Source organism: Mustela lutreola, chromosome 6 (genome assembly GCF_030435805.1).
Source record: "Mustela lutreola isolate mMusLut2 chromosome 6, mMusLut2.pri, whole genome shotgun sequence".
NCBI lineage: Eukaryota > Metazoa > Chordata > Mammalia > Carnivora > Mustelidae > Mustela > Mustela lutreola.
Genome location: NC_081295.1, coordinates 84,532,825 through 84,601,781, shown reverse-complemented (window position 1 = coordinate 84,601,781; position 68,957 = coordinate 84,532,825). Strand labels below are relative to the sequence as shown.

Below are 68,957 nucleotides of genomic sequence, written 5' to 3'. Positions count from 1 at the left end.
CAGTTGGATGCCACGGGGTGAAGGGCTACAATCATAAAAGACTGCAGGCAGCTCAGGTGTGGGGAGGAGGCTAGAATCCCCACAGGGAGCTCAGGTCCCCCCATTGGACTTCATCATGCTCAAGCTGCACCCCACTTTCGGGCCCTTGATTGGGCCCAAAATGCCATGTAAGCCCAGTCAGGAGCAAGACAAGATCCTCCCTGCAGAGGGGTCTCAGAGGCCCAGGGGTTCTCCAGAGGCCTGAGGGTCCTGGCTCAACTCCTACCTGCACCTCACTCCTGGGGCAGAACCTGGGGTGGGGGGCAGTAACAGGGAGACCGGATGGGAGAAATGGAAGCATACCGAGATCAGCCGGACTTGACCTCCACTTCTCCCAGCCCCAACCTTCAGGACACACTGGAGCTCAGGAGGGATCAGAGAGTTGTCAAGAAAGTCCCCCCTGCACCCTGACTTATTCCACTAGGCCTGCAATTCTCCATAAGTTTTGCGCCTCTGAGTTGAAGCCTAAAGAGGAGACAGTCCAGTAGGGTGATTGTCCAGGGACTCTGGACTCTGTTTTACCTGGTATGATTGCTCAAACCAAGATTTGCTGTGTGACGCCAAGCAAATTATAACCTTTCTGGGCCTCAGTTTCCTTTCAAAAGACTTTTAGGGGAACACTCTTACACTGTTGGTGGGAATGCAAACCAGGGCAGCCACTCTGGAAAATAGTAGGGAGCTTCCTCAAGAAGTTAGAGATCACTCTACCCTACGACCCAGCAATTGCACTACTGGGTATTTATCCAAAGGATACAAACATAGTGATTCAAAGGGAGCACATGCACCCAGATGTTTATAGCAGCAATGTCCATTATAGCCACACTATGGAAAGAGCCCAGATGTCCATCGACAGATGAATGGATAAAGAAGATGTGAGATATATATATATATATATAGAATATATATAGAATATTGAAATATTACTCAGCCATGGAAATGAATGAAATCTTGCCATTTGCAACGACGGAGATGGAGCGAAAGGGTATTATACTAAGCGAAATAAGTCAGTCAGAAAAAGGCAAATATCATGTGATTTCACTCATGTGAAAATTAAGAAACAAAATAGATGAACATAGGAGAAGAGAAGGAAAAACAAAATAAGATGAAAACAGAGGGAGAGACAAGCTGTACGAGACTCTTAACTATAGGGAACAAACTGAGGGTTGCTGGAGAAGTGGCTGGGGGATGGTGTAACTGGAGGATGGGCATTAAGGAGGACACTTGATGGAATGAGCCTTGGATGTCATATGCAACTGAGGAATCACTAAATTCTACCCCTGGAACTAATAAAAAAAAAAAGACTTAATTTTTTTAGATCAATTTTAGGTTCACAGCAAAATGGAGAGGAAGATACAGAGATTTCCCATATACTCTCCCCCGCCCCCACACACTCAGACCTCTCCATTATCAACATCCCCCACCGGAGGGGGACATATGTGAGGACTGATGAACCTCCATGGACACATCATGGTCGCCCAGAGTCCGCAGTTCCCATTAGGATTCACTCTTGGTGTTGTACATTCTGGGGTATTGGCCAAATATCACTCCAGTGAAGCATGAGACAGCTTCGCCGTGCTTAAAATCCCCCAACCTGCGTGTCCCTCCCTCCCTCCCCACTAACCCCCGGAGCCACCGAGCTTTTTACGGTCTCCATAGTTTTTTGCCTTTTCTGGAGTGTCCGACAGCTGGAAACACACTGTGTGTAGCCTTTTTCAAATTGACTTCTTTCACTTAGCAAAATGCACTGAAGTTTCCCGCCTGCCTTTCCATGGCTGGGTAGCTCATTTCTCTGTATCACTGAACAATATTCCGTGGTCTAGATGTGCCACAGTTTATTTCCGGATTTATTATTTATTTATTTATTTTGATGGGACTAACTACAGATAGACTCACACACAGGCATGTACCTGGTTATTCCTTTGTAGTTATTCACGGGGAACGACTAGCTGTCCCTCAGTAGCGGGCTAGCTGAATGGGTTATAGTACTTTGCACAGATGGGAACACCCTGCAGCTACCCACAGAAGGGTGAGGCCATTCTTAATGTCCTGACGTGAACGATCACCAGACTTAGCCTGGAGTGAATTTAGTGAACTTAGCACTCAGTGAAAAAAGCAAAGTGGAGAACAGTGTCTCTGGAAAACGATTTCATTATTTACGCGAAACGTAAGTAAAGAAGCAATAATAAATATATTATTAGTTGGTGTCTGCAAAGACTACCTCCAGAAGGCCTTCGAAGAAGCAAAAAGTCTGTCTCCTGGAAGGGAACTAGGGGCTAGAGTTGGGGGGAGACTTCTCATTGTATGCGCTTTTTATATTTGATTTGGGGATGTGTATTATCTATGCTTTAAAGTTAAAAGGTGTTATTTTTAAAAGAAACAGGCAAAGGAAACTAACAACTCCTCCACTATAGGGATATATGAGAGTCTGATGGGGTGATGCAGGGCCCAATCCACAGGGACCAGCCAGTAGGTGGACACTATTTATGGGCTCCTGTCCCCACGCATTTGTGGCCATCTCTGGCTGGGGAGACACACAGTCTAGCGGTGGAGCTGACCATGCAGACCCTCACTGCTCCAACTGTGGCCTGTGGCCTGCAGCGGTAGCAGCTCTGGGAGCTGGTTAGCAATGCAGAGTCTCAGGTCCCGCCCCAGACCAACCACATCAGGACCTGCATTTTCTCAAGACTCCCAGGGCCTTGTGCACATATTAAAGTTGTTAGAGCTCTGGGGCAGTGGATAGGGAAAGCAGAGAGAGGTCAGGCCAGGGAGGGCACTGTCCCAAAGAGTGGGTCAGGCCTGTGCGCCCCCACAGGGGAGAGCTCCTACCCCAAAACGTTCCCATCTCCATGTTAGCCCAGGATCTCCAGATTTGGGTTCCTGGGTTGAGAACCTGGCAGACTCTGTTGCCATTCCCCATACTCGATCCCAGCCTCAAGAAGAAGCCCGGCGCTGTCAGGGAACAGGGTGCCTCTCACCTTCATTCCGGCCACGTCGATGCGGGTCCTCACCTGGAACTGGGCACCTACCTGGATGACCTTGGGTATACAGTAGAGTAGCATGTTGTTGAACTGCCGGAGACAAGGAATGGTGAGGGAGTGGGTAGTGGGCAGCAGGGCAGGAAGGACGGGGAGGCAGAGCTGGAGCACCCCTGCGCCTCCCTCTCCTCTCGCCAGGCTCCAGGTCAGCTCCCAGGAGTCGCAGGTGTGATGAGGAAGGGGCTGTCTATCTGGCCTCCAATCTGACGAGGATGGTCACTGAAGAGTCGCCCTGCCTGTGGGCCTCAGACTTACAAGGCCTTTCTCATGGGGGCTCAGGGCTACAGGGGCTCATGGGACATTACAGCCCCCTCCTCCAGACCTCCAGGGAGGACCAGTTGCCAGATTTCCAGGAGAACTGCCCCACCCCCGGCTTCGTGAGTGCCAATTTGGGTAGTTCTTCTCACCAGCTAACCTGATTCTCTCCCGCTCTGCGTTCCTAGAGCAAGTTTAATGTATAAAGTTCCTAGAGCAGTTTAATACTGCAAGGTTTGGAGCCTAACAGACTGGGTTCCAATTCTGCCTCTGTTGCTTCCTAGGGCCTACCTGAGAAACCCCTCAGTTGGAAATCCTGAGGCCTAGCCTGTGACTTGTCTAAAGTCACCGGGTGCCAAAGCAATAACGCCCAGAGAAGCAGGCTCTTCCCTGCCTCTCCCATGGTGCCAGGCAGACACGAGGCAGGCAGGACCTGGTGGGGAGTGGCCCCTGGACCGCCCTCTCCAGGGCCACTTAGCATCCTCGTACCAAGAAAAGGTAGCGCTCCATGGGGTCACTGCGGCGGAAGGAGATTTTGAGGACGGGACCTTCGCGGAGCAGGGTGTTGGAGGGGTCCACTATGTCATCCTCGAGGCCCAGGCGCTGATACACATCCCACAGGTCCTGCAGCCGCTCCTGGGACAGGGGGAGCACCCTCAGCCAAGGCCCGGCAGGGCCCACCTGCTTCTGGAAGGTTTGTCTTGTGTGGACAGGGACGGGAGGTGAGGGGGAGGACAGCAGAGGCCGAGGGGATGAATAGATAGTGACCTGGACGGCTGGGGGGTGGGGTGGCTGAGAGCTGCAGGGAGGAGGTACAGGGCCCCTGGGGATGCCTGCTGGTCCCACCGCTGAGGGCGAGATGCTCACCATCTCAGTGATGGCTGCGTTGGAGTGCTGAGCGGCCAAGAAGATCATGTCCAGTGCTTCTGAAGGAGGGCAAGGGCCAGAATTATCTCCTGAAAATGTGGGGCTGGGAGCTGAGGCAGAAAGTCCTTAAGGCTTAACAAAGGAGCCCGAGAGTCTGCTATAAGTATGTAGGTGAAGCCTGGCCAGCACACAGGATGACTGTGTGATGGCCGCCATTTCTCACCCAGAGTGGAGAGGCTGGAAGCCACTGAAAGATAGGGCTTAGGCACTGGGCTTCTGTGACCAACTCATTCCTTCCCAAACCAAGCCAGACCCAGAGGGTGCTGTGGAAAGAGCACGGGCTTTGGTATAATATAGGCATAGCTTCAAATCCCAACTCTGCTCCTTTCTGGCTGTGTGACCTTGGGCAAGTTGCTTGATCTCTCTGGGCCTTAGTCGCTATAAAAAATGGTTAATGGTATAGATAATGTCTAGGAAGTACCAACAATCAATGTTGATAGCTGATGGGGTGCTCAGTCAATAAAGGGGAGTGGCTCAGGCCTCCCTAGCCCCGTGGATTCCCGGGGGTGGTGTCCTCACTCTGAGCATCGGCCCGGTCTGGAGCCTGGGCTGGCAGCTTCTGGACGTACTCCTTGAGCAGCAGCTCATAGCGTGGGATTCTCTGCACAGGCTCCAGCATGTGGTGCTGCAGAGTCAGGCTGCCGGAGGCCTCGCTGCTCTTGGGGAGGGATGGGAGGAGGAACAGTGTGGGTTGAGAGTGGGGAAGGGCAGAGCGGGCCGCTGAGATGGCCAGGGGTGCGTGGGGGAGTGGGTGGGGCAGACTGGCGTGGGAAGCCTGTGCAAGCAGCTGAGCGGGAGGTGCCCCAGATCCCTTGGGGAATCTGAACCAGTACCCACCAGGGTGGCGGTGCAGGCTCGGCCCCAGCCCTTGCCCAGCCTCACCTGAATGCGAGTGATCACCTCCTGGAAGGGGGCAGACTTGTCAGTCCAGCTGGCCAGCAGCTCAGCCGCTCGCTCAAAGTTCTTGACATACTCACTGTACATCTTCAGGAATGGGGCCAGTTTCTGGATGACGTCACCGATGCGGGGGGTAGCTGTCCTGGAAGAGGGCCACCTGTACTGCCTTCAGCCCAAGGACCTCCTCTCTCGACTTCAGGCAGGGTCAGGTTAGGCCAGGCTCTCTGAACCACACAACCCCCCAAAACAGTCCTTCTGCTGCACTTCTGGGTGCAGGCATGGGGGCTCATCACCCTCACCCACATGTGTGGGGTCCAGCCCCCTCAGACTCTGAGCCCCGAGGGCAGATGCTGCTCTCTTCCACCCGCAGACCCAGCATAGCGTCGGGCCCCCACCGCACATCCCGAAACCACTTGAAGCAGCTGACATAATGGCAGCAAGGGCCAGAAGCCAAGCACCGTCCAAGACACGCCACGGGTCTCACCCCATTTAATTCTCACACCTCTGTGCGGGGTGGTCATCGGCCCATCTTAGAGATGACGGAACAGCCCCAGAGGGGTAAGAACATATGCAGGGTCATATCGTGGTAGGGCCTGAAGATCAGCCCAGGGGCTGTGACAGCAGAGCGATGAGGGGCCCCACGGTCCCTGAAGCTGGCCTTCCTGAGTTTGATTCCCAACTGTTCCACTTACTCTAGCTGTGTATTCTTGGACAAGTCACCTAACCTCTCTGCATCTCCATTCTCCCATTGGAAAAAAAAAAAAACAGGAATGATGGTAAGCATAAGGTCATCTTTAAAACAATAACAACAAAACACCCAGGGGTGTCTAGGTGGTGAATTTGGTCAAGTGTCCGACTCCTGGTTTCAGCTCAGGTCATGATCTCAGGGTCATGGGATCGAGCCCTTTGTCTGGCTCTGAGCTCAGAGTGAAGTCTGCCTCAGATTCTCCCTCCCTCTCCCTCCTACTCACTCTCTCTGTCTCTCAAATAAATAAAATCTTTTTAAAAATCTTCAAAATAAAATAAAAATAACAAAAACCAACCCACATTTTATCATGAAAAACTTTAAGCCGTCATGAAGGAAAAAGAATATAATAATGAGGCCCTATAAATCCGACTCTGAATTCAACAACTATGGACATTTCTCTTTGCTGAAGAATTTTAAAGGACACCCCAGTCCTTGTGGCATTTCTTTAGCAAAATATATGAAGCAAGTAATTCCTCCACCAAATGCTTCAGTGGTCATCTCTGAAAATGAAGACAGTTCCTTGCATCACCGCACAGGAGATGGGTTTGAAGAATCAGTGAGTTCATAGGTATGAAACCCAAGGCTGGGTATGTCAGAAGCCCTCAGTTAGCACTGCCTCTTTCCACTGGCTCTGAAGTCCCTCAGCCTGCTGGGGACCGACACACCCCCTTCCCCAGGACACACACACACAGTCCCTTAGCACCCACGTGTCCAAGCCCCTTACTGTGAACACAGACTGAGCCCAGGGGAGCTGATGGTCTCCATCAGCAGGGGCAGGGGTCCGAACAGGCCAAAGCCAGTGCCGCGGGTGTCTGCACCCTGTCCCGGCCTGGGCTGCGGCCATGGGGGCTCAGGTGTTCACGGAGGACCTCTCACCAGTCGTCCAGCCGCCGCTGCAGCTCCGGGAGGAAGAACTGTGCGTGGAACTGGTAGATGGAGGAGATGTTGGAGAAGATGAGCCTGACCACGTCCTCGGGGAAGGCCTTGCTGGCACGGGCCTCCCTCAGCAGCTCCTGGAAGAACACCTGCAGCCGCGCCCGCCAGTCACTAGGTCCATGGCTGAGATGAGTCCCCCAACCCCACCCCGCACACCCGCCCAGGCGGAGACAGGCACAGCCTGGGGCCTTTCCGGGCCCTTCTGTGCTCTGGGGGATGCTTTCACCTCTTCAGCCTCCCATCATCCTTGAAACAGCCTCAGGAAGAGACAGAAAGGGCGGTATTCTGCCCACTTTACAGATGGGCAAATGAAGGCCTAGAGGCTCAGGGACTTGGCCGGGGGCTGGCCGCTAATGAATGTCAGAAATGGGCCCACCTCGTGTCGGTCAAGGTCTTCGACTTCACCAAGCTAAGGATCATGCTCCAAATGCACAAATATTTAACCCTCAGGCTTGGGGCTTCTTAAGAATGTGTGAAGTCTAATAACAGTGAGGATGTTGGGTGTGGGGGTGACAGATGAGGACTCTGCGGGCGCGCGGCAGGGAAGGCCACGTGCATTCTGCTACATGCGAGGTGCCGGCCTGGGCACCAGGGCTGGAATGGCAGGTGGCATCAATTCCCTAAATCGTCATTTCTGCCCCAACTCCAGCCAATGGGGGTGAAAGACTGAAACTTCCTCGAATCACATGCCAGGTCCTCACTCTCAGCGCCAGTGAGGTACACATAAGGGAGAGTGAAGGTGGGGAGAGGAGAACTGGGTGCTGGGGCTCAGAGCAGGACAGGGCAGTATTCTGGCCCCTGACCTGGTCTAGCAGATGTAGTCGGGCCACGTAGGCCTTCTCTGTCTCCAGGAGCTCCTGGACGATCCTCTTTTCCTCAGGCTCCTGCAGGCGGGTCAAGGGGGAGAAGGAGAAGGAGAGAGACAGCTCTGGTCTTCTCTGATGGGGACCCTGGGTGTAGTCTCCAAAGATGTCCCAGTGAACGCCCACTTCCCGGCACTCATGCCCTCCCACAGTGCATCTAGGCTGGCGCCAGGATCACTTTAACAAAGAATGGGGCAGGAAGTGGGGCTGTGCCAGACCTGGTCCAAAGGCCTAAAAGGTTTGGAAGCTTCTTGGAAGCTTATGTTCTCTTGGGAGCCAGGAACCACCACATCTGGAAATTTGGCTGCCCTGATGGAGAGGCCATATCAAGAGGAGAGGCCCAAAGACCTCAGTCAGAGAGACAGCCAAGGGCCCAGCTGTACCAGCACCCCAGCTGAACCCAGCTTCTACTGTCCCTACCCAGATACCGGGCTTGAGAACTGAGCTGTCTTGGGCATTCCAGCACTGGTCACCATCTGACTGCAGTCATGGGAGAAACTCTATCATGGGCTGAATTGTGTCCCCCTCCCTAAATCCATACATTGAAGGTCTAAAGCCCCAATATGACTGTATTTGGACATAGGGCCTTGGAGATGATAATTACAATTAAATGAAGTCATAAGGGTGAGGTCCTCATCCAACAGGACCAGTGTCCTTAGAAGAGTAGGGACAGACCCCAGGAGAGTATGTGCATGAGGACACAGTGAGACAAAAGCCATTGATAAGCCAGGACAAGAGCCTTCACCAGACACCCACCCTGCCAGCACCTTGATCTTGGACTTCCAGTCTCCAGAATCGTAAGGAAATTTATTTCCGGTAAATCGCCCAGTTTGTAGCATTTTGTCATGGCAGCCCCAAGCTAGCTAACACAAGCCCCAAGTGAGACCAACAGAAGAACCATAGGGAGCTTTCTAGTCAACCCAGAGATTTGTGAGAAATAATAAATTGTACTCAGCCACCACATGATCACCCTCCCCATTTTATAAATGAGGGAACGGCACAAAGAGGCACTTTAAAAGTGCTTTGCCTAAGGTCACACAGTTAGAAAGCAGAAGAGCTGGGGCATGACCCCTGGTGGTCTGGCTCCAGGGTGTACAGGATCATGCACCCTAGCCCTTGAACTCCACAGACAATCAAACCGACACCCAGACTGGGCAGGTGACCCATCCAGGATCAGTCTAACGGCAGCATTTGCACTAGCCTCTATTTCTAGTTGGAATTGTTGCCTTTTTCGGGGGATAAACTGAGGCCACACTTGGGAAGGGTACCAGTTCACAAAATGGAGACCCTTCTAAGCTGCGTGGCCTTGGACAAGTTCTTTAAGCTGTCTGAGTTCTCATGTCCTTGCCTAAAAGATTCCCTCAGTGAGGGGCACGGGAAATGATGCCAGCAGTGGAGTGCACTGTAGGCATTAACCAAAGGCCATTAAGAGGAGAGAATCTAGCTGTCAATTGATCTCTGGTGACATAAGACCCCCGCCTAGGAAAGTGCTGGCTTTGGTTGGGGGAGAATTTTCTGGGAGGAGGTCAGTGAAGGGGTCCCCCCAGCTCCCCACTTTTGCTCTAGCCCTCAGGCACCTGTGTCCCTAGCCCAGGGTCGGTCCCAGGCTGGCAAGATTTCCTCCAGGCTCCACTGGACAGTTTGTTCTTCAGGGAGCTCAGGTACCGCCTGCTAACCATCCTGGGCTCAGACCCCTGCAGGGTCTCCCCAAGGTTGGGCTCCTTCCATGGCTCTGCAGGTGGGGGAGCCCTGCCCCCAGGGCAGTGATGTTCGATCTCCAGCTTGCAGACTCTGGATGCTGCACCTGGAGTCCTGAGGTGAACAAAACAGATTTGAGGGTTTCCTGGCTGTAAAATAGGAAAAAGGATAGCACTTCTATCCTTATGGGTAGGGGTTATGGGTGGGGATTATGGGTGATTAATGCAAATCACAGGTATGAAGTGGCCCCTGCACTCAGAATGAATTTGCTAAGTAAAACATCCACTTCCTTCCCCAACATCTTCTTGGAGGGAACTCCAGTCTTCAAAATGAGTCAGCTTAGACTTGTTTTGTTTTCTGGAGAAAAACATACTTCCCTCTTTAAAATGCAGTGAGGAACCCCTCATCTGTATGCAGTGCTTTCTAAGTGGCCCCAGATCACCCTCACCTGTACATCTCACCTCTGTTTTTAGTCTCTGTGGCAGGAAAGGCCCTAAAATCTGAGTAACTTACATATGGAGAGGAGGTGGGAGCCATGGAACACTCTACAGGGAGGGCAGAGTTGCTGAAGCTGGGGCTTTTCCATGGGAACCGTGCCCTCTACATCTCCAGTGGCAGGGGAAAGGCAGTCTGGAAGCAGTTTCCTTGTTCCTCTAGGAATGCCCTCTTTGTGTAGCTTTATGTGTGTTTATCCTACTACTAGGTCCACAGGCTAGTTAAATTCTTTAGATAAAAGAGGCCACCCTCACTGAATATATCCCACATATCCCACGATTTGGGCTATCCCCATTTTCTTTGGTATGGAAAGGCTTGCAATGAGACAGACAGGCTGGCAGATGGAGAGACCAGACATGTACAAAGTCTCCAAAACTCTGAGAAAGGTTTTCATGACCCTGGTTTTGCAGCTAAGAAAACTGAGGTACAGAGAGCATTAGTGACAAAGCTGGGGTGACAAAGATGGGATCCAGATCAGGCATGCTGGTTCCTGAGACCTCACCATAAACTGCCCCTCCCCATTTGAGTTAAGGAGAAGCAGGTCCGGAGGGTCAACATGTCCGCCCCGAGTCCCTCAGCTGTTTGGTGGGAGATAGAGGATTGGAAACTAGTCCTCATGGCTCCCCATGGGCTCTTCCACCCCTGTCTGGCACCCTGGTGCCTGGTTCCTCAGCCCGTGGAAATAGCTGGATCTCTGGCTTTCTGTTCTACATTTGGTTTCAGCTTCTGCATTTCCTCCAAGTGCCCCAGGCCAGCTTCTGTTTCTTTTTCACCCCTCAGTTTCAGATCAGCTAAGGTGCTGGGGAGACCTCACAAGAAAGCCAAAGCCAAGGCTGCTGGTATGGGGTCCTCACCCAATAAAGGGTGGCTCTCACCCTGTGGACAAGGCCTCCTCTGACCCCATCCTGGTCTGCAGGCTGCCTCCTCCTGCCCAGTGTTGCCTGGGCCTGGCACACATGCCAAGGGTCTCCACTGGGCATGCCTGGCCTGTTGAGTTGGGTGGTGCTCTCTCCCCACACTCCAAGGGGTGGGTGGTGGGCCAGGAAGGGTGTGCCTAGAGCTGTCCTCGGTGCTGAACTAGAATGTGCTTGGCAAAGAACTCTGGGAGAAGCGGGGTAAGGTCAGGAGCTCAAGAAGATGAACCACCCTTCTAGGCCCACATCTGTGCCACATCCACTGCGAAGCCCACAGAAGTCTTTCTCTGTTCTGAGTGCCCTCAGCACAGAATCTAGGCTCCTCTTGGGAAATCTATTGTCTGTGACCTGGCATCACAGTGATTCCATAGCTTAATGGTCAAAGACAGAAATCCTCTCAGCAGGGATCATTCTTACGGCTCCTGTTCCACTACAGTTCCTGGGTGATGCTGTGTATCCCAGGTCAAGTCCATATCCAATGACTAGTCCATGTGGGGGTACAAAGACCCCTGGCTTTGCCTCAATAGAACAACCTGATGGAAATCTCAGCTCCAGAGCTCCTTGGGACAGGCTGAGGCCTCTGTTGCAAGTATACACAGTTCAGCTTCTCCCAGTGCTATATCCTGCACTGACAAGTGTCATTCCCAAAACTATCCCCAGTAAATCTACTGAAGCAAATTTCTACCTTAGAGTCTATTTCCAGAGAATGCTACTGACAACAGTTTTTAACACAGTGCTGGGTATAAGAGACACCAGCAGGGGGATACCCAGGGTGGCTCAGTCAGTTAATCATCTGCCTCCGGCTCAGGTCATAATCCCGGGGTTCTGGGATCGAGTTCCAGCGTCGGGCTCCCTGCTCAGTGGGGAGCCTGCTTCTCCCTCTGCCTGCAGCAACCCCTGCTTGTGCTCTCCCTTTCTCCCTCTCTCTGACAAGTAAAGAAATCAAATCTTCAAAAAAAAAAGAAAAAAGAAGAAGAAAAGAAAAAAAAGCCTGCAGAGTAGATTAATGTCACACAGACACACACACACCGCCAGGGCCACCAGTAACCTCCACACATCCGGCCCAGTTTTTTTCCCTTCAGATGGGAGCCCCTATCCATGAACCTGAAGCATTTTGAGCCTCCCTGCCTCTCTGTACACCCACAGTCTCATCAGAAGGTAGGACTACAAATAGACCTACCCTCTGGAGGCTCTTAGATAATTAAAGGAAAAAAGTCACACAAGTCACTTGGAACACTGTCCCAAACGTAGGCTGCTGATCCGTCCAGGTTCGCCCAGTACAGTCTCAGCTTTTCCTTTCGCCCCCTTCCCTCCGCCAAAAAAATTTAATGGCATCCACTTCCAGTTTTAATTGTGCCCTGATTGGAATGATAAATTATACGGTTGTCCTACTTATAAAGAGTGTCTGATAAGCATCACTATCATTGCTGAGGGAGAGGCAATGGGTGGAGTCCTGCAGCCCCAGCACTGTGGGGCCCACCCACACTCACTCAACTACACACCTCTGGACTGTCCCCAACACATCTGTGCACACACCCTCCCTGCTGCGCAGCTCCTGGGGCCTGACTACACTCCTCCATGCTACCAGGAATCCAGGCACAGCCCAGATAGGAGGAGGTGTCCAGCATGGGCCCAGAGAGAGAACTGCACTGTGGGGGGACCAAGGTGGCCCGAGTACTGATCCTTAACCATGGAGACAGGGAGGGCCTGGGCTCCAGGCCTGGTGGTGGGTGGGCAGAGGGGGGCCCGGGCTGGACAATGGAACTACAGGGAGCCCACCGGTTGGCTCTGGCGACCCTTGCCACCCCCACCACCCCATACCTGCTGTTTTCAAACACGGTCACCAGACTGGACACAGATGCCAGCTTCTCCTTACTCTCTCCCTCCATTCTGCAGGCCTCCATGGTGGTCCTCAGCTACCCCCTGAAACAGGGCGGGAGGCCTCCAATCAGCTCCCTCAGCCACCCTCACCTGGGGTCACAGAGGGGCTAAGGCATCCTGGAATGAGCCCTGGTCTTTCCAGAGGGCTCAGTAGGCCTGCTCCCAGCTTCAGAGTAAGGAAGGAGAAGTGGTCCCAGAGCCACAGCCCCGAAGAGGAAAGGCCCGTGCTTCCTCCAGGAGGGAGGAGTCTGCTCAGGCCCCATCCTCCCTCACAGGGTCTGACCTTATGCTCTCAAGGGGGCAACGGGACCCAGAGGCAGTTTCTGGAGCCCTCCCATGGCTGATCTTGACCAGTCACGATTTCTCATAAGGCCCAGTGGATTTTACTTGAGATTTTCTCAGCAACTTCTTTTCTGCATCTGACCAGTCGCTCACTCTATGAGGAAACCACTCTTTTCAAATTAAAAATAGATCACAAACCTGTTAAGGGCTCGCAGGAAGGAGTACAGAGCTGCTCTCACCTCCCCATCTGGGCTCTCATTTTAATGGCTACTGTCTCCACCTCCTTGCCTCAGGGGAGAGCCGCTTCCTCCCCGAAACTCTGATAATAACAGCTAACGCACACTCTTTTTAGTGCTTTACAAGCATTTTCTCATTTAATCCCACAATAACCTTATGAGGCAGCCCCATTACTACCTCCATTTCACAAAAGAAAAAAACTGAAGATCAGAAAGGTCAAGTAACCTGACCAAAGTCACCCAGTGAGGACACAAAAGAAGTCAGATGTCCAAAGCAAAGGTGAGCTGCCTACAATTCCAACAGAGATTTGGTTGAGAATCCGGATGACCACATTCTTGCTTCATCATCCCCAGACTGCCCTGCTCTTAGCGTGCCGGGTTGTCTCTGCTGGAAGCTTCCCCTACCACCCGGTCTCCCAGCCCTTCCACAACAAATGCCCATCTCCTAATCCCCCTTACAGCTTTACTTGCCCTTCAGGGCTCTCCCACTGGGTTCCAGTCTCACTGGTCCTGAAGCAGGGTGCTCCACTGAGACTCATCTTTGTCCTCAAAGCCTAGGGACTGGGCCTTAGTCATCTGGATCCCTCATGTGGATGGCACAGCTTCATGCCCAAGCACCTGTAAACCCCCGGGGGCTCACACACCCACCTGCCCCACCAGCTCAGAGCTTCGCCTGAACAATTTCTTCTAGCAGATGCCTGACTACTTCCCCCAACCCTAAACTTCACCAATCCTCTCCACTTCTTTTCTTTTTTAAGATTGTATTTATTTATTCATTTTTCTAAAGAGTTATTGATTTGAGAGAGAGAAAGGGAGAGAGAGCATGTGAGGGCAGGGGCAGAGGGAGAGAATCTTCACAAAGACTTCCTGCTGAGCACAGAGCCCAAGGGTGGGAGTGGGGGGTGGGGAGGCTGGGACTGGACTCAATCCCACCGCCCATGAGATTGTGACCTGAGCCAAAATCAGGTCGCAGATGCTCAAGAAGGACAGAGCCACCCAGGTGCCCCAGTCCTCCTCACTTTCTGTTTTCACATTTTATCATGGAGAAGTTAGAACACATGCAAAAGTAGACAGCATAACATAATGCGCTCACATGAACCCATAACCCAGACCCAACAACCATCAACTCATGGCCAGTCCTGCCTCATTTGCAGCCACATTCATTCCCCCTTATTTGGAAGAAAATACTCAATGTCAAATGATCACTCCCATAAATGTTTTGGTGTGTATCCAAAAGATAAGGAAATATATATATATATATATATATATATATATATATATATATATATTACACACACATCCATATATGGTAATAGTATTCCCTATATGCATACACACATATGCTACATACATGTATATGCCTATACATAAGACAGTACTACCATTTCCATACCCCAAGAGATATTTACCAGTAATTCCTTGAAGTAATCGAAAACTGAGTCAGCAAAGATCCAGTTGCCTCCTAAATGTCATCTCCAGTGGCCTGAGTCCTCCCCAAAAATTCATCTGGTAACCCTAGCCCCCAGCGTGTCTATATTGGGAAACAGGGCGTTTAGGAAGTAATTAAGCTTAAATGAGGTCATATGAAGAAGGTCCTTTTAAGGATTGGTGGCCTTCTAAGATAAAGAAGAGCAATCTCTTCACGCCCACCTCTCCCCACAGCCTGCACACCCTCTGAGGGGAGGCCATGGGAGGCTAACCAGGAAGAGAGACCTTACCGGAAACAGAACACCGCGAGTGCCTTGATCTGGAACTTCAAGCCTCCAGATAATGAGAAATAAGTTCATGCTCTTTTTCAGCCTCTCGGGCTGTGGTATTTTGTTATGGCAGCCTGAGCAGACTCATCCATCATCATTTTTTTTCTTTCTTTCTTTTTTAATTTGGAGCTATGGGCTCCTGGCTGATTCAGTTGGTGGAACGTGTGACTCTTGATTTCGGGGGTCATGAGTTCGAGACCCATGTTGGGGGTAGAGATAACTTAATAAAAAAAAATCAGGATTCAAATAAAGTCTACAGATTACAATGTCCCACCTATGAACTCCCTTTCCACTCACAGGTTTACTTCACTCTTTTTGTTTTCCCACACAATACAACTCAGAGGACACTGGGTTGCTAGCCCTACAGGTCCCATGGTCAGGACTTTGCTGATTGCAGGGCTGACCCCTGGATTTCCTGTCCATGGTGGTTCAATCTAGGGGCTTTGCTCAGATCCATTTTTAACTGCCACTTTTTCCTGGATGTTTCCAGGTCTGGGGAGGACTCTTCTTGGTTCTCTTCTTCCCTAGACTGCAGGACCCAGTTGCTTCCTCGCCCTCCCACCAGACTGTACACAGGCTCCCTGTGGGCAGGGCAAGTCCTCAGGCCTGGATCCCCAGCCCAGCTCAGGGTCCAGAACATAGAAGGGCCTCAGGAGTCCTGTGGAATGGACAGATACAATACCTTGCGCCCAGAGGCTTGTCTCAGCCCTCCGCTGCCAGTACCTTTGGGCTTCTAGAGTGGAATCTAGGCTCAATCTAGGCCGCAGCATGACCTGCCCCTTCCGTGGGATGGGGAGAGGACACAGGGACATCTGACAGCCAACTCTGAACGTGACACCGGCGCCATCTGAGTTGCATCGGCCCAGGAAGGAGAGTCATGGTGCCCGCACCCAGAACAATCCTCCAGGGCTCTGCATCCCTGGCCCCCCACTTCCTCAGCTCCTCGATGTTCCTCCTCCCCGGCTTGTTCCTCACCTGCCAGTACCTTCCGAGGCTCCGTGCAGGGCCTGTGGCCTCAGCAACACACAGCCCGCACCACCCATTCAGAACCTACCCCTGGGCTCAGAGGCACCCCTCAGCCTCAGGACGCCCAGCACCTTCAGGACATCACCAGAGGCACGGCCCACCTTCACTGCCAACTCCAAGCCAGAAAAATTCCCAAATTCCTTGGTATGCCTTCCAGACCCTCCCAGTCTGGCTCTGATTAACCTTCCCGGCCATTTCATCCAGGTCTGGAATGGGACCTTGAGTGGTGGCTCTGTGCCATGTCACCCAAACTGAGCCGAACCACGGTTCTAGAATGCTGACCATGGATCCAGGAGGGGCTGCGGCCACTGTGCTCGCTCCTGAGGCCATGCCAGTGTAGTTCACGCTTGTCGAAGGGGGTCTGGGTTCTCTACCCAGGTCCCTCAACCTGTCCAGTTCCCGGGACAGCTGGCTGGTTAGCTCCAGGACCAATGGTGCCGGCTGCTCCTGCAGGTCACCTGGGTCATCGAGGTTGGTGGCTTGGAGGTGGGAGCCTGCCCTTCCTGCAGACACCCAGCGCTTTTTCACTGGTTCAGTTCATTATTGCTCCCCCCATTTCACACCCACCTCTTGCCCCCACTGCCCACCTGAGGAGTTTAGACTCACTCAGAGGCATGGATTATTTAAGGAGCGGCCCTGGGGTGCCTGGGTGGCTCAGTTGGTTAAGTGTCCAACTCTTGATTTCGGCTCAGGTCATGATCTCAGGGTCATGGGATTGAGCCCCAGGTTGGGCTCCCGCTGGGCATGGAGCCCACCTGGGATTTTCTTTCTCCCTCTGCCCTTCTCCCACTCCACACTCTCTGTCAAAAAATAAAAAGAAAGGCTTAAAGAGCTTAAAATGCTCTTTAAGTAGCTTTCCTGTCATAGAAGGTCAAATCCCACACTCCCTATCACTCCCTGTTGCTCTGCTTCTTTTGTCAAATCCGACCTATTTGCTTTGCAAAGGCCAGTAACTGAGTTCCACTTTTCCTCATGTATGGAATGGAGATCATGACAGAGTCACTCTCCCATGGTGGGTGTGCACATTAAATGGGAGAGTAACGTGTAAGGGCTACAAACATTCTTACTCTTTTTTTTTTTTTAACAGATTTTATTTATTTATTGGACAGGGAGAGATACAGCGAGAAAGGAAACACAAGCAGGGGGGTTGGTGAGGGAGAAGCAGGCTTCCTGCCGAGCAGGGAGCCCAATACCGGGCTCGATCCCAGGACCGTGGGATCATGAACTGAGCCAAAGGCAGCTGCTTGATGACTGAGCCACCCAGGTGCCCCAACATTCTTGCTCTTGACCAAAGACCTTTGCTATGGTTACCTGCTGCCTTGACCAATCACTTCCTTTTCCCTGGAAACAGCCTGTTCACTTCCTCCAGGAAGCCTTCCTTGCTACCTACCACTGGCATTCCTTTTCCTCCTGAGAGACCTGGTATGCGTCTCTGTTTACTTTGATGTCGTCTTCCCCACGTTACTAAGGCACCCACGCAGTTACCAAGTATTTCTTGAGCACTTATTGTGTGTCAGCATTAGGCTTGAAGTTATAGATGAAACTCAGTCCCTTGCCCCTTAGATCATAGTTTAATTAGGAAGATGGGCCTGTTAACCACTAAAATATAATGTGAGAAATGCTCTGAACGAGGGTCCCAAAGACGGGACATCAAAGTCTGTAGAGAATAGTGGGTACTATGAAGGAAGTCTTCCTGGAAGAGGCAAACTGAAGGGTGAAGGATGAATTAATTCTCCAGGTAGACAAAGTAGGAAAAGGCTTTCAAAACAAGGAATAGAAGCACCTGGGGGGCTCAGTGGGTTAAGCCTCTGCCTTCGGCTCAGGTCATGATCTCGGGGTCCTGGGATGGAGCCCCTGTCGGGCTCTCTATTCAGTGGGGGAGTCTGCTTGTCCCTCTCCCTCTTCCCCTCCCCGCTGCTCATGCTCTCTCTCTCTTTCTCTCTCTCTCAAATAAATAAATAAAATATTAAAAAGAAGGCACAGCATGTGCAAAGGAAAGGGGTGCGGACTTCAGACACCAAGGCTAAACGGGGAAGAAGAGCAAACAGTCCAGCACATCTGAGAGTCCAGGAGCTGGGGAAAGGAGGCACACAGGCTGAGGGGAGCCGGGGGGTCTGGCCTTGGCAGGCTTTTTCTGCTGAGCTGAGATGCTTGTGAACCAAAGGGAGTGGGTACAGAGTTTTAAGTAGGGGAGTCCCTGAGCCTCTGGGCATAAACACGTCTCCCTCTGAGTGCGGGCGACCTCTCCGCTTCAGGGCTCTTGTGGTCCTTGGCATGAGTAAGTCTCGTGCTTTCTCTCCTCTGCTTTCAAGCCCTAAGGAGGCTGGATGAGCTCATTGCCCTGCAGCCCAAATAGGGGGAAAGTTGGAGGGACACAGGCAGGGAGGGATACCCAAGCAGGAACGGCTGGGCTGGGCAGTCACATGGCTGACTGTCTCAACAGCTCTGCCCTGGGCTGCAAAAGAGGGCTTTGTGCGCAGTCTGGAGGCATCCAAAGGAGCTCTCACTAGCAGCCCTGGAGCAGCAGGGGGCATTCAGGGAGTGGGGGCTGCTGGGGAAGAAGTGTCAGAATTTAGGACCTGGATGCTATGTGTGCGTGTGTGCGCACACGGGCCCACGTGTGTGGTATATGTGTGATGTGTGTGTGTGTGTGTGTGCATGATATGTTTGTGCGTGCGGTGTGTGGTGTGGGGGGGTATGTATGTATGTATGTATGCGGTATTTGTGTATATGTATGTACATACACGGGAAATCTCCAGGGGTGCATGAGGGTATAGCTTTTTCAAGGGGGAAATGAAGACACCGGGGGAAAGCATTTATCTTTAGCAAGCTAAAGCCCAGGAGGGGACAGAGCAGTGTGTTCCCAAGCCTCCCCCTTGCCCCAACCCGCCTGCACTCAGCCTCAGTCAAGCACAGCACCTGCTGAGAGCTTAATGGCCTGTGACAGGCTGTGGGGCTCCAGGGAAGACGCAGGCAGCCAGCTGAAACCCATTCCTGAGGCTGATGCGGCCTTGCCACCCCAACCCGTGTGTGCACACCACCTCCCAGCCTCCTTTGCCCCCCAATTTGTCCTCTACCACACTACCGGTCTTTGGGAGGCCCTGTGCGGGGTGGGGGGGTGCTGTCCAAGTCGGGGGCATGGAAGGGCAGAGGCCACACTAGCAGTGTCAGTGCCCTTCATTGCCAGTCCCTGATTTAAGGGGAGAAAGCTGCAAAAGTCCCTCGTAGGAAGACTCGGCTCCCCTGTCCTCTCCCAAACAGCTAAAATTTTCCCACTTGTCCCTCAGCTGGAAATCCCACAAAAGCCCTCTTGTAGGAGGACTCAGTGCTGCCGCCTGCCCCCTTCAGCGGTTGTGGGGGCCAGCCCTCAGGTGGCTGTCTGTCTTCCTGCCCATCACCTTTCCCAGAAAGTCTCCCCTATTTGCCTGCTGTATACCCCTGCCCCTTTGCAGTCTGGTCCGGGAGTCCTGCATGTTTTCGGGCCTCACAGTGTCATTACACAAAGGTACATCGCTCCGAGGGGAACACAGGGAGACCAAAGCAAACACATCCATCAGCGTGCGCTAAGCAGAGCAGCTGCCCTAGGGCCGCCAAGGCGGCTGGAGGACGAGACAGTAAATCTGTGTCAGCCTTGTCGTGGGTGGCCGGCGAGGACGTCAGCGTGCAGCATAAACAGCTCTTTCTTTTTCAGCGTGCGAACGATCAGGTTTCAAAGTTGGCATTCTCGGGGATTGGGCAACGTTTGTGCCAGGCCCTGGCACGCACCCCACTATTCAGGAAGGACTCAAGGTCACCAGAGGCAGGCATCAGGTGGGGCGGGGAGGGAAGCAGCCTGGGAAGCTGGGAACCAAGAGGGAGAGGTGGGGCTGGGCTGACCGGATGGTACAGGAGGCAGGAGGGAGGCCCCTGGGAGGCTGGGAGGGAGCAGAGGGAGGGATTGTGTTTCTGGGGGAGGAGGGGGTCCCCTCCACAGAGCCAAGGCCCAGGTCTGGGCAGGAGGTACTAGAAGGGAGCCAGCCGGGCACAGCCAGAGCCCAGGAACCGTGCCAGGCTGCGTCTGAGGACACGCCCGGAGTGTGAGCACACCGCCAGCATGTGGGGCCTCACAGCTCGGGTCACTCCTTTCATCTCCACACGGCTGTGGGCCCTTCTCGAGGACCACTGGGGCCTCTGCTGCAGTGCCCAGAGAAACCCAAACAGTCTGGAGAGGACTGACAGGTTTCTGGGTGGGAATAAAGAGAACAAATTGTTCCTGCGTAGCCAGCTGCCCTGCCCACGGCGACCTTTCTTCCGCGACCTGCTTCCGGACGTGAGCTGCCTCTTGAGAGCCCCCCACTACTGCACTTGCTCTGTTACTAAGCTTTCTTTTACCCGTCACCGGGAGTGCTATTTTGTAACCCACCACGCAGGAGCCCACTCGGATCCAGTCCTCCCATCAAACGGCAGCACGAACCCCTCCTTTCTTCCCACCAGCTTTATCCCTTCCTCCCTTCAGCAGAGAGCCCCCATCCTAGGAACCTGGGAAAAGAAGACAAAGGATAGGCCCAAAGCTTGCCTGAGGCCTTAGTCCTTACGAAAGCCTGAGAGGGCAGGACATCGGCTTGTTTGTCTCTGTGTCCCCAGAAATGAGCACAGGGCCTGCTGCATGGTCAGCCCTCCCCAGATCGTTCCTGAGCTGGCCACAGAACACTCTGAGGATGTGGGAAGGGGTCGCGTGAGAGTACAGGATTCTCTTTCCTCACTCTTCTGCCTTCTCTGGGTTTGGCTTTCTGTCTCCCCACCCTATGCTCTTCTGAGGGCTCCAACAGGAGTGAGCCACCACCCTCCCCAGACCCTCACAGGGCAAATCTGAAAGAGAGCTGGCTGAACGTCCACTACTCTTGTCTTAGTTTCCCCACTATCTTCGAAGGCTCCCTTCCATAGGTCTACATTAGTGATATATTTAGTTTATGTCTCACTGGGAGTCATAGCCAAGTCCACAGCCAATGGTCTATAAGGCCCAACTCCCTGACTTCATTTCCACCACTCTTCCCTTTCTCACTCGGCTTAAGCACTTGGCCGCCTCTCTGCCTTTCAAATTGCCAAATGATCACCTCAGGGCCTTTGCACTTGTCATTCTTCCTTCCTAGACCTCTCTTCTGCCAAATAGATACCTGCATGGCTCACCCTCTCACCTCCTTCAATTCTCAGCTTTAACGTCACCTTCTCACCAAGGCCTTTCCTCTTTCCCAAACCCTCCCCAAATTGCAACCCCACCACACATTCCCAGTCCCCCTTCCCTGCTTTATTTTCCTCACTTCTCACTTTCTCATATACTGATTTTTTGGTTATGTGTAGTTTGTGTTTCCCTCAGTAGAATGTCAGGGTAGAAAGGCAGGCATTTCTGTCTCTTTTGCTTACTGCTATATCCCCAGCATCTACAACAATGCCTAGCCACATAGTATGTACTTAATAAATATTGGTTGAAAGAATCAAGGGGAATTTTTACTTTCTGTCCCTCTTGATTTTTCACAGGGCAGAAGCTCTAGGGCGCTCAGTTGCGTGCACTGTGAACCAAAGCTCATTCTGCCTCTGTCCTCTGCTGGAACCCCAGCCCCAGTCTTCTGGACCAGATCCATCTTCCCCTTCATTCAGCAGCGGGGGTGGGGTTAGCCACGCCTCCTTTGCTGTCCCACCCCTTGACTGCAGGCAGGAATGGGAGTTACAACCGGAGGAGGGACCGCTGGTCACTGCGTGTGACTTTTCCTTTAGTCCGAGAAAAAGTCACCCTAAATAGTGCTTCTTGAAGAAAAGAAAAGGTGCACACTGGAATCACCAGTGCGGCTTTCTCAAAGCATTTTATTTTATTTTTTATTTATTTGTTATTTTGAGAGAGTGCACGCACAGGCCAGTGAACACGGGAGGGGCAGGAGCAGAGGGAAAGGAAGAGCATTTCAAGCAGGCTGCATGCCTATAGCACAGAGCCCCTCGCTTGATCCCATGTCCTTGAGATCATGACCTGAGTTGAAATCAAGAGTCAGACGCTTAACTGACTGAACTACCCAGGCACTTCAAAACATTTTAATTTCCAGATTGCATCCCCAGAGATTCTTAGTCAACTGTCTGGGCTGAGGACTATGTACCTTTTTTTTTGTGAAACTTCTTTAGTGATTCTAATGTTAACCAGGCATTACCAGGGATCCAGGTAATGCCCTGCCTGTGTTCTGGTATCCCTCGATGTGCCAAGTCTTGCTGAGCACCCAGAGTGAACACAGGTACTCCAAGATGCCAAATGGCATCTGTTTCCTCCAACTGGGGCAACTGTGATCATGCATGGGCATTCGTCAGCCCACCGTACACAGACACACACACACCGTGCTACCAAAGAGCAAACCAGAGGAGGCATGGTCTCAACTAGGATTTACAAACTCGAGTAACCTTGGGCTTGTCCTGAGGACAGCTTTTCCTCTGTTATAAGAGGAACTCTCGTCAGGATAGAATGCAGGCCTCCTGGTGTCCCATTTTGTTCTGGTTCTTCCCCTAAGAGAATTTATATTTGGGAAATTTACTCATTTATTTTATTTATTTTTTTAAAAATATCTTATTTATTTATTTGACAGAGAGAGACACAGCGAGAGAAGGAACACAAGCAGTGGGGTTGGAGAGAGAGAAGCAGGCTTCCGGTGGAGCAGGGAGCCTGATGTGGGGTTCCATCCCAGGACCCTGGGATCATGACCTGAGCCGAAGGCAGATGCCTAACAACTGAACCACCAGTCATCCCAAATTCGGGAATTTTAAATGAAATAACCCATCCTTTCACTTAGAAGAAAATCCCGATGCTGCCAACACATTGCTAACCCCAGTGATAAAGTCATTGACCTGCCAAATCTTCCAAAACTGACCCCCGTTACGGTGGGCTCAGGATTTCACATGATCGCTTTGGGGCAGTGTCTATCATCCTTCACATGCAGGGTAGGAGGAAATTGCTGGTTCCCGAACCACACAATGCTGAACAGCTGCTCGCTCAGGTCTGTTGGGGCTCCCCAGAAGCTTCATGAGAAAGGCTTGTTGCTGCCCTATGCTGGAATCCCTTCCCGCTGGCTTGCACCAGTCAATCACACCTATCTCTTCCCAACGCCCAGAGACATGTCACATTAACAGCCTGAAATCAGTCACAGTGAGAGTATTTCCACCTCATGAATTGACAGGTGCTATAAATCGGAATTTTTTTTCTTCTTCCTAGAGAACCTGTTCTCGAACTGACCAGCATGCTACTACATATAAGGATTTAGACTCCGCCAGGGGCTGGTAGGGAAGCAGTAGAGAAGGGAGTCAGTCATGTTGTCTTTCTAGTAACATAAGGATTCACACGAATGTCTGCAGTTGACATTCAGGCAGTGTCTTCCCCTAGATACCTACTAAGAGGAAACTAGAGTCTTAGCCCTGAAATAGCTTTTCCTCAATTAAGGAATCATGGTCATACAATAAAATGCCCAAGTTTTAAGAGAACAGCCTGCTGAGATTTCCCAAGTGCACCCATGTGTGTAATCACCACCCCAAGGGAGACGAATGTTTCTACCCCCTAGAAAATTCCTCATGCCTCTTTACAGCCATTCCTCCCCCATAGGTAACCACTGTTCTGATTTTTATCGCCGCAGATTAATTTTGCCTGGTTAAGAATGTTATGTAAATGGAATCACACAGCAGGTGCTCTTTTGTTTCTGGATTATTTCACTCAGATTAATGTTTTTGAGGCTCATCTGTGCCTTTGCCTGGTATCAACAGCTCTTTCCTTGGCAGGCCTGGATAGTCTCCCATTGAATGATATCACCTCTCTCTCTGTGTGTCTTTTTTTTTAAAGATTTTATTTATTTGAGAGAGAGAGAGAGAGCATGAGCAGGAGGAGGGACAGAGGGAAAGGGACAAGCAGACTCCCTGCTAAGCAGGGAGCTAACAGGACCTGGGGCTCGATCTTAGGATCCTGGGATCATGCTACTTAACTGACTGAGTGACCCAGGGGCCCTGGATGATATCATCTCAATCCCCAGATTCACCCAAAACTCTGGACAAGGGTCTAATCATGTTTGATTTTTATGGACTACTGCAGAAGAAACTTCTCCCCACCTCTTAGGATTAAATAGACATTTTGACATTGGCTGCGAGATTCAGAATTGGCTGCGAGATTCAGATAGATGCACCTTACTCCCCTGAGCAGAGCACAAAGGGCAGAGCACAGAGCAAGAAGGCATTTGATCTTCTGACACCGGTGTGAGCACGAGCTCAATGAGATGCTCCATCTCCCCACAGTGCAGAGGCCCTAATTCCCCTCTTTGCTCTTAAGCATTTCATCCCAAGGCCTTGGGGCCTGTTAGTCCCAAAGTTGTCTCCCCTATTTCCTTCAGAAGGCTTAGTGATTCCTCATGCCCATACATTCCTGGTGACCTGCACAATACGCTGGAACTCCTGAGATGGTCAGTTATAATGGAACTTCTTTTGGCATACTTTAGAACAAGAGTTGTTTCCTGAATTGGGTGGCTCTCTCTTAGCATGCTTCTCTGCTCCCCTAATTCAGAGAGTCCTCTTAGACAGGAACTGCTGGGCAGTTACTAGCTAATTAGAAGCCCCTAACTCCTTGGGTGGAAGCAGCCCTACACCAGCAAGGTAACCAACCTGCTTTGCACAGAACCCCAGGGCTCCATGACAGAGGGAAGGCCGGTGCTCCCCACCCACCCGCACCCAGAGTGAACAGAGACAGCGGCCAGAATGTTCTCACCCAGAACTAGTAAACAGGGAGCCTACATCTAGAACAACCCCATTTTCTTTAAAGCAGGGTAAATTCTCCAGTATCCGGTGTGCCTTGCCCCTCCCCGGGTGAGGCCTGACTTTAGCATCATGTCAAATTCAGTCCTAACCAGGTTAGGGAGATGTCAACCTAGCTGCAACAATGGGTACTTAGTATTTCGTATTCTCTTTTCATTGTAACAATAGTTCCCCACAGGACTCCAGGGTTTGGTGGTTTATATACTTGGCAGTTCTCAAGGTCTACAGCAGTCTTATTTCTTGTTAATTTTCTGCTGTTTGATCCTACTTTGGGGCATATGGGTCTTCCTAAAATTTTCATTCTGTAAGTGGTGCTACCATAATAACTTTGTACAATTATTTATTTATCTACCTTAAAGTATTTATTTATTTATTTGACAGAGAGACAGAGAGAGACAGTGAGAGAGGGAACATAAGCAGGGGGAGAGGGAGAGGGAAAGGCAGGCTTCCCCCTGCCCCAGCAGGGGCTCCATCCCAGGACCCTGGGGTCATGACCCGAGCCAAAGGCAGACGCTAACAACTAAGCCACCCAGATGCCCCTGTACAATTTTTTAAAGTATTTTTGCTTATTGATTCATTTTCTAGAAAACATTTGATAGGTTTCTACCATGTGCTGGGATCTGTGCCAGCATGAATAGGCCAGTCCTGCTCTCAAGGAATTTACAGTCTAACAAGAGAGACAGACAGGAAAGCAGGCAGCCACAATGCTGCCTGGTAAGTAATTGCAGATGGTCATGGGACCACAGGGGGCCACTAATCCAGCCCAGAGCTCACTGCTTTATAGTTCTAAGTACTATTAAATGTAAGTACTTAAGTATAGCTCTAAGTAAGAGTTCTAGGTTGCTTAGTAGATGGAAGCCTGAGCAAGATTTTCTTTCATTCAATCATTTCAATAAGTATACTTCTCATTTCTAAATCATCTGTTTGATTTCCTTTCAAATATCCCTGTTCTTTTTTCACACTGTCCTTTTCCCCAGTACTTCTAGTCTCTATTTTTGCCTTCATTTGAAAATAAATACTCCCCCCCCCCCCTTATAGTCTCTTCCAGATTGCCTTATTATGTCTAGTTCCTGGGAGTACTAATCCTCCTTTTGCCCATTCACTTTCATGATAGAATGTGTTTTGGAGTGGTTTGTAATTTTTTTTTTTTTTTTTTTTTTTTTTTTTTTTTTTACTGTGAGGACTTTTTTCCCGTTCCTCTTGGTGTCCCTGTGAGCCCTGGGTTGTAGAAATAGAGTTGTGGCACAGTTTGCATTTGCTTCTGCTCAGATCCCTAGAGATATAATTGCTTTGGCTGATCTATTTTTTACTTTAATGCCTTTGCTTAGAGAAATTGTTCAAACACTTAAAACCAACTTACTCAACATTTACTGTATGTATGTCCCCATATTCCCCTATTTGGTGGGGAGGAAGATACAAAACAGTGCAAGGCAGCTACATTGTAGACAATGAAACACAATGTAGCTGCCTTTCAGGAGGCACAGACTCAAAGGACCAAATACACACAAAAAGTTGGTGACCATGTGAGACAGAGTAAAAGGCCTAGCAGTGAACACCAGTCAAGTTCAGAAGGAAAAACAGGTGGAGAAAGATGGTGAGGAAAAGCCCCAAAAAGGAGGTTTGTGTTACAGTTTCAGAAGTAAGGTGAGAGGAGCTCCCCTCCCAGCCCACTCTCCCACTTCTTCCCATCCAGAGCCTGACTTCCAGGTGGAGACTTAGTGTGCTGTTGTGATGTTACCCGAGGCTGTGAATGAGCCTGATTTTAAGGTTTCTGTTAAGAAAGCTAAATCCGAAACCAGGCAAAGGGAAGTCATTTAGAGTGCTCCTGAGAGCTAAAGGTAGTTTTGATGACCGTGTGTTTGAAGAGGAAAACGTGTAACTTGAAAGGGCTACAAAGCTTTGTAGTGATTGAGACCACAAAGAGCCTGGGTAAGAGAGCCCAAGGAAGGGAGAGAAGAAGGGAGGGACGTAGATGGGCAGGATTTGGATGTGGGCAATGTATAGAGTAATAATTGTCAGGAGTGGCAAGTGGGGGGGGGGAGATGGCTTTTAGGGGGAAAGATACGAAGAGAGTCAGAGCAGCCTGCAGGAAGCCTGGACCAAGGGGTCAGAAGGCATACCTCTATTCTAAAGAACCTTCCCACGAAGAACACAGAGTAAATACCAGATGCCCCCACTGCGCTGTGTCCTTGCAGACTCTGGGATACTCAATTTTTTCCATATAAACGTTTACTGAGAACCTCCTCTCCCAGCAGTGTTGTTGGGGCTGAGAGTGGGCATGATTACAAACAGGGACAGGGTACTTGCTGTAATAAGTACCTTCCTTGCAGGGCTATCACGAGGATTTTTTTTTTTTTTTAAAGTAGTCTCCACACCCAGCATGGAATCCATCGGGGCTGGAACTCACGACCCTGAGATCCAAACGTCAGCGGAGATCAAGAGTCAAGAGCTGGAGGCCTAACCGACTGAGGCACCCAAGGGACCCCTCCACGACCGTTCTTCAGTTAACGTGTTGCAAAGCACTTTAACATGCCTGGCATATAGCGAGTGTGAGTTGAAGGCCAGTTATCATTACCCATTTAAATATTAGACTTTCGTTGCCCAACTCAGTGCCTATGTATCCTCCCATTTAAAGATGGATTAAAACACTCACCCCGTAGTGAGGGAGATACTCAAAGACTTTAGGACAAAATACTTTCCTAACCGTGGGCTCTAAGGAACGTTCTTCAGCTACGAAAGAGGGAGACCAGAGTAGCTAAAGGGCTCCTAAATTTAGCACAGCGGGGAGGATAAAGCGGCAAGACAAGACTGGAGAGCTAGGAGGAGCTCAGACTGGGGAAGGAGGCCTCGCAGGCGTCAGTGCCTGCGCTCCGGCCCGCAAAGGGGCGGGCCTAGAACTGCGGAGAAAACTCACCAAGCCGGGGAGGAGGCTTGGAAGCGCTTCAGACCGTACTGGGGGCTTCTGGCTGGCACAGCCGTCGAGCCCCGCCCCCGCCGCCTTCGGGGGGTTCCCGGGGGAGCGCCTCGGCAGGCGGCATGCTTCACACTTCCAGAACCCCCGGCCCGGCCCGCCCGCGACCCCTTGAGCCCCGGCTTGCAACCCAGCGTGGGGTCAGTCACCAATTGCGCCCGAAGGCCACATCCGGCGCGTACCACTCGCCGCGCCACACACCCGCGCTCCCCCGCAATCGTGAGTGGTGCGGCCCCGCCCCGCCCCTTGACGCCTGCTAGGGGCGGGACGCCCTTCCGTCACGTGACGGGGAGTGACCTCGCCGCCCCGCGCCATGGGGGCTTCGGACCCGGAAGTGGCGCCCTGGGCTCGCGGCGGTGCCGCGGGGATGGCGGGAGCCGGAGCAGGAGCTGGAGCTCGCGGTGGAGCGGCGGCGGGGGTCGAGGCTCGGGCTCGCGATCCGCCGCCTGCACACCGTGCACACCCCCGCCACCCTCGGCCTGCGGCACAGCCCTCCGCCCGCAGGATGGACGGCGCGTCCGGGGGCCTGGGCTCCGGGGACAACGCCCCGACCACCGAGGCTCTTTTCGTGGCGCTGGGAGCGGGCGTGACGGCGCTCAGCCACCCGCTGCTCTACGTGAAGCTGCTTATCCAGGTGCGCGGCCAGGGCGCCGCAGGGAGGTGGGGGCTGATGTGAAGGTGACAGGCCGGGATCTGGAAGAGGATGGGGGCAGGGAATCTATGGCGACGGATTTGGGGATGGGGCGATGTCGGCAGGTTTAGTGGGCTGAAGGAGTGAGGAAGAAAGGAAGCGTTGAGGGACTTGGGGGTGCAGGAAAGGGAGCGAAGGGGTAGAAAGGACAGATTTGGGAGAGGATGGAAGGAACAAGGACTTTGGTGTGTGCAGGGGAGGGATCGAAGGAATGGGGAGAGGGATTTGGAGGATGAAGGAACGGAGGCCATGAATTTAGAATAGGAGGGAAGGGGCAGCATTTTAGGGCGAGTAAAGAAGCAACAGAAATGGGGGGAGGGGCGGGAAGTTTTGGCGAATGGGCGGGGAGGAGGATTGGGGGCCAAGACAGAGTATTTAGATGAAGAGCACATACTTAAGGGGGAGGGTAGCAGGAGCTTGGGATTTGATAGAGATGGATTTAAAGCTGTTTGAGGGGACAAAGGACTGGAGGCCAGGGCCAAAAATTTAGGAGAGAAAAAAGGGCATCAGACTCGGGGAAGCGGGGGCGATGGGGAGGAGACGGTGGATTTAATGGTATGGGGATTTAGTGGGAAAGGGCGAAGGCAAAGGATTTAGCAGGGGAGAGCTATGCGTTTGCAGAAGGGGGCTCTGGATTTGATGGCGACGACAGATTTGGTGGGAGGAGGGGTCAGGGTGACGCGTTTTGAGGGAGGGGAACAGATAGGGCGACGCAATGGGGGAGGGGTGTGATGGCGATTTGTCTGGAGAGGAGACCGAGGAGGAGGAGGCTTTTAGGGGGAAAGAGGTGACGCATTTGGAAGAGAAAATGAAAGTCACACCTGGGGTCGGGAGATGGGACTTACAGTCCTTGTATGGGGGGGAATGGGTTATGGAGTTTTGGAATTGGGCAGAAGGGGCCGGTGGGACATAACTGTGGCAGGATAGGTAGAGGCTGGCAGAAACTGAGGCCAAGGAAGGACGACTCTGGAATGGAGCCATGTAGGGGCCCTTGGCCTATGGTGGTGGCGGGCAAGGCCTTGCAGATGAAGTGGGCTGCTTGAGAAAGGGAGAGATTGAGCTGGAAGGAAGCCGGGTGGAAGGAGTGCATTTGGCAGAATTAGGTGGACAAAACTGAGATGGGCACTGTTTAGATAGGGGTGGTTCCAGCCATGACTGATCACTGAAGATTTCGCCTAGAATTTTCTAGTGAGGAAGGGAAGGAATAGAGGGGGTAAAAATTGACATGGAGGCCAACCAAGATTTGAGGTTGGAGTTGAAGTGAATGGGCACCAGATTTACTGTCTTTGTGACAGGACTGAGAGAGTGGGAGATACAGTTGGCATGGGAGCAGTTGAAATCTGGGGTCCAAGGAATGGAGCAGTAGATTTTTAGGTGTGACTGGGAACATGACAAGGAATGAGGAGATTCAGTCAGGGACACTAAGATGCCTGACTGGCATCTTACGGTGACTGAGATTTGAAAATAGCTGGTGGGGGAAGATTGAGACTGGTATTTGGTTATGATCTGGGAGCTGATTTTCTTAAGGAATTAGGGCTGCATTTTCAGCAGTAGAGATTACAGGCTTGGGAGAGAAAGTGGGGCTTTGGAACTGATGTTACCTGAGAAGCAAGGGTACCGGGAGCTGAGTTTTTCATCTGACAGAGCAAGATTGGGTGAGGGCTGGGTTTTTAGGGTGGCAGCTAGGAGGGTCTCTGGGATAGAGGATGCTGGAGTACATCAGGAATTGGTGGGAGCAGGGAGGGGGTTTCACAGGAACGGAGTGAGGAGGGGCTTCATGGTGGATTTGGTGTACAGTGAGAAGAGCATTGAAATACGAGTGATTTGAAGAGGGAATTGGGTATGAGGGAGACTAGAGGGTGAAAAGAACTGGATGGGTAAGGATGGTGTCCCCAGTTGGGGTGACAGAGGTCATCTTTGTGATCTGAATCCAGCTCGTGCTGAGTGTAACATGTTTCAGGGTGAAGTATACCTTGGGAATCAGGCATAGTTTGCAAAACAGCAGCTCTCAGTCTGGGGGCAGGCAAGTGACAGGATTGGAGTGGCAGATTCAGGGGTTGGCTAGATCAAGTGGACAAGAACATGGAGTCTTAGATCAGGGTTCGTCCAAGTCAAGTTTCAGGAGTTGGAGGTTTGAGGGTGAGGAACTGGCTCTGCCAGTGTCGGGTGCAGAGCCGCAGCTCTGGCTCGGGGAGGACTGGCTTAAAAGATCTGGGGATGAACTAGGCTGCATGTGACTTGGGCACAAAGAAGGGAAACTGGGATGAGGGAATGGGGCTGAGATGTGTGCCTTTGATAACCCCAGGTGGAAGCTAAATAGACTCGGCAGATTTGGGGGCTCTGGAGTGAAGGGACACAGTAGATTTAAAGGTGCAGGTGGAATTGCTAGGACCCCCAGATGGTGACTAGACTGAGACAGCAACAGAACAGTAGTAGCTCAGACTTGGAGTTGAGAGTGTAAAGAGAATAGCATCTATGGAAGGAACAAAATCAAAACTAAAGGTTTTCCAGTGAGGAGGGGAGGTTCTGACACCTTCGACCATTTGTCCGAGAAGGGGAAAGGTCTAGAGGGGGAGGGCTAACAGCTTGGGTCAGCTGGCTCATCCCTTTCCTTCAACTCCCCTGGGCTACAATTTCATTTTTTCGAAAAGAAGGTGGCTATCATGGAGGAGTTTCTTCATGTACAGTCAGTGATCTGTCACATAGCTCAGAATGACGTCCCCAAGTGACAACCAGAACTTTCAAAACACTTGACTAAGGTAAAAAAGAGACGAAATGGAACCAGGAAAACACTAGAAGCATACCTAGTCCAGTTTTTAAGGCAGAGCTATCCAGCCTTGCCATTTCTGTTCCCTGCTACATCCAAAAAGAGCTGCTCTGGTCCAGGTGCTTGACTGCCTTCCTGTGAGGGACAGGGCTGTGTTCTGGCCCCCTGCCCAGGAAGGGGACTTCTTGCACCACTCTTAGGTACTGGTCTAACTACCTTGCCTCCTGCCTGGCCATAGAGTCTCTCTCCTCAACAGTTGGCAGCATCATAAATGGCCTCACACCTCAGGAGAGACACCCCCACCCCTAAGGGGTGTGGGTGGCTGTGTCCTCTCCTCTCCCCCATGAGTTTAACGGGTGCTATAATTATAACCAGCGTCTATACAGCAAGAATTACGATAGCCCTACAGAAATGAAGGGGTCATTGTGTCACAGGGATATGAAGTAATCAAGATTAGAACACAGATGAAGAATTGTTTGAGGAGCATCCGGGACTGGAGGTAACAGTTTGCTGTGCCTGGGAGCCAGAGGGACAGACTTGTCCGCCTCTCCAGTGGGGGCAGTCAGGAACTTGAGTGTGGGGTGCACCCTGGGGTGGCTTACTCGGAGGTGGGCCGTCTGAAGTTCGGGACCGAGATGGGGGTTTAATGTGTTTGGGTGTTGGTGCCTTTGGGATTGAGATTGGATTGAAATGTTAGTCCAGAGATGGGAATTACCTGAGATTTATTCTGAGATGAGTGCAGGGTTCAAAGTACATAAAAGGGCCTGGGGGCTTTCTGCACTGGAAATGTCTGGAATCTGAAAGTGAGAATGTTGGGGGACAGGGCAACTTGGATTATGGTAAGGGTGTGGTCTGGGACTAGACGTTTCCATTGGTTGGGAGCTTGTGTGATGCTGATGGTTTTAGACTGCCGATGACATTTCTGGTACGTTTTGCCATGGAGAACACCCAACAGGAGCGCCATTGGAATGTGTGGGTGAAGAGGCAAAGGCCTGGGGGCATGCGCAGCCATGAGCCGGATCAACAGTGGAATCTGACCTTCCTTTTTGTGTTTGTTGATTCTGAAGGTGGGTCATGAGCCAATGCCCCCCACCATTGGGACCAATGTGCTGGGGAGGAAGGTCCTCTATCTGCCGAGCTTCTTCACCTATGGTGAGTCTGCTTCCCAGGCTGGAAAGCCCACACAGACAAAACGTCAGCCGGGAGCAGGCCCAGCTGGCCCCAGGGCACACGCAGGGGAGGGTGACCCCGTGTCCAACGGGCAGGGGGCAGAAGGGGTTGAAGTGTGCCCAGTGACAGTGGATCGCTAGGGTGGGAGCAGGTAAACAAGACAGCTTTGGGAGCAGGTAAACAGGATAGCTTTGGTCCAGCTCCACCGCCTGTAGCTTCTGGACACTGGCCCCTGTCATCCCTGCCACCCCAAGTTGTGCCTGAAAATGGGAGTCCAGGGAGGTTTCCCTTTGCTTTCGTAGCATTCTGGCCCTGTTACCAGTGTTTCTGCTTTGCTGCTATGCCAGCAGGAGGCCTTTTCCAGCAGCTTCCTGGGTTCTTTCCCTTCCTCCTCTTTCCCCTGCATTCCCCAGGTGGTGGGGCCCCCTCGAGCATCTTCCCACACTAGGCACAGAGCAGCCAGTGCCCAGGGCATTGCGGTTCACCTCCGGCCTGCCCTGAGCGGCCGCTGGAGCTTGGCAGACTGCTTTGCTGGCCCCCGTGCTCCTGGTGTGCGAAGCCGTGGCATCTTCTTTATCCAGACCCTTTGTCAAGCATCCCATAGTTCCTGCTGTGGCTCTGCTGGCTAAGAGGTCTCTCCCCAGAGGCCCACCCCGGGAGAGCTCGGCCCGGGCTGCTGAGCCCACCTGGCTGCCTCTTACTGCTCATGCCCAGGCCTCCAGCCGCCAGCTGGCTCAGGCTGTCCCAGCGCACCATCAGTGTCTTCCAGTGCCCACCCTCACTGGACTTCGCTAAGTGTGCCCTCGTTCTCCATGTTCACAGTTGGGCTGATGACCTCCCCGCCTGCCCCAGGCTTCCTCCACTTCTGCTCTTCATACCTGTTTGGTCAGTCCAGAATAATCTCTGAAAACCTCTCTGCCAGATAACCTGGGGCTTTGCCTCCTGTCACCTTTCTCTTTTTTTTTTTTTTACTTTGTATTTTTTACTTATTTGAAGGAGAATGAGAGCTGGAGAGAGAGCGTGAGCATGCACACAGGATGAAGGAGAAGCAGGCTCCCTGCTGACTAGAAAACCCTATGCAGGACCCTGGGAGCATGACCTGAGCTGAAGACAGACGTTTAACTGACTGAGCCGCCCAGGCGCCCCTTCCCCGCCCCCTGCCTTTTTCTTTTTAATTCCACACACTGTTGGCAGAATCTGATGTCACGGCTCTCTTCCACTTTGCCACCATGGTGTTGAGGAGCCCATGGCCAGGCCAGACATGTCATTTTGTGGGAAAGTGTGTTCATGTTTGGTTTTATATAGAAACAGTCTGGGAAGGGGAGGGGGAGGTCACAGAAGTGGGCAGGCACGCTGACCGTTGCATGGAGAAGCTATAGGGTAGAGTGAACACGGGTTTTGTGGGAAGCTGGGGCAGCGAGCTGCCAGCCCCTCCTGGTGGCTTCTGTGCGTGCTCTGGCCGTACGAGGGACCAAGGGTCAGAACCCAGACTGCCTCTCCTCGTGTCACAGAGTGCTTCCCGAAAGCACTCAGGGTGAAGGGATCTTGACCCACATCTTGCATCTTGAAGAGATGAGCAGAGTTCTGTGCCCCCACTCACCCTGAGTAGAGAAATGTTGTTTCCATCCAGATGCTGTAAACATACAGCCGTTGGGCAGTTGAAGATAACCGTGCCTGCTCTCATGTGAGAGCAAGGGGGCTCAGCTGTCTCCTATCTAGACAACATCTACTCCTCTCCAGGTTGCGATGGAAAGTGCCACAGCTGTCATGATGTTCTTTGGTGTAATAGCCTGGAGAGTTTTTTCCAGGGACTGCAGAGAGACTGTGGAATGACTGAGCCTTGGCTGGGCTGTAGGGATATTTTATACCTTTCTCTGCTCTTACTTATTCCTAAATCACCTCTGAGATGACGGGGAAAGGGGTCCTTACTTCTTTTTTTTTTCTTTAAGATTTTATTAATTTATTTGACAGCGAGAGACAGAGCCAGAGAGCCCAAGAGAGGGGAACAGCAGAAGGAGCAGAAGCAGACTTCCCGCTGAGCAGGGAGCCCAATGCAAGGCTTGATCACAGGACCCTGGGGATCATGCCCTGAGCTGAAGGCAGATGCTTAACTGATTCAGTCACCCAGGCACCCCATCCTTTCTCCTTTTTTACTGGTGGCCAAATCGGATAGAAAGAGGCTAAGTGACTCACTCTTGATCACACTGAGGCTTTATCCTGCCTGCCTCTCTTGCTGCCTGGAGCTCCCCTCCTCCAAAACAAACCTTCCTCCTGCCTGTTCACTCTGTCAATCAGGGCACCCTGCCATGTCACCCAGTGTCCGGTCCCCTCCTATTCCTCTCTTTCCAGCCCCATGCTCATCTCAGAAAGCCACATATGCAGGGAACAGGTGCTCTCTGGCCCCACTGAAAGCCTATTCTAGCAGTGACATTGAATTTGTTGGGTTGGCAGACATGTTGCCGTGGAGAGAAAGGCGCTTTTGCTGGTTTCTGCCACTGCGTGGTGCTAAGGAGCTGAAGTTGGGTCTGGGAGGGCAGCATGGTATCTGGGAGAAAGTTCTGCTAGCTTCTCTTCTAGGTATGCAGGTTTATAAGAATACATCACTTTGGGGCACCTGGGTGGCTCAGTGGGTTAAAGCCTCTGCCTTCGGCTCAGGTCATGATCTCAGGGTCCTAGGAGCGAGCCCCACATTGGGCTCTCTGCTCAGCAGGGAGCCTGCTTCCTCCTCTCTCTGACTGCCTCTTTGCCTACTTGTGATCTCTTTCTGTCAAATAAATTTAAATAAAAACTTTAAAAAATAAAAAGAATACATCACCTTTTTGAACATAGTTTAAAAGTTTATATTAAAATAATAGAACTTTGGATAGAGCATGTGATTGGCTCAGTTGGTAGAGCACGTGACTCAATTTTGGGGTTAGAAGTTCGAGGCCCACATTGGGTGCAGAAGTTACTTAAAAAAAAATAAAATCTTTAGAGGCATCTGGGTGGCTCAGTTGGTTAAGCTTGGTTTTGGCTCAGGTCATGGTCTTGGTTTTGGCTCAAGTCATGATCTCCGGTTCTGGGATCAACCTGACGTCGGGCTCTACATTCAGTGCAGAGTCTACTTGTCCTTCCTCTGCTTGTTGCCCCCATCTGTTCCCCCGACCCCTCACATGCTCTCACTTTCTCTCTCAAATAAATCTTAAAAAGAAAGAAAAAAGCACTGACTCATTCAGGTAGGGTCCAAGTTCCCTGACTGCTTATGTTTTTTTCTATAGAACAGTTCACTGGTGCCTGTTTTGGTTACTTCTCCACTAGCTTTGTCCCATCCCCCCACCCCCACCTACTCTCCCCACCCCCTGCTGTGATTCATAAATGCTAATGTGTACCAGGTGGGAGCCTGGGTGCAGCACAGTGACAGTGACAGGATGAGGACGGCCTTCTCCATGGTGTGCTCAGGGGATTCTGTTTGTTCCTTTTTCCCTTTCTTCCTCCCTTAGGTTGCAAACTTCATCGTTGCCTGTGGGCACTCTCTGCCTTTTTCTTTTTTCTTGCCCCCAAGGAAAACATTTTTTAAAAAATTAATTTATTTTTCCAGTGTGGGGCTTGAACACATGAAGCCGAGATCAAGCGCTGAATGCTCCCCTGACCAAGCCAGCCAGGCGTCCCAAGAGAAACATTTTTTATGAGCAACAGAAGTGGTTTCTGGGTTGTAGCGCTGAAGTTGCTGCGTTAAAATACCATATCCCAGCTAGCCAAATATTTCTTCAAAGTTAAAATATGTGACTTTGTTGGTTGAAAACACATTCTGAAGGTTTTACCCAGAGAAATGGGCTAGAGAAGACTTTGGAGTTGGGGCCCAATTGCTTCTGGAGTTTTGGATAGAAAGCTGTTCCTTCTGTGACCGAGGAATAGGACACATTTGGTCTGGGAGTGAGTGTGATGTGGAGTGAGTTCGTCTGGCCCCAAATCTGATGCGGCCATCTCTGCTTTCTTATAGCCAAGTACATCGTGCAGGTGGATGGGAAGATAGGGCTCTTCCGAGGCCTGAGCCCCCGACTGATGTCCAACGCCCTCTCCACGGTGACCAGGGGCAGTATGAAGAAGGTGAGCCTGAGGTGAAGCCAGGAGCAGTTGCCTGAGGTTCCCCCAAGTTCCCTGCCAACCCCAGAGGTGGCTGTGTGCACCGTAGCCAGGGCTCTACACCCTGGTGGCCCAGGACTGTGTCTCCTTGATTGGGAAGTATCCTGCCCCATAGTCCTCCTGCTTGCCCACAACCGTGACACCATGCCGGCAGGGGCTCTCCCCCAGCCCCTGGAGCTCCAGCCCTGGAGTTATTGGAGGTGGACCCAGCTGCAGGGAAAATTGCAGGAGCTGGTTCCTGCTATCCCTGTCTCTTAAGTATGACATTTAAAAGATATAGCTGTACTTTACTTTTGGCCCTCCTTTGTTTTATTTTGTTTTGTTTTTAATTAAGTAAGCATGACGCCTATGTGGGGCTTGAGCTCAAACTCACAACCCTGAAATTGAGAGTTTCATGCTGTCCGACGGAGCCAGCCACGTGCCCCACTCCTTTGTTTCTTGTATCTCAGGTTTTTCCTCCAGATGAAATTGAGCAGGTTTCCAACAAGGATGACATGAAGACTTCTCTGAAGAAAGTAGTGAAAGAGGTGGGTATCTGGAGCTGGGAGAGGGAGGGGCCCTGGGAGGGCAGTCTCATTATTTCTCACGGCAGAGTGGGCCGGGTCATTGAAGAGACACAGATTTGGCTCCTCGTGTGTGTGTGCGCGTGCGCGTGCACACTCACACACATGTGGCTAGGACATGTGGGTAGGACATGGAAGGAACCCTGTCCGTACACCGTAAAGAATACCAGAAAGCCTCTTGGCTACCATGGGGTCTAGTGCAAGACCCAGTAGCACTCCTCGGTGGAGGGAAGGGGGGGTTGGCTGATAAGTGGGGTGATCCCAGGTTGGCTGACCCCACCGGGAGCTGTGGGATCCCAGTTTTTCCCTTGGAAGAGCTTGTGGTTCCCCGGGAGTGCCAGGTCCCAAGAGAGGGCAAACCGCGTCCCCACCCTCTGCTTTCTTCCAGACCTCCTACGAGATGATGATGCAGTGTGTGTCCCGCATGCTGGCCCACCCCCTGCATGGTGAGCCACCCCAGGGGAGACGGCTTCACTGTGGGGTAACCCCTCATGGGCCATAGCCAGGCAGGCGATGGTGGATCACTGGGAAGTACAGTCGTGTGGGGGTCCTTTCCTGGAACCGCACTGAGGAGAGATTGGCAGGGAGTCCTGTCCAGAGGGAGCCAGGGCCCTCCTAGGCAGAAGAAACGGGATGCCGTGGTCATGGGGTGTGATGGGAATCCCTGAGGCCCTCCTGCCCTCCTGCACTGACACAGGCCATGCATGGTGGCCACGGCAGCGGGCAACCCCCCCGCCACCACACACACACACTGGGTTGCCCTGGGCTTTGGCCACCATGTCACCCTTGTGTGTTTCTTTTTCCTCAGTCATCTCAATGCGCTGCATGGTCCAATTTGTGGGACGGGAGGCCAAGTACAGGTGGGTGATTCTAAAGAACTGGTAGGAGCGGCCACTCAGAGTCTGCTGGGACAGGCCGCGCTGGGGTCAGGTGCTGTCCCTCTTCTGTCCTCGGTCTCATGCTAGCTTCAGGGGAACATGGCAGGGGCTGCCATGGTCGATGTCCCGGACCTTTGCTCCTCTCCATCGCGTGTCCAGGGCTGCCCTGGCTGATTCTGGCAGCCCTGCAGAGGGGGTCAGTGGGAGCAGAGCTGGCTCAGATTGTGCCCCTTGGGACTGAGCTAGGGTTCCCTCCTGGATCCTCATTTATGCCCTAAACCATTTAGCTCATTTCATTTTCTGCTAAGAGGCTTTCCCCCTGTGGGCGTGGGCCCATCCTCTCAGTGGTTCACCAGTACTCACCCAGCATCTGTTATGCCCGGCCCTGAGCTGGGAGCTGTGGGGATGTAGCTGTGGGGCCGCAGCCCTCCCCTGTGGCAGTTCTACCCAACCTGGCCCCCTAAAGCTCAGTGCAGGACAGTGGGAGGAGGCTAGAGGCACATGGCAGGAGGACAGTCTCTGGGACCCTTCCTAAGATTCTCAGTTCCTGGTTTCTGTTGTTTCTACAGCCATCCTGTGGTTCCACTGCCATGGCCCCATTTTGGGTTGACTAGGGAAAATTGGCCTATTGTCCCAAACTGAAATGTAATGGTGGTCGACAGGAACGGGAGGGGAGGATGCAGCTCAGAGCCCCGGTGGGCCAAGCTGCATTCAGGAAGAAGGGCTGTGGGGCCTGGCAAGGCAGGGGTCCGGGAGCAGCCTAGCACTAGGGCTTTGGCTCCCACCATCTCCAGCTTTCTTTTAGGTTTCCCCTGCTGCCTAGGCTTTGGAGGAGGTCCACGTAGGACAGGCTGCTCAGCATCACTAGCCCCAGATCCCAGAGGCAGCTCTTGAACCTCCTTTGCATTTCATACCTAAGGCAGCAGCCTGTCCTTTGATCTCTGAGCTGCTGGGGGTTGGGGGTGAGGGTGGTGCCTTTTCCCAGGCTGCATCTGGGCTATCTGGTTCCAGGGTCTCCTGCAGGGCCCCCTGTTCCTTCTCTGCCCCATGGGCAAGTGGGTCCCCACTTGCTACCCCTCCTGGTATCCCGCTGTCGGGCATGCAGGCCTTCTCTGCCAGAATGCTGCTTCAGACAGAAAGCCTGTTGTCTGCAGTAGCCCAGACTGGAAGCCTAATGGCCAAATTCCACCAGATCCCCAGAAAGCAGCAGCAGGGAACCGCTAGGCTTCTCCTGGGGTGAAGGCTTTCCCATCTCTCTGAACTGTAAATACCCCTCTCTCTGAGACAAACACCCTCTCGTCTTCGCTGCTTGGGTTCTGCCTGGTAACAGCCTTCCCCCAACCCACCCACGTCCCCATCCAGGCCAGGACTAGCCGGCTCAGTTCTAAGCAGTATGGTGGGCTCCCCACTTCACCAGGGGCTGAGCTCCAAGGTGACTGGGGGACCTCATATCCCTGTATTCCCTTCTTCACAGTGGTGTGCTGAGCTCCATCGGGAAGATTTTCAAAGAGGAGGGTCTGCTGGGATTCTTTGTGTACGTGAGTTTCTGTACCCCATAGCTGGCCTCGTGGCATGGCTCTACTAACAGATACCTTCTCAACCTCTCAGGCCATAGCCGCCAGACTCAGACTAACCACAGGGCTCTGCCCCTCCCGCGCAGCTGCATTCCGGCTCCGTAGAGCTCCGTGGCATGTGTGAGCCACGGATTACCGGGACCAAAGCTGCTCGGCCCTTTGCAGATCACGGCTCGCACAGACATGGTACTGTTTGTCCAGCACACGGGGTTGGGATGGGCGGGGGGTGGGGAGACAGACTGATTGGCCCTCTGCCAGACCCTGTCCCTTGGCGCTGGGGATGGGAGCGGGCTAATCTCGCTGAGCTGGGCTACTGTGTTTAACATGGTGGGTGTTGCACGAAATGATCTGATCTCCGGCTTCTGGAAGGTCAGGACACGTGACTCTGCTGGGCCTGTCTTTGTGCCAAGCAGCCATCAGCAGGGGCCCATCGCCTCCCAAGGCCCACAGACCCCCGCCCTCCTGGGTGTCTCACGCCCACCTCAGGTCACCTGTAAAACAGAAAGCTTATACTGAAAAGAGCATGTCCAGATGGAACAAACGACAAGCAGATCCCAGAGCCACGCTGGACAGCTGTCTTTTGTTTTTGCCTTGTTAAGGTCTGGGCTGGGACCAACATGCTGTTATGTACGTAACATACTGGATAATGGGGTTCCCTGTTCATTCACTGTGGTTTGTAGTTGGTCGGGTATTTCTATATAGGGTCTCACTTAACCAAGAAATGACCATGTAGGTGCACATGTGTGTATATGGTTCTCACCAGGAGGGGGTTTTGCCCCCAGGAGATGCTGGAAATGTCTGGAGATGGCTTTTGGTTGTCACAATTGGCAGTTGGTGGGTAGAGGCCCCAGATGCTGTTAGCCATCCTGTAGTGCAGAGGTCAGCCCCCCACAGCGAGGCACGATCTGGTCCTCCATGTCAGGAGTGCTGGGACCGCCAGGCCTTGATACACACACACACACACACACACACACACACACACACACACAGTTTTTTAGAATTTGATTTATTTATTTGACAGACAGAGATCACAAGTAGGCAGAGAGACAGGCGGAGAAAGAGAGGGAGAACCGGTCTCCCTGCTGAGCAGAGAGCTCAATGTGGGGCTCAATCCCTGGACCCTGGGGTCATGACCTAAACCGAAGGCAGAGGCTTTAACCCACTGCGCCACCCAGGCCCCCCTACATTCACACTCTTATATTCATACATATATATGTACACATACATATGCATACATATAAGCCTATGTGAATAAGTATATGTGTGCCTAAAGGGTACATCAGAACATAAAATGACATGTCACCACCTCTGGTTGTTTTCACACTCACTGTATAGAGCCCTCTTCCCAGGTATGAAGGGATTCTGACTTGACACATGCCTGCTCATCGGGTTCTGTTGTGCTTCACATGTGTGTGGTCCAGGTGACACCTGTACGTGTTCCCACACTGAGAAGGCCTCAGAACGCCTGTGAGTGGTTAGTCTGAGCACAGGTGGAGGCATCAAGATTGGCCACTGCATTAGAGAAGTTTCAGTTTCTTCATATCCCTTATCACCTCGATGTGTGGCGCATATTCTTTTTTTATTATTTTTATTAACATATAATGTATTATTTGCCCCAGGGGTGCAGGTCTGTGAATCACCAGGTTTACACACTTCACAGCACTCACGTAGACCATACCTTACCCAGTGTCCATAACCCAACCAGCCTCTCCCTACCCCCCACCCCCGGCCACCCTCAGTTTGTTTCCCGAGATTAAGAGTCTCTTATGGTTTGTCTCCCTGCCTGGTCCCATCTTGTTTCGTTTTTTCCTTCCCTACCCCCCAAATCCCCCACCCTGCCTCTCAAATTCCTCCTATCAGAGAGAGCATATCAGAGATAATTGTCTTTCTCTGACATATTTCGCTCAGCATAATACCCTCTAGTTCCATCCTGGCGCATATCCTTTTGAACTCTTCAAATATTTTGAAATAAGAGTTGCGCATATTCAGAACTCTCTGCCACACCTCCCAAGAGATAGCCATTCTTCTCCTGGAGAGTTTTCCAGGTCACTCTGTATCTAAACAAGCAAACAAACACATTGAAAGAAACAGCAGCAGCACGCAGGACTCATTGATCTCCGTCTGGCCTTTTGCCTGTATTTTCGGGGTCTTTTGTAGCAATTTGAAGGGCTGTTTCTTCTGAAGGCCATCTCTTCTAACAGTCAGCCCTCCTTGCAGAAGCTTGTATAGAATGTCTTCAGTGGAACATTCTAGGGGTGAAGACTACAGATGCATCAAGCCAAGTGCTTTGTGGGAGTGGATTAGGTGAAGAGTCCAGGAGAAAATATAAATGTGTAGACGCTATTTCCTAATCTGCATTTGAAAATCCCAGATTTAGCAACATTCATATCTCTATGGTTAGAAAACCACTTGTGAGACTTTAAACTAATTTGTGGCCTCAGATGTGGCCTGTGACAACACCCTGCCCCCATGAAGAAAAGAACCCCTCCCTCCTGGTGTGGCTAGCTGCTGGCCCACATGGCCCCTGGAGGCTGTTTTCCTGAGGCTGTACTTTGGATATGCTGATGTTTTGAGCTTGGAACATCCTTGTCTCCTTCCTGGGCATGGAGCCCCCAAGAAATGGCCCCCTCCCTCCCCCAGCTTATCTTTGCTCACCTTGTTTTTTAGCGGCTTAATCCCTCACCTCCTGGGAGATGTGGTATTCTTGTGGGGCTGTAACCTGCTGGCCCACTTCATCAATGCCTACCTGGTGGATGACAGCGTGAGTGACACCCCAGGGGGGCTGGGAAACGACCAGAATCCAGGTTCCCAGGTTGGTTGGAACAAGGACTTGTCAATTTTCCATGTACTGCTGATACCCAGGGTCTGGGGCAGATTCAGGACCCTGCGATCCTTAGCACCAGGCCCTTAGGGCTAGAGAGGGTCTCTGGGGAGTGGTCCAAGAGGACCCCCTTTATTTTTTTTTAAAGACTTATTTATTTGAGAGAGAGAGAGAGCACGCACGCGCACGAGTTGGGGGAGGGTCAGAGGGGGAAGGAGTCCCAAGCAGATTCCCCACTGAGCTCGGAGCCTGACAGGGGGCTCGATTCCCAGGACACTTGAGATCGTGGCCTGAGCTGAAATAAGAATTAGACACTTAACTGACTGAGCCACCCAAGCGCCCCCTAAAAGGACCTCTTGTGCTGGGGTCAGCTTTGCTTCTGAGGAGAGTGGGCTCAAGAGAGAGGAGATTCAAGATCTGTAACCAGACCTGGAGGAGTTCATGGAGTGCCCCTCCTTGGGCAGCTTTAGAAATAAAACAGACTCCAGCTTTTCCAAGGTGATGACCCAGCAGTGAATCCAGAAATCAGGATACAGACTAGCCCATAACCCTTTAACTTTTGCTTGATGTTTTATGCTTATGTGAATATTACATTTGATCCCAACAGCACCCCAGTTGTGAAGGGAACAGTACAGGTGTAATGTCCCATTTTACTGGTAAAAAGTTGAGATCCAGAGATTGAAAGGCTCTCCTGAAGCACTTGGCTAGGAATCAACAGGGTTGGGACTAGGTCTTTCCCGGCTTTCTAGGTCGCCTGGGAAGTGTCCCTGCAGATGTACCCCACGCTTTCGGTAGCAGTGGTCTATCTATACAGCCTGGTCTGCACAGTCCTTAGCAGGCTGCGTCAGTCACAGGGAAGCGTTAGTTTTGAGATGCTAAAAGGTGCTTGTTTAAGAAAGGTATCTAGAGACCTGATGGATTGAGTGGCTCGGCCTGAACCAGAACGAGTTGGGAGCAGATGGGCAGGAGATTCCTGGGAGCTAGACATTCTAACAGCGCGATTGCAAGCCCCAGGAGGATAAGCGAGCTGGGGACCTGTCTATCAGAGTCACCTCGTGGGGTGGGGTGGGGGCTCATGGTCTGTATGTGTCTGTGTCTGGGTATGTGTCTGTGTGGTGAGGAATGTCCCCACCCTAGCTGAGAGCCCTCTGCTCAGCGGGAAGTTGGGTCTGGTCATTTGACTTGGGTAGGTGAGTCCTGTTGGCCTTTCAGTGTTGGCAAATTCAGCTGGTTCCTTGGAGATCAGCTCCCACATACCCAGGGTCTGCCCCTTTCTCAGGGCCTCATGGATGGGGGAGCTGCTGCCATCACATACACAGCAAGGCTGGGGCCCTGGGGGGTGTGGTGTCCCATAGCTGACTGGCTTTCTCCAGCTTTATGGAAAGAGGTTTTCAGGTGCTCTTCTGTGTGTGGCTTAAAGGCTCAGATGAGGCTGCCGTTCCCACAGAGGGCTGGACAAGGCTGCATCCGAGGTTGCAGGGTGTCCACCGGCTGGGATGGCCATGTGGCATGAGGCTGAGGCACAGGGAGGTCCCCCTTCCTAGAGAGGGGCTGTTTTCTAGGCAAAGTAGGATTCAGATGTTTGGGGTCCGAAGTGGATGAGAGCTTGGTAAGGTAGGGGATGGCCACAAGTTGAGAGTTTCCCCTCCCCTTTTGCTGCAAGACCAGGATTCTGCATCTGGGGAGTTGGGTGGGTGTCGGTTTTCTCACTCAGTAAGCACTTAACTAAGCACCAAGTGTGTGCTGAGCCCTGGACACTGATCAAGGCAGACACAGGCCAGACCCTTGGAACTCACAGCTTAGTGGGGTGCACAGGCCAGCAGCTGGTATGATCCTACTTAACGGGGTCTGCACCTCTGCTCCTTGCCATCTCAGGTTGGGTCTCGGGAGTCCTATTATCCTGCTCCCCCTGCTTCTGCCTTTCAGGCCTTCTCTTGGCTCTGGCTCTGGCTCCAAGGCCACCAAAGCCACTGGCAGGGCCCTAGAAGGGAACACCATATCTGCTGTGGTGTGAGGGGACCCCGAGCCCAGACAGGGTGTGAGGCCAGTGTATGGGGTCAGGTTGGGGGGCCCCAGACCAGGCAGCATGGGGCCAGAGTGCTTCTCTGAAGGGCCGCCCATAGTGCCCGTAACAAACTGGTCTTCCTTTCTGTCTCCAGTTCAGCCAGGCCCTGGCCATCCGGAGCTATACCAAATTTGTGATGGGGGTAAGTCAAGCCAGCGGCTCAGCCAGCTGCCCTTTCTCCTTCCCTGCGGGCCCTAGTGGGGCTTGGGAGGCTGTCTCTGGTCATGGCTAGAGGCAGGCCCGGGTGTAGGGTATTGGCACAGTATGCCCTTGCTCCCTGAGTCGGGAACGGTGGTTGTGGGGTCACTGCCACTCCGGTCTCCTTGGGTTTCAGATTGCAGTGAGCATGCTGACCTACCCCTTCCTGCTGGTCGGTGACCTCATGGCTGTGAACAACTGCGGGTAGGTGTGCGCCCCTCCTCCAGGCAGTCTGGCGGGGCTGTGGGGGGCAGGGCATCCAGTTCAGCCTGTCCCCGGTGCTCTGCTTTCTCCTGCCTGGTCTGTGCATAGGCTGGCCACCCCCACCACCCGCATCCTCTGGGATTCACTGCGCCCCCGCCCCAGGCTGCACCTGTGATTCGGGGATGTGGGTGGTGGCAGCTCCAAGACGTACCTTAAGCTCTCCTCCTTGGCTGAGCCATCTCCCCCCATTCAGTGGGTCTGATGTGCTCTCCTTCCTGGGTAGGCTGCAGGCCGGGCTTCCCCCGTACTCCCCCGTGTTCAAGTCTTGGATCCACTGCTGGAAATACCTGAGCGTGCAGGTAAGCCAAGTTCCCAACAGAAGCATGTCTTCCCCCCCCCTCCCCCCCCCGCCATTCTTCCCCCACACCAGTCAGGTCAGATGGTTTTGAGGGCTTTGCATTGTGTGGAAAGATGAGAGATTGTCTCGGGGCCCAGTGTTGTCACAGGGTGCATTAAGAATACAGACTCCTGGTTTAAGGCATTTTCGTTAAATTTTCACTTTATTTTAGAAAGGATGGGAGGGCGCTAGATCTGAATTTACTTACAGATTTTGCGAAAGACAGTCTCCCTTTCTTCAACTCTTAAAAGATTCTGAGAAGGAGAACTCTGAGGGAGCCCACGGAGTAGGTGGTGAAGCCCAATATTTTAGCCCTTGAGTAACTTGGCTGCCGTGTCTGAGGCCAACCCATCGCTTCTGCAAGACATCCCCACTGCCAGGGAGAACCTGAGGCTTGAGCTGGGTCACGTGGCGTGGGTGCCAGTCTTGGGATTTTGTGTTCTCTGCCCAAGCACCCTCCTGCCGGCCTGGAGCCCTTGGTCCCAGAGGTCACGGATGCAGGCGTCTGGCGCAGGGCAGACCCTTGCCTTGGCCTAGCCTTGGTTTGCCTTGAAGTCAAACCAGCACCCCAACAGGCCTCAGGGCTGAGAAGTGGATGGATGGGAGGGAAGCAGTGGGGGCAAGAGGCAGACCCCGTTCTTCACAGCAGCTTGAGTCAGGGCTCCTTCCTTCATGTCCTGTGGGCATTAGGGAGTCCCAGAAGTCTCTGAAGCCAGAAGGGCAACAAGTCTCCTCTTAGCCCCAGCGACACTGGTCACACTTCGATGGGAACTGAACTGACCCCTCGTACTTCAGTACAGGGCATATTCTGACCTTGCCCTCTAGGACTGCCAGCCTACGCCCCCACCCCCGATCCTGGGGTCTTTGAGCCGCTGGTCCCCTGCTTTGGCTCCTGCTGGCCTTGCCCTGGGGCGGGACGAGAAGTGTGACCTCCCTGGTCACTGACTCACCCGTTCCTTCCAATCCAGGGCCAGCTTTTCCGCGGCTCCAGCTTGCTTTTCCGCCGGGTGTCCTCAGGATCGTGCTTTGCTCTGGAGTAACCTGAATCCCCTGAAAAAAACACAGTGTCTCAGCCTGGCCACCACAGGTGGGGTGTGGTCATCTCGGGCACCTGTTAGATGAGTCCGACCCAGCAACACCTCATTGTGCTCCAGCTAGCAGGGCTTTGGTTTCCACGTTTGCCGTGTATCTGTCCAGGAGAGGAGGTTGGGGGGAGACTGCCCCCAGGGGATGGGTTACCCGTTAGACCTGGGAAGGTGCGGGTGAGGCTGGAGAATTGAGGCAGAACCCCCTTCCTTCACAGATTTGCCGAGTCTGCCCTGTGCAAGGGGCCAGAGAGTGGCTCACGAAGGCCTAGCTAGAATGGGAAAAGGCTCACTGGGTCAGATCCCACTCCCCACCCCACTCATATCCACGACAGCCCCAGCCATCATCCTGCAGCTCAGCTGCGAGCACTGCTCTTCTGCTTTGTAAATAGGGCCTGGGCCCCTTGCACGAGGCCATCATCATGTCCAGGCCTGTGCTTGGAAGCTCCCGCTAGGTACTACCTTCATGTTTCTCAACACTACTCCTCTGACACAAAGGTGGCACCTTCTGAAAGGAAATCATGTGACTTCTCTGAATGTGTCTCCCTCCTCAAACGCTCCTCTGGTCAGTTCCATGGTAAGGACTTAGGTGTGGGATATGCTTCCCTGCGCACTTGTCAATGCCCAGAAGTTAGGCAGGCCGCTGTCTCTCATACTATTCGGTTTAAAAGTTCCCGATAAGATTTGACCTTGTCTCCCTCCCTCAAATAAAATGTATTGGTGGTGATTTGGAATTTGGTGGGGAGCGTGTTATTTTTATGACTGTAGCAGCTGTCCGTGGGGTCCTCCTCGGCCCCTGTGCTTGTGTGAGAAGGGGTCACAGGTGGCTTAGCCTGGGGATGAGAAGTGCTGGGCCTTGGCATAGATCAGCCATGGGGGAGGCCATTGGAGGATCCCGTGAATCAGACAAGGTCAGGGTGCCAGGTTACAGAGCAACAGCAAGGGCATAGGCCTACGAGCAGGAAGGCAGTGCCTGTGATGCCCTCCCATGCATCAGAAACTTCCACCCACACCCCTCCTGGCGTCAGAAAGTTTTCCCCGCACCCCTGTTGGCTCAGCCCCGCTTGTCCATGACAGTCTCAGGTTGTGCCGAGAGTTGTTTGGCATCGTGGTCGTGGTGTTACAGCAGAAGGGGGAGAGTTGGCCCAGCCAAAGACAGCTCTGGAAAAGGCACAGCTCCCTTAATTTGCATCTGCCCAACACCCAGGTTTATAAAACTGGCAGAACTTTCAGATGGAACTCCTCTGGGGACCTCTGGTTTTCCATCTGATGGGGTCTGAGTACCAGTTGGGGTCCAGCTGGGTTCCCCGAGTGTTTCTCTGCCCTTGCTCTAAGGGAGTGGTTTTGGAGAGCTGGGGGTCTGGTGACTTTGGGGTGGGTCACCCCCAGGGAAGTCCCCCCACCCCCGGTGCTTTGACTGAACCAGTTTTCCCCAGGGGCCCTAGTAGCCATTGACTTGAGGGCAGTTTCCTTTGTGTATCTTTGGTCCCTCGGGGTGCAGAAGCATGCCTGTGTGGGCATCCTGTGAGGGACCACCGATTGAGGCCTCTGAGGTCCCATTCTCACTTCAGATGGCTGAATCACCAAGGTGAGCTAGGTAAGCGGGCCAGGCCTGGCTGGCACCATTTCTTTAGAGAAGGAAGGCCTTTCAGAGGCATGTCTGTCTCCCAGCATGTGATCTTTCTCCAGCCCACTGTGGTTTCCCCCGAGCATTGACCACTGGTGGGGGTGGGGGCAACTTTTCTTCCTGTTGCTCTGCCCTAGAATCCTATTTTTTCCATTGATTCCTTCCTGTGGTCCCCCCAGATGTAGGGCACTCTGGAATGTGATCTGGGCTGGCACTGAAGAGCCCCTCTGACAGCCATCCCCTCAGACATTTGGAGAGGCCACTTCTGGTCAAGAGTGGGCCATGGGTGGGCGTGGCAGGTCACCCTGAGGAGAACCAGCGCTGCCGCCAAGTAGTCCCTGGGGACTTGCGAGTCAGAACAGCAAGAACCAGAACCAGAAATGGCGAGAAAATCCCTTTGATGCTCTCAGTTTTTAGTTGAGCAAAGTACAGGTTTTACCCCTAATGTTTTTCAGGTCAATATATAGATGTGGTTATTGTGCATGTTAAATGCCCCCTTTGCCAGACTCTTCTGTGTTTGAGGGCTGAGGTCTCACCTACCGTTGGAGCACCTGGTATTTCACTGTCAAGTCCTGGAAACTAGAGTGGCAGGGTTTTTAGCTGAGAAAGGAGATCGAGTTGGACTGGGGTAGGAAGGGAGCTGAGCCATCAGCAAAAGGAGGGGTGACAGTAGTGGGAATGTCCTCGTGGGCAATTAGTCTCCATCCACTCCTCCTGGAAAAAGCAATTCTGATGGACAAAGCTGGGGAGTCCTCTGGTAGGCCTTTTGGGGCCCCCTGTGCTGAAGCCTGCGTTGGTAGTGGTGGCCTTTGCTGGGTCCTAGTGTAGCCCTTGTTGCTTTGTCAGTCCCCAGATACCTGAGAGCTGTGTGGCAGAGTGCTGGAGCAGAGTGCTCCCCACTGTGGCCCTTGAAGCCTCAAAGTGCCAGCCACCTTCCCCTCTGAACGTGCCCTCCTATTTACCATGGGCTTGTGCTGACACGTCCCCTCTCTGCCCATTTGTCACAGCCTTGCCTGACAACAAGACATGGGACACCATGTCTTGTTTCCCAAAAAATGAACTTCCAAAGAGGTCCCTGCTTCTGGTCTTAGGTGGGTCCTCTTCATGTGAGGGTGTCCTGAGGGCTGGCCACAGATGCTCTTGCTTTTCAGGAGGCAAGCAGAGCTCACCCCAAAACCAGAGAAGATGGGTTTGGCCTTACACAGGCCTGCTCTGCTCAGAGGCAGCCTCACCTGACTCCCTCACTGACCTAGGGCTAGCTTGAGAAAACAAGCCCAGGAAAGGAGGGACCCCTGTGCTCAGGATCGTAAGTTGGATCATCCTCTAAAAACATAATACTCTCTATACTTAGAAGAAGAAGAAGCAAAAGCATATGACCATCTCAATAGACACAGAAAAAGTATTCAACAAAATTCAACACCCCTTCATGACAACAACATTCAAAAACCTAAGAATGTAACTTCCTCACCCGGATAAATGACATCTCCAAAAGACCCGTAATTAACATTAGACTGAATGATGAACACCCTGATTTTTTTCCTCTAAGATCAAGAGCAAGACAAGGATGTCTGCTCTTGCCATTGCTCAGCATTGTCCTGGAGGGTCCAGCCAGGGCAGTCAGGCAAGAAAATGAAATAAAATTTATCAGGGTTAGAAAGGAAGAAGTAAAACTATTTCTGCAGATGACATGATCTTGTAGATAGAAAATTCTGGGGCACCTGGATGGCTCAGTTAAGCTTCTGCCTTTGGCTCAGGTAATGCTCTCAGGGTCCTGGGATTGAACCCCATATGGGGCTCCCTGCTCAGCAGGGAGCCTGCTTCTCTCTCTCCCTCTGCCCCTCCTCCCTGCTCATTCTCTCTCAAATAAATAATGTTTTTTTTAAAAATCCTAAAGAATCCACTAAAAATACTGTTGTAACTAATAAATGAACTCAGAAAGGGCACAGAATATAAAATTGATGCACAAAAATCAATCATACTTTACATTCACAGATGAACAAAGTAAAGAATAAAATTAATAAAACAATTTCATTTATAATAGCATCAAAAATAAAATATGAACAAGTATAACAAAAAGCCCACACAGTTTATACCTTGAAGACTACAGAATATTGTTAAACAAAAGTAAAGACCTCAATAAATGGAAAGATAACCCTTGTTCATGGACTGGAAGACCTAGGTGGCAGAATACATAATTTCCTATCAAAATCTCAGCTGGCTTCTTTGCAGAAATTTGACAAGCTGGCACTAAAATTTAAATGGAAACTCAAGGGATCCAAAATAACCTAAACAATGTTGAAAAAGAAGAACAAAATTGGAGGACACACACTTAACAATTTCAAAATGTCCTACAAAGTTATGATAATCAAGATGGTGTGATACTGGCATAAGATAGACCTAGAGATCAATGGGACAGGATTGAGAGAAATCCAGAAATAAGCTCTCACATTTAAGATCAATTGATTGTGGACAAAGGCAACAAGACAAGTGAATGGAGGAAGAATCACCTTCAACAAAAAGTTCTTGGACAACTGGATATTCACATGCATTAAGAATGAACTTGGGGGTGTGTGCCTGAGTGGTTCAGTGTGTTAAAGCCTCTGCCTTCGGCTCAGTTCATGGTCTCAGGGTCCTGGGATCGAGCCCAGCATCGGGCTCTCTGCTCAGTGGGTAGCCTCCTTCCTCCTCTCTCTCTGCCTGCCTCTCTGCTTACTTGTGATCTCTCTCTCTCTCTGTCAGATAAATAAAATCTTTAAAAAAAAAGAATGAACTTGGGCAACCACCTAACACCGCATATGAAAATCAACTAAGAATGGATCAAAGGCATAAAGACAAGAAATGAAACTATTATAAAACTCTTAGAAAAAACATAGGCTCAAATCTCTGTGACCTCAGATCAGGCAATGGTTTCTTAGATGTAACACCAAAAAGTACAGTAACAAAAGAACAAATAAATTGGATATCATCAAAATTGAAGACTGCATTCAGAAGATATCCTAAAGAAAAATCGAGAAGACAACTCACAGAATGAGAAAATGCTTTAAAATTACATATCTGATAAGGGACTTGTATTTAGACTACATAAAGAATTCCTGCAACTCATAATAAGACAAGTATCCCAGTTAAAAAATGGGCAAAAAGGGGCACCTGGGTGGCTCAGTGGGTTAAAGCCTCTGCCTTCAGCTCTGGTCATGATCTCAGGGTCCTGGGATTGAGCCTGCTTCCTTCTCTTTCTCTCTGCCTGCCTCTGCCTACTTGTGATCTCTGTCAAATAAAATCTTTAAAATAAAAAAAATTAATAAATTTAATCTTTTTTTTTTTTTAATGGGCAAAAGACTTGAATAGACCTCTCTCCATAGTCAGAAGGCCAGTAAAAAAGCACGTGGAAAGATGCGCTTGGCATCATTAGCCATCAGGGAAATGAAAATAAAAAAGCACAATGAGATAGTACTTCAACTAGGATGGCTATAATTTTAAGAAGACAGATAATGAGTGTTGGAGAAGATGTGAAGAAATGGAAACCTTCGTGCATTGCTGGTGCACATGTGCAATGGTGCAGCCACTTTGGAAAGAAGTGTGGCAGTTCTAAAAAAATGTTCACCACAGAGTGACCGTAGGATCCGCAGTTATCCTATGATACTGACAAACGGATAAATAAAATGTATTCTATACAAGGGACTAAGGAATAAAGTACTGTCATGTGCTACCTAATGGATAAATCTAAAAAAGATTATGGTAAGTGAAAGAAGCCAGACAGAAAAGGCTGCCCACTGTATGATCCCATTTATACAACATGTCAGAACAGACAACTCCGTAGAGACACTAGACTAGTGGTGGTTTTGGGCTTGGGGTGGAGGGGGAACAGAGAGGGGCTGCTAATGAGGATGGGGTTTCTTTTCAGGCTGTTGGAATGTTCTAAAACTGACTGCTGGTGCTTGCACCATCCTAAAAACCATTGCATGGTACGCTTTAAATGGGTGAATTTTACATGAGTTATATCCTAATTTATATCATTAGGTTGTCTCTTAATATGTTATGTGTCTCTGTCTCTGTCTCTCTCTCTCACACACACACACACCCTGCATTGCAAGCTTCCTGTTTGCTCCCATTCCAGCTTTGACCTGGAGACTGTCACTCTGTCATCCCCACCAGCCCCACCTTGGTCCCAAGCTGCCCGCCCTCAGTCACCTACTGCTGCTAGCCCTACATGCATATACATAGACACACACACACACACACACACACGTGCTTTCCCACCCTGCAGCACCCTGCACAGTCCTGTGCTCCTCTAGGGGAGTGTGTCTGGGACTCCAGAACCCTTCCTCGGGACACCTCCAAGCACCCACGGCTGGCAAAGTCTCTGGCTTGGTGTACCAGCTGGGCCTGGGCAGCAGCACCTTGTAAAAAGGCTGTGTGCCTCTCCTTGATTTGGGGTCTAAAACCCAACGAAGCCTCCACCGGTGACCCCTGGAGATGGGGGAATCAGCCCTTGGCCCTCCCTCTTTCCTGCTCGCTGCCTAAAGATTTGAGTTGGGGAGGGGAGCAGTTTAAAGGAAGGAAAAGGTGCCCCAAAGAACTAGGTGGAGGGTGTAGGGAGAGGAGGTGGGTAGAAGACAGAGCAGGTGCTAGGTGCTGGAAGGGAACCTCTTCAGGACATCCCCAAGAGCCACCCCTTCACCCACCAGTCTTCATAAGCACAGAGACTCGGTACTCTTCCAGAGGCTTTATTCGGGAGTCAGGGACTGCTTCCCTTTCCTGGTCCTTGCCTGCCCCCCCCCCCCCGCTACCATGTAGAACCCCATTCAGTTGGAGCTTGTCCTTCTGCCCCTCATAATCCCCCTCCCCAGCTACACCAGCGAGTAGGGGGAGGGGGCACTCAGGGAGAACCAGCTACCTGCAGAGGCAGAGTCCCAAGCCTGGTAGGCAGGGATCTCCCCTGAATCCCCACCCATCCAGGGAATGAGATGGGAGGGGCAGAAGGGGTCTGGGCCAGGTGGCCGGCCTTGTGCCCCCACGGTGTGTCTGCAGATGAGGCACAGGCCCTGCAGCCTTGTCCATCCAGAGGGCCTTCAGCCAAGAAGCATCTTCAGTGGAGAGGCAGGGTGGTGGGGAGTCGACGGCAGGACGACAGCTGACCTCTTCAGCCTGGGAAGGCAGGAGGTACTTCTGGGAATAGCCCCAAACTCCAATGGCTTAAGGAAGAAGCCAGGAGACGAGGAGGGGTCAAGGGGTTTCAGGGAAGCACTGAGATCTTCTGTCCCTGGAAGAGCAGAACCACGGCCACAGGACAACTGGAGATTGAGCATAAGTGGCCACAGGAACACTGCCCAGAGTAATCCGCAGCTAGCTGAGGCCTGGACCTCCACAGAGGCAGAGGCACTCCTGGGGCAGTGCCAGGAGTGGACATTACAGAGGCCTCCTGAGGGGACAAGATCACTGGCCTGGAGTCTGGTCAGAAGCTGGGGTTAAAGGGGGACTTCTGGGCCACAGAGCAGGACCTGCCCAGGAAACTGTGGCCTCTTCCTTGGAGAAGGGATGATCCAGAGTGGGCATGAGGCCAGGGTCTCCCCACCAGCCCTTGCCTTTGAGTGGTGACTCCTTCAGAAGATTCCAGCCAGGACCAGGGAAGGCAGCAGCAGCAGTCCCAGAAGGGGGCCCCCGATGTGACCAAGGCCCGAGTTCAGCCCTGAATTGACACTAGGCTCTGCACCTGTGGGGAGAGAGAGGCTTTGTCTCAGCATGGACACAGTTCTGCCTGACCTCCCGCCTTCCCTGCCAGGCGTGCAAGTGGGGGCCCAGCAGCCAGGGAGGAAGCTCTTATTCAGTGGGTACAGCCCACAACACTGATGCTGGAGGCAAGATGATGACCTTCTGGCAACAAGGAGGGAAGGTGGGACAACACTACATGCCTTACCAGGCAAAGATGACTGCAGAGCCAGGGTGCGCCCACCCACAACATTAGCAGTGGCAGAGGCATTGGGGGACTTGAAGGAAGTGTGTCCCATGTGGTCCAGTGTGGCCGGCAGCTCTCTTGTCTTGTTCTGGCCTGGAAAAACTGAGGCCAAGACCTCACTGGAAGGAGGCAACTCGGCCTCAGCCTTGCCCACCTTCTGGGAGTGGGGCAGTGGCTCCCGTGTCCCTGTCAAGAACATCTTGGGGTGCAGAGAACTGTCTGGGCTCTTGGGGGGCACTATTGTCCTGCTGGCCTCTTTGTCTGCCAATTTGAAGATGGGATCATGGGTCGACTTGGGGAAGGTAGCTGGCCCCTCATCCAGGGAGAACAGGCTGTGAGTTGCCAAGAAGGAAGGGACCTCAGTCGTTAAGGAAGGTGGAGCCTCTGTTGCCATGGAGAGGGAATCTTCCGTTGCTAAGGAAGATGGTGCCGCGGTTTCTGCAGCAGGTAGAGCCTTGGTTGCCAGGGGGCCTGAGACCTCTGTTACCAAGGAGGATGGAGTTTCCGTTGCCAGGAAAGAAGGGACACTGCTTTTCCTAGAGCCTGAAGCTTGGGTTGCCTGGGAAGCTGGGGCCTCGGTTACCGGGTGAGGCAAATCCTGAGCCTCTTCTGGGTCTGTGATGGGTTCTGACAAGAAACAAGGCCCTGCCTTAGTGCTACAGCGGACTCCACCTCCCTCACCCCACCACAGTCAAGGTGAGGCGACCAAATGTCCTACGATGACAAGCAAACACACATCCCCTCCAGCGACTATATCCTTCATTGGTAATATTATTTTATTACAAGGTTGTTATTTTATTGTAGCACTAAAACAATGTCTCCTTTATCCACCTCTTTGTCCAAATCTTGCTCTCGGCACTCACACAACTACTTTTTCAGGGGAATCTCCAGCTAGATGCTTGTGCCTATCAAGTCCACCGCTTCCCTTGCTTGTCCCCTTCAAGGACACTTGGCCACGCCCACTACCAGCCCCCACCCCACCCCGGGGGAGCCCTATCCTCCGGCCACGCCCACCTCGCCCGCAGCTTGAGGGCCTCCGTCCTCTACCCTCAGCTCCAAGGATTGAAATCCGACCACTTTAAATGACTGGGCGCCAAAGTGACTGCGCAAGGAAGGCGAAGTGGGCTTGGGAACTCGGAGAGAGTGGGCCCGCAAAGGGTCCCCGAGGGACAGTCTCACCAGCCCTCTCCTTACCCCCCTTCTCCCTTTCCCGCCCCAGCCGGTGCACCGGCTACGGGAGTCCTTGGAGGCTCTAATTCCCTCGCAGCCCCTTCCTACTCCTCCCCACCCTACCCCCCAACTCACCACAGAGGGAGTTCTCGCAGCGGTAGCCGGAGGGACATAGAGAGCACGGAGTCCCTTCCTGGTAGGGTCTCTTTCCCTTCACGTTCCCCCTGCGGGAAGCGAGGACGATGCTGGGAGCGGGGCAGTTCCTACAGACCCCTGTCCCGATCCCTCAAACACATACCTAGGTCGGAAGTACCCCTGGGTCTTGCTCCCAACTAGCTTGCCCGGCCGATGAGAGCAGACTCCCATGGGTTCCCTCACAGCCTCCCCAAGAATATGGGGTTCAGGCCCCAGATTAGCCCCCTCCTATATTGTTAGACTGCCCAGCTCAACCCTCCCCTTGGCTCTGCCCATCCTCTACCCGCAGGGCTCCCTGGGCACTCACGGGGGCTCATAGTTGCAAACCAGCAATTGGATATTGATCTCCTCAACACCCTGGAGCTTCTCACAGAAGTGGGAGCCACAGCCAATCCTCTCCGTCTTGGCCCAGACCAGCTGAAGAAGAGCAAACCCAACAGTTTAGCCTGAGTGGGACACCAGTCTTGTATGGGTGGGGAGGGGAGGATCCCTACAACCTGTCAAATCCAAGTCTCTGAGGACACACAGCTCCAGGCACAACTGTAAACAGGCAGTTTGGGAAGAATTTGTCCTGAACCATACACACTATTTCACCAGGCTTTTCTCTGAAAAAAATTCCCTTAGTATATACCCTCATGAATTCCTCCTGCGAATTTTTTTTTTTTTTACAACTTCCTGTGCATTTTAAACAAGGGGTATATCCAAAGGAATGAATCTCAAACATGAGAATCTTAGATATCAGCAACAAACAAAATCCAAGGAAGAGAACAGAAGGAACCATTTTGAACATAGAACTTCCTCCCGCTTCACAAGTGAGCAGTGGTCTGCTCTGCTGTTTCTAAGTCTGGGTCTCCTACCTGCTAGAATGAATTCTGTCTTAAGTATAAAATTTAAAAATCAAAACAGCTTTTGTGCACCACCATGGACTGATACCAGCAGACTCTCCTTGCTATTTCTAGCCGAGTCTGTTCAGGAGTCACTAAAACAGAGGCAAGTTTTTGTTGTGAGATCTGGCTCCAGCTACTAATTCTGCATACATCCCCCAGACTGTTTTTTTTTGTTGTTTTGTTTTGTTTTGTTTTCCTGCTTAAGTTAGCTGAGGATACACCACTGTTGAGCATGCCAGGCGCTGACAGCAGTCTTTGCAGGAGGGTGTCTGTGTGTGTGTGTGTGTGTGTGTGTGTGTGTGTGTGTGTTTTGGAGGTGGCCGGGGGTGTGAGAGGTGGGAGGGTATGGAGGGGAGGGGAGAGGGAGGGGCTGCTGGGCCCTCACAACTTCTTCATCTGGATGGATGATGTCAAGATTTCCTTCCCCAAAGATTAGCACTAAAAATACCACTCAAAAGAAGCACTGGAAAGTGGAATTGGTGGATATGGGTGGGAAGAAGGTCGATCTTCCTTTTTCTTTTTTTAAAAAATTGTTCTGTTATTGTTTGAACAATAAGCATTGGGTGGAGAAGAACAAGAATTCAATAACACTACTGTTAATTCCCCTACACGTATACACACCCCTACAGCACCCGCACCCAGCATCTCTTATCTGGAAACTCCAACTTTCAAAGTGCAGTGAGAACCCTGACATAAGCAAGAAGTGACTTCGAGGGGCAGAGAATGATCTCGAAGGCTCCCTGAAACCTTCACTGGGTGACGATTTGCTCTTATTTTACACATGGCTTTTAAAAGCAGAAGAAAATTTAAACACACAATTGTTTATTTGCTTTATCGGACCCTGGCAGGTTAGAAACAGACACCATGAGAAATGACGGAAGAGGGACAGTGAGAGAAGCCAGAAGTCGAGGGCAATTACCGCGGAGCAAACAGCCCTGCTTGAGGCCGGAGGACAGGACCGCTTAGAGGTCAGTCAGTATTCCTAGCACAATAATCATCCACGACACTGGCTCTGCGACACCTAACTCAGGTTCCTTCAGTAAGAGGAGGCCGAGAGGGGCCATCTAGATTTTCAAGCGATTGTGCTTCTTCAAGAGTCAGCGTCGTCAGAGGCGTGGACAACACAGGAGCTCCTGTCGAAACTTCTACGAAGGATCTCGGGGCCTTAGAGCGGGGACTGCCTGATCTTGGAGCTGGGAAAGGGAGAGGCAGCCCCTGCCCCACCCGCCCACGGCTAGTGCGGCCCCACCCACGGCTCGTGATGCCCCGCCCACTCGTTGTGTAGCCCCGCCCACCCTGCGGGCACGCACCTGCGTGTAGTGGCCGCACATCTGGCCCTGGTCGCAGGTGGCCGCGCTGAGGTTGTAGTGCTCGCGCTCGTGATGCCACTCCTCCATGGCCAGGGGCACGTCCATGCCCTCTTCCGTGATGGCGAACAGGTTCTCCCCGCGCCGCCCGCGCTCCTTGTTGTGGCCCCACACGCACTGTTGCGCGTAGGCCTTGGCGAAGGCGGCCAGCTCCTCGTCCCACCTCTGCGGGACAGGACGGAGAGGTGAGCAACACCTGGCCTCGGGCTCCGTGGAGACGGTGGAGGTGGGTGGGAGAGGGAGGTGGGGATGCCCCCGACTCTGGGGATTAAAGAAGCTTGAAGGTGTCCTGCGGGCCTTTGGAGGCCGGAGACCCTCCCTTCCTGCTGGGTAACTCTTGGCCATGATCAGGAACAGGCCTATGCTCCTGGTGGGCTTCTGCGGGGGAGCTGGGAGGGTTCCACCCTAGGCCATGGAGTTGGCTAAACTTGGGACCATTTACCAGCTGTGTGATTTTAGACAGATTGCCTACCCTTTCTGAACTTTCATGGGGCTTTGTGAAGAATAAATCAGATGATGTTTGTGACAGTGTTATCATTAATTAATATTAATATCCCTCTATATGAAAGGAGGGCAGCTGTGCCCTGCCTACCTCCCAGAGCCACCTGATTGCTCTGAAGACCACAGAATTTCCAATGAGATGTTCAAGGGCTGCATTATTTATCCTGCTATCCTCCACCCCCTTACCCACACACACCATAAATATGACTTGGGGGTGGCCAGCATTCCCCACTCAGGTCCCAGCCTTCCTTTGGGGTCACCTAGCCTCCATGGCTTTACCATTTCCAGGCTTCCCTCCCAGGTGGTCTCAACTTTTGTCAGCTGAAAAACCCTTTCCCCCAAAAGATTGTGTCTCTGCATGACCCACCGAGAGGCCTATTTTCAGAGCCGTGGTGTCTCAAGGAGCTGTCAGTTCCCAAAGGCAGTGTTCTCCAGGGGGGACCTCAGGTGAGGCAGCAGGAGGGAGCATGTTAGGTTAAGGGACCTCTGAGGTTCTGTGTGTCCCTGGCTGGGAGGACAGCCCCAGTGTGGGTGGGAAGAAGGATTAACAAAGGTTTGACGAGAAAGGCCTGGATCCCATTAAGCTCTGTCCTTGGCCTCTCCAAGAGAAATGGATGGCCTGGCAACAACTCTTGCTCCACCCTCTGGCGGCCCAGCCAGCTGTGGGAGCCAGACAGCCTCCAGAGCGCCAGGAGCTTGGGTGACCGTGAGAGGGGGGGATAGTGTGGCTCCTCGCCCACACACGGTTCTCGGGAACAGCTGCCTGGGAGTGCGGATGGGAACATAGGGCTGGGACCACCCCACTTTGTGACAGCAGTGAATCTCTTTCCCTCCCTGGGTGTTTTGTCGCTGTTCCCTGAAGTTCTCTTAGACTCTGGTAGTAAGCGGGTTTGGGGAGTGGGAATGCAGCAGGCTGTGGGGGACTAGGATCGGGGAATCCGGGATGACCTGCAGCGCTCCAGACTGAACCGTGAGCTCCTTTGGGGTAACACGGTGATGTGGTCCCAGTGTCTGGCATAGTGCTGGCACATAGCAGGTGCTCAGTAGACATTAGTCTGCTATTGATGACTGAGACAGACTCTGCTTTAAGCAGTCTCCCTACAGAGCCTGGCTGGGATTCCTATTCCAACTGGATGCGTGGAGTCCCATTAGTAGAGTCATTCCTTTGGGTCTCAAGGCTTCTCAGTCTTCCAGAAACCACAGGGATTTTTGAGAGTCACGGCACCCACCCACACTGGCCACATGGTCACTGTCTGAAAACAAGTCCATTCATTCACTCACTCATTCAGCAGTCCGGGGCAATATGCTAGCCTGGAACTAAGAGAAAGGACCGAGATGCCCAAGTTCACATTGCCATAAACTGCTGATTGGGTCATGATGTGGTCAATGACAGATTTGCAATGGGTGGTGTAGAGGCACCGAGGAGGCCATTTAGCCCAACCTGAGGGCGGAGAAGGAGGCACTAAGCTAATGTAATGGCGGCATTAGTCAGGTGGAGGGAACAGAAGGCACAGCATGAACAAAGGGAGGACAGAAGGGAGAGACAATGTTTTGACTGGGGAAGGACAAGCTGTTGAGGTTATGGAGGGAGAAACTGAGCAGGAGAGGAGGCTGGAGGCGTCAGCAGGGGCCAAACACATAGAGTCTTCTTAGAAGCTGGAGCTTTATCCTGAGGCTGTCAGGAGCCAGTGGGAGCCACTGAAGGGTGTTGAGCAAGGTCAAGCCTGGGTATTGGATTGTTCATTTTGGGCAGCGGAGGCCAGAGGCTGAGGAAGCAGGTAGAGGCTCTTCTAGGAGTCCTTGGGAGAAGTAATAAAAGTTTTATCTAAGGTCAAGGATGGGGGAGTAGGATTCAAGGAAAATGGAACCTTCTGGAAGGTAAAGGTGGTGACGATTAGATGTGATAGCTAAGGGAGAGAAAAGAGTTCATGATAACTGCCACCAGCCTTACCCTGGATCCATTCCCTCTTTTGGTAATCAAATACTGTGTAATACTTACTGGATGCCACACACTGTTCTAAATGCTTTCTACATATTCACTCATTTAACCCTCACAACCATCCTACAAGGGACTTACTATGTTGTCATCATCTTCAATTTACAGATGAGGAAGCTGAGGCACAGAGAGGTTAAGTAACTTAACAAAGGTCATGCAGCTAGTAAATGGTAGAATCAAGATTTGAACGAAGCCACCTGGCCCCACAGTTTCTGTATTTACTACTGCTGAGGTTGAGGCTGAGGCTTGTTCCAGTCTGTCCCCTCCTCCCATCACTTCCCACTGGACTGCAGCATAACCCCTGAGTATCCAAACTGCTTCCCAGAATGTCACCTCACCACCAGGGTCTAGCTCTGTCCCCAAAGCAGCTCCTGGGTGGGTAACCCCCAACCTCAGCCAACAAGACTGAAGGGCATCGGAGACCTACAAATGGGGAAACTGAGGCTCAGTACTGTGTTCCAGGCCTCACTCAGGGAGCTGTTGGCAGAGCTGGTACCAGCATCCAGTGCTCCGGGTCTGTTGTCCGCAGTTCCTGGCTGCCAGGCAACAGGGCTTGAATGGTGGTGCTGAGTGCATTTCTAGAGGCGTTCCTTGACTCTCAGCCTAGGGAATGCCAGTCACAAGTGCTAGATCAGGAAATGGAAGCCTTCGAAGGTAAAAGGAGCCACCCGGAGTCACTTGGCCAGATTGAGCAGAGCTGCTGGAACTCCAATCCTGGACCCTCAGGTGCGCTGCTATATTCCCCTAGGTGTGACCTTGCTCTGGGACACTAGCTATGGGGTGCCTGGACCTTGTTCCTGAGCCTCCCAGGGCACCCAAGGGTCACCAGAGAAGATGGGCTAGCTCAGCCCTCCGGGAGAGCAGGAAGGAGGTGAATTTCTGATTCTCTCTCTTTTTTTCAAAGATTCCTTTTTTTTTTTTTTTTTAAGATTTTATTTATTTATTTGACAGAGATCACAAGTAGACAGAGAGGCAGGCAGAGGGTGATGGAGAAGCAGGCTTCCCGCTGAGCAGAGAGCTTGATGCGGGACTCGATCCCAGGACTCTAGGATCATGACCTGAGCCGAAGGCGGAAGCTCAATGACTGAGCCACCCAGGCACCCCTCAAAGATTCTATTTATTTGAGAGAGCAAGAGAGACTGGGAGAGAGACAGAGGGAGCTAGAGCGTATGAGCAGCGTGAGGGGCAGAGGGAGAGGGAGAAGCAGGCTCCCCGCTGAGCAGGGAGCCTGATGTGGGGCTGGATCCTAGGACCCTGGGATCATGACCTGAGCCAAAGGCAGTCACTTAACCAACTGAGCTATTCAGGCAGCCTTTCTCTCTTTTCATCTTGAGCCTAAACATCCCATCCTAACCCTACTGTCAAATAACCCTCCCTCTGAACAGAGGTAACCACCACCCCAAATCTGGCTTCCATCACCTGTAAGCATGTCTCTGTATCTTTACTACATTTGCATGTGTCCTCACAAGTGTGCAGTAGTAGTTTTTACCCGTTTTTAAACCTTATATAAATGTACCCTCCTATACATATATTTCTTGAGATTTCATCCCCAGACCCCATCAGTGTTCTATCTGGAGATTCAGTCCTTGTTGCCATATGCCAGATTCAGTCCATCTAGCTCTAATGGTGACCCATTTTACAGATGCAGAACTGACGGTCCTTACTAGGTTAAGGGACCCACCCCAAATCGCAGGTCTTGTCGTATGACCGAGACAGAATGGCAGCTGTGGGATGCTGAGCCCTCTCTGCTTCTGATTCCTGTTCTCTCCCACCTCCTTATACATCCCTCCTACCCTATGCCAGGACCCCTCCTACTCCCTCCCCTTGTTTCCTCTCCTCATTGCCTTGGAAGGCCTCTGAAAGACCATCTTTACCAAGGTGTTAGGAATTTCCTATGTCCCCCCTATGAGGTGCATCAGCATTTTAGGAGTGCTGGGGAAGGGGCCATTGAGTGGGAAGCTGGGGACTCCCAGGCCTGGCTCTACCAGCTGTGTGACTTGGAGGGAGCAGTAAGTCCCTCGGAGCCTCAGTTTCCTGATCTGTAGAATGGGGCTACTTCTGGGAACCTGTGAATTACATAATGTCTCTGACACTGATCAGAGAGGTGAGTCTTAGAGATAGCTTCAGCTTGAGGGTAGGAGGAATTGGGGGACCCAGCCCAGCACCCCATCAGTTCCGGCAGGTGAGTGGCCCCTGGCCACCACACTCACCATATGCAGCATGTCCGCAGCAGGTGGGGACACCTGGGCCCGGTAGAGGTTGTGCAGCTCCACCAATGCACGTTTCTCATCATCACTGAGGGCGCCGTTGGGACTCACAGTGGCGGCCAGCAGCAGCAGCAGCAGTGGACTGCAGGAGATGTGCATGGTGGCCAGTCCTCCCAGCCTCTCCCGGCCAGGGGTCTGGCAGCTGGATTTGAAGTCCTTCCCACACAAGCACCACCCTGGCTGGAGACGGCGGGGAGGGGCCGTCTGCAGGCCTGGCCCGGCTCACACAGCGTCTCCAGGAGGGCTGGGTGCTTGGGTCCTGACCAGAGCTGAGTCCACTCCCAGCATTTATCTCCCCTCAGAGTCCTTGGCAAAAGCCTCCTTTCTCTTGGTAACAGGGGCTCAGGCCCAGTGCTGTGTGCGTTCCCCTGTCCCTCCTGAGTTGTGGACAGGTCCTCAAGGGCAAAATAGAGTAACCCAGGTCGCACCCACTAGATGCTGTGGACAAGTATGAGGACAAAAACCACGTGGACCCTACCCCTGAGGACTGAGCAGGTTGAAGGAGCTGGAGTTGGCTTATGGAAGGATGGGGGAAGACAGGATGTATTTGCTAAAAAAGGCCAACCAAAACCTGAATCCTGGTTCTGCTCCTTTGCTGACTGGGCTTTTGCCAGTTTTCTTAATCAAGTCAGTGGGGCAATAGTACCTGCCTCACGGGGTGGAAGGAGGATCAAGTGAGGTCAAATGCATGTAAGGTGCCCAGGACGGTACTTGCCACTCAGAAACAGTAGACAACAACTACCCACAGGGCATGGCCTTGGCCAGCAGCCAGTCCCAGGGGAGGAAGGACTCCTGCCCACAGGAGAAGAGACCGCAGTGTTTCCCACTCTAGCTGTATCCTGGAATAGGGCTTTTCGCAATGGATAAAATGTTAGCTTCTGCATACCCTTTGTGAATGCATTGGCTTGAGGCGCTCTTTTGGAAATGGGACACTGGGATCTTTCCTGCTCTGAATATCTAGGAAATAGAATGTATGTGTTCTAGAAATCAAGAGAGAACAGAAAAGCAGAGGGATGAGTGAGCTGATGCGGCAGGAGTTCTGAGGCGAGTGTATGAGAAGGGAAGTAGGCCCAGGGGCAAATTATCAAATTATATATCTGATAAGGGATTAATATATACAAAGGACTCCTACAATTCAAGAATACAACAACCAAACAATCTAATTTAAAAATGGACAAAGGAGGGGGGGCCGCCACGGTGGCTCAGTGGGTTGAGCCTCTGCCTTAGGCTCAGGTCACGATCTCAGGGTCCTGGGATCGAGCCCCGCATGGGGGGTGGTTCTCTGCTCAGTGGGGAGCCTGCTTTCCCCTCTCTCTCTGTCTGCCTCTCTGCCTACTTGTGATCTCTGTCAAATAAATAAATAAAATATTTTTTTAAAAAATGGACAAAGGACTTGGAACAGACATTTCTCCAAAGAAGATATACAAGTGAGCAAAAAGGATGTGAAAAGTCACCAGTCATTAGGGAAATGCAAATCAAAACCACAATAAGATATCACTTCCTACCCATTAGGATGGCTATTATAACAACAGCGCTCCCCCCAAAATAGCAAGTGTTGGCAAATATACAGTGAAATTGACACACTTGTGCATTGCTGCTGAAAATGTAAAATGGTGCAACCACTCTGGAAGATAGTAAGGTGGTTACTGAGAAAAACTAAACAGAGTGACATTACGATCCAACAAGTCCACTTCTGGATATATATCCAAAAGAAGTTAAAGCAGAGATTCGAACAGAGAGTGACACACCAATGTTTATAGCAGCACTATTTGCAATATCTAAAAGGCGGAAAGGACCCAAATGGCCATCAATGAATATTGCATAAACATAATGTGATCCTTGTATACAATGAAATATTATTCAGCCTTAAGAAAGGAAGGGAATCCTGTCACAGGCTACAACATGGATGAACTCTGAAGACATTCTGCTAAGTGAAATAAGCCAGACACAAATTATTCCACTTATATGAGGGACACAGAGGAGTCAGATTCATAGAGACAGAAAGTAGAATGGTAGTTTCCAGGGGCTAGAGGAGAGGGAGATGAAGAGTCATTTTTTAATGGGTACAGTTTCAGTTTGGGAAGATGAAAAAGTTCTGGAACCAGATGTGGTGATGCTTCACAACAATGTGAAGGTAATTAATGCCACTGAAATCTATGCATAAAAAATGGGTAAGATAGTAAATTTTATGGTGCGCATTTTTTCCCATAGACAAACCTTGGGAATTCTTTTTTTTTTTTTTTTAAGATTGTATTTATTTGAGAGAGAATGCTCGTAGGCAGGGGTGGGGGCAGAGGGAGAGGGTGAAACAGGCTCCCTATTGATCAGGAAGCTTGATGCAGGGCTCGATCCCAAGACCCCGGGATCATGACCTGAGCCAAAGGCAGATGCTTAACGGACTGAGCCATCTAGGCTCCCCAAAACTTGGGAATTCTTAAATTGGTCTGGAGTGGGATGGATATTGAGTAGTGGTGGTAGTGATGGTGGGAGTAGTCTTGGGAGAAATAAGGTAAAATGATGTCTGGAGGGAGCTTTCATCACCCAGGCCACACAGTCCCCAGCTTAAGTGCATAATCAGAAATTATAAAACACGTGAGGGGCTGAATTGCTGTGAGCAGCAGCTTACAACACAAGTGGGAGGATTTGTGTCTCCCAGCTTTGAGAAAATAAAACAATCTGGAAGACTTTCAAATAATTATATTAATGATAATGAAGGAAATAAATAGGCAGCTGGAAAAGGAAGCAGGGAGATTTAGGAGGTAGAGTGGAGCTTGGTAGGGAGAGAATTTGAAGAGTTCAGGAAAATGGGTTAGTCTGCGGCAAAGAGGAGAACCCTTCGGGGTAAAGTCGGAGCAGAGGAGAGAAGGGTAGGAGCGACCAGATCCCAGCCCGGCCCAGCCTGCAGGGGCTGCTTTCCCAGCGTGATTAGCTGATGAGCTGCGAGGTAGATATATTTCTCTAGGGACAGGAGAACGTGGCAAGTGCCAGACAGCAGCTTGGGCTTGAGAGAGAAAGAAGGAAAACTTAGAAGAAAATTTCCCAGGGAGTGAAGTGCTGAGACCCAGCCTGGAAGGGGCAGGACAGAGGTGGGAAGGACAAGGTTCTCAGTTGCCTTCCAGGCAGCAGCAGGCAGGCTGCCCTGTGTGGCCACCCCCGAGACCTCTGCCTGGCCCCTCGATGGCAGGGATGGACAGCTTTGTAGGCTCATAACACTGGGCAGCCTTCACTTGCTCCTCATTCATTCGATCAGCAAAGATTCCCAGAGCTGCTGGGCAGTGCCAGGCACTGAGCTGGGTAAGGTAGAGCAGGTCCCCACTGCCATGAAGGAGGAGGCTTGCCACGAAACATGGGTAGCTTTGTGAGAAGAGGGTGGTGCTCTCTAGCTAGTTGGCCTTGGGCAAACAATTTCCCTGCTTGCTGGCCTCAGTTTCTTAATCTGTAAATTGGGCTTAGAACAGAACCCACTCCATAGGGTTGGTTGGGAGCATTAAATGAATTAATACACAGGTAGGTCTTGGAATAGTATCTGGCACCTTCTAAGTGCTCACTGAGTTAGCCAGTATGAATGTATTCATACTGTATTCATTACTACTACTACTACTACTACTACTACTACTACAAGTGGGAGAATTAACAGGGCCTCTAGTTGTAGCAGAGGGAAAAAAAATCAACAATTACAGCAGCTTTGCTCGCCTTTTCCCCTGGGCAGCTGAAAGAGCAGGACACACGTAACCCTGAGGGGCTGGGTGAATTGGGGGTGGGGGTGGGGGCGGGGGGGCGGAGAAGGAGGAAGGAGGAGCCTGGTTTCCCTGAGAGGGAAGGGTGAGTTGGGAACAAAGACTTGGGAGGTTGACCACAGCTAGTGGTTGACCACGGAGGTGCCTGGGGGACAAGGGCGTGCTGCCAGAAAGGCCCACGCTGCACGTGCACATTCCCGAGAGGTTTTCAGAGCCCTTGCCACGTGGGTGATCTCATTGACTCCTCATGTGACAGCTCTGAGGTGGGTCTCATCATCACCACACACTAGGGAACGTGCTCAGAGAGGTTCTGTCCCAGGTGTTGGGGGCGGATGGGGCAAGAGCCCAGGACCTGCCACTAGGGGGAGCAGGAGAGCGGGAGAGCTGGACGTGGAGGGCCTACAGCCCAGGGAGAGAGAAGGGGTGGGGGGTGGGGTGGGAGGTAAAGTTAGGGGAAGGGGAGAGGGAAGGAGGGGGAGGGACAGGTGACAGAACCAGGCACACTGAGGGCTGGATGTGGTTTACATCAACTGTGTTTTTAATCTATAAACCAGCATTGGAAAAAAAAATAAATAAACCAGCATCGGGAGGAAATAAATATTTTATTTTATTTTTTTAAGATTTTATTTATTTGTCAGAGAGAGTGAGCGAGAGCGAGCACAGGCAGACAGAGTGGAAGGCAGAGTCAGACGGAGAAGCAGGCTCCCTGCGGAGCAAGGAGCCCGATATGGGACTCGATCCCAGGACGCTGGGATCATGACCTGAGCCGAAGGCAGCTGCTTAACCAACTGAGCCACCCAGGCGTCCCATAAATATTTTATTTTTAAAATTTAATAATATAAAGTTATAATTTTGAAACAGAAATTTATATAAATATATATTTATTGTTATTATTGTTGTTATTATTATTATTATGGAGTTATTATCAATACATATTTTAAATCAAGTTTCATTTCAAACAGCAGTATATCTCCACCACAAAATAATTAAGCCAAAGAAGGGAAAACATTCCACCTCTAGTATCTTCTTATCTCTGAGCAGGTGCTCCTCCAAGTGTGGTCTGTGGCCCGGTGCCATTGTGCCAGATGTTCATTACTGCCAGATGTTTGTTACTGCCCCTCGGCACAGCAGGTGCAGAAAACCTTGAGAAACTCCTGCAGGAACCCAGCGTGGTTGTTCTGCATCTGTGGAATCTGTGATTTACAAATCTGTGCTTATCTTTTGCAAATCAGCTTTTCATTTCATTTTCCCAATACTTAACTTTTTAACTTTTTATTTTGAAATAATCATAGACTCCCAGAAAGCTACAAAAATAACACAGCATTCCACGACTCTTTTGCCGAGTTTTCCCTTACGGTGACATCTTCTGTAACCATGGCCCGATATCAAAATCTGGAAACTGTTGGTTCCGTACTTGTACTATTAACTGGATGACGGACTAGCCATGTATGTGTGTGTGCGTGCAGGTGTCTGTGTGTGTCCTTCTGTGCAATTTGCTCTCAGATCCTGTAGGCCTCTCAATAACCAAGACATAGAACTTAAAACAGCTCTCTTCTGCTACCCCTAAAAGTCTTGTACGCCACCCCTAACGCTGTCCCTGGCAACCATGACTTTGTTCTCCATAGCTAAAGTTTTATCATTTTAAGAAGTCACGTAAATGAGGGCATCTGTTTGTTAAGTTTGTTAAGCATCTGCTCTCACCTCAGGTCATGGTCCCAGAGTCCACAGATTGAGCCCTGCATTGGGCTCCCTGCTTGGTGGGGAGCCTGCTTCTCCCTCTTCATCCCTCCCCCTGCTCATGCTGTCTCTCTCTCTCACTCTCAAATAAATAAAAGAAAAATCTTTAAAAGGGGGAGGGAATTCATATAAATGGAATCACATAGCATGTAGTCTTTTGAGACTGGCTTTTTCACTGAGCCTTAGTGTCCTGGAGATCCAGCCACGTTGTGACAGGTGTCAGCATCTCCTTCCTTCCTGTGGCCAAGCACTAGTCCCTGGTAGAGATGCACCCCGTTTGTTTAACCCTTTCACTGGCCGAGAGACCTTCGAGTGGCTTCTGTGTCTCATTTACTAGGAATGAAGCTGCTACGAGCATCTCATGCAGATTTTTGTGTGCACCTGAATTTCCGTTTCTCTGAGAGAAACATGCAAGACCGTGATCGCTGAGATGTATGGTAAGTACGTATTTAGTTTTATAATAAAATTCAGACTCTTCTCCAGCTGCAGTGCATGAAGGATCTAGTTCTTCACGTCCTTGTTAGCATTTGTGGTTGACTCTATTTTGTATTCCAGCCACTGTCGTGGGTTGAATTGTGCGTGGCCCCCTCAAAGGTATATTCAACTCCTAACCTCCGGTACCTGTGAGTGTGAGCTTGGGTGGGAATAAGGTCTTCGAGGACGCAGTCAAATTAAGGAGAAGTCATCTGGGATTAGGGTGTGCCCCAAATCTAGTGACTGGTGTGCTTCCAAGAAGGCCGTGGGAAGGCACAGACACACAGGGAAGAAGGCCATGTGACAACAGGCAGGGAGACACAGCCTCAAGCCAAGGAACGGGAGGATTGCTAGCAGCCACAGGAGGCTGGAAAAGCCAGGAAGAATTCTTCCCTCGCCTTCACAGGGAGTTGGGCCCTGCCAGCACTTTGATCTCAGTCCTCTAGCTTCCAGAACTGTGAGAGAATAAATTTCTGTTGTTTGAAGCCACCCAGTTTGTGGTAATTTGCTCTGCAGCCCCAGGAACCTGCTGCAGCACCCCTCTCTTTCTTAAAAGATGTTATTTATTTATTTGAGCCAGAGAGAGAAAGAAAGCACAAGCAGGGGGAGAGGGAGAAGCGGGATCCCTGCTGAGCAGGGACCCTGATGCAGGGCTCGAACTCAGGGTCCTGGGATCGTGACCTGAGCCAAAGACAGATGCCTAACTGACTGAACCACCCAGCGCCCCTTGCTGCAGCCTTTCTGATAGGTGC

General features: G+C 51.7%; 3 protein-coding genes across 14 annotated transcripts in view; 1 reads left to right on the top strand and 2 right to left on the bottom strand.

Moving 5' to 3' along the window:
• Window positions 1–14,715, bottom strand: part of FGD2 (FYVE, RhoGEF and PH domain containing 2) — a 24,636-nt gene extending 9,921 nt beyond the window's left edge. For 3 of the 8 annotated variants that reach the window (XM_059177803.1, XM_059177806.1, XM_059177808.1), the window contains exons 1-9: window positions 12,629–12,884; window positions 9,278–9,512; window positions 7,641–7,721; window positions 6,778–6,926; window positions 5,139–5,295; window positions 4,776–4,914; window positions 4,197–4,255; window positions 3,819–3,965; window positions 3,015–3,107 (exon numbers count right to left, since the gene is read on the bottom strand). In XM_059177803.1, the coding sequence (XP_059033786.1) occupies window positions 3,015–3,107; window positions 3,819–3,965; window positions 4,197–4,255; window positions 4,776–4,914; window positions 5,139–5,295; window positions 6,778–6,926; window positions 7,641–7,721; window positions 9,278–9,512; window positions 12,629–12,711 (1,143 nt within the window). In that variant the 5' untranslated portion in view covers window positions 12,712–12,884. Of the gene's footprint in view, window positions 1–3,014; window positions 3,108–3,818; window positions 3,966–4,196; window positions 4,256–4,775; window positions 4,915–5,138; window positions 5,296–6,777; window positions 6,927–7,640; window positions 7,722–9,277; window positions 9,513–12,628; window positions 12,886–13,168; window positions 13,241–14,615 lie in introns of those variants that run through there. The other 5 variants (XM_059177805.1, XM_059177804.1, XM_059177811.1 and 2 more) reach the window with 5 other exon arrangements.
• A 13,324-nt stretch (window positions 14,716–28,039) lies between these two features.
• MTCH1 (mitochondrial carrier 1) lies at window positions 28,040–47,028 on the top strand. 2 transcript variants are annotated; one of them, XM_059177802.1, is made up of 12 exons: window positions 28,040–28,393; window positions 32,285–32,369; window positions 36,367–36,473; window positions 36,959–37,036; window positions 37,461–37,518; window positions 37,881–37,932; window positions 39,425–39,484; window positions 42,192–42,285; window positions 44,505–44,552; window positions 44,745–44,812; window positions 45,096–45,171; window positions 46,178–47,028. In XM_059177802.1, exons 1-12 carry the CDS (start codon window positions 28,073–28,075, stop codon window positions 46,247–46,249), a joined length of 1,119 nt encoding a protein of 372 aa, XP_059033785.1. In that variant the 5' UTR covers window positions 28,040–28,072; the 3' UTR covers window positions 46,250–47,028. The 2 variants fall into 2 exon arrangements, with proteins under 2 accessions (XP_059033785.1, XP_059033784.1); XM_059177801.1 differs by having other exon boundaries at window positions 28,041–28,393; window positions 42,192–42,336.
• A 5,601-nt stretch (window positions 47,029–52,629) lies between these two features.
• PI16 (peptidase inhibitor 16) lies at window positions 52,630–62,397 on the bottom strand. Of its 4 annotated transcripts, none has more exons than XM_059177798.1 (7): window positions 62,201–62,395; window positions 57,437–57,658; window positions 55,547–55,656; window positions 55,180–55,268; window positions 53,836–54,501; window positions 53,504–53,631; window positions 52,630–53,181 (listed from the first exon to the last, which is right to left on the bottom strand). In XM_059177798.1, the coding sequence occupies exons 1-6, from the start codon at window positions 62,354–62,356 to the stop codon at window positions 53,522–53,524; spliced, it is 1,353 nt and encodes a 450-aa protein (XP_059033781.1). In that variant the 5' UTR covers window positions 62,357–62,395; the 3' UTR covers window positions 52,630–53,181; window positions 53,504–53,521. The 4 variants fall into 4 exon arrangements, with proteins under 4 accessions (XP_059033781.1, XP_059033780.1, XP_059033779.1 ...); XM_059177797.1 differs by having other exon boundaries at window positions 52,630–53,066; XM_059177796.1 differs by having other exon boundaries at window positions 52,630–53,631.
• Between the last annotated feature and the right edge of the window lie 6,560 nt (window positions 62,398–68,957).

Excerpts from the sequence above, each read along its gene's own strand:
- MTCH1 (XM_059177801.1), top strand. The coding sequence starts at position 28,073 with ATGGGGGCTTCGGACCCGGAAGTGGCGCCCTGGGCTCGCGGCGGTGCC. Across the intron at positions 37,519-37,880 it reads GCTGGCCCACCCCCTGCATG|TCATCTCAATGCGCTGCATG; the intron begins GTGAGCCACCCC and ends CTTTTTCCTCAG. Across the intron at positions 44,813-45,095 it reads ATGGCTGTGAACAACTGCGG|GCTGCAGGCCGGGCTTCCCC; the intron begins GTAGGTGTGCGC and ends CTTCCTGGGTAG.
- PI16 (XM_059177796.1), bottom strand. The coding sequence starts at position 62,356 with ATGCACATCTCCTGCAGTCCACTGCTGCTGCTGCTGCTGGCCGCCACT. Across the intron at positions 54,502-55,179 it reads CTGCGAGAACTCCCTCTGTG|AACCCATCACAGACCCAGAA; the intron begins GTGAGTTGGGGG and ends GTTTCTTGTCAG. Across the intron at positions 53,632-53,835 it reads TCTGCAGTCATCTTTGCCTG|GTGCAGAGCCTAGTGTCAAT; the intron begins GTAAGGCATGTA and ends CTCTCCCCACAG.